This window comes from Phascolarctos cinereus, unplaced genomic scaffold (genome assembly GCF_003287225.1).
Source record: "Phascolarctos cinereus isolate Bilbo 61053 unplaced genomic scaffold, phaCin_HiC Scaffold_5;HRSCAF=322, whole genome shotgun sequence".
Classification (NCBI taxonomy): domain Eukaryota; kingdom Metazoa; phylum Chordata; class Mammalia; order Diprotodontia; family Phascolarctidae; genus Phascolarctos; species Phascolarctos cinereus.
This window is the reverse complement of record NW_027555958.1, coordinates 311,587,203-311,659,291: the sequence shown is the minus strand read 5'-3', so window position 1 is coordinate 311,659,291 and position 72,089 is coordinate 311,587,203. Positions and strand designations below refer to the sequence as shown.

At 39.1% G+C, this 72,089-nt stretch overlaps 1 protein-coding gene across 2 annotated transcripts; it reads left to right on the top strand.

The window, feature by feature from the left end:
- The first annotated feature begins 40,297 nt into the window (after positions 1-40,297).
- MMD (monocyte to macrophage differentiation associated) lies at positions 40,298-71,358 on the top strand. 2 transcript variants are annotated; one of them, XM_020991936.2, is made up of 8 exons: positions 40,298-40,596; positions 41,373-41,467; positions 48,189-48,270; positions 51,675-51,835; positions 58,192-58,266; positions 59,426-59,527; positions 61,769-61,838; positions 69,394-71,358. In XM_020991936.2, exons 2-8 carry the CDS (start codon positions 41,457-41,459, stop codon positions 69,592-69,594), a joined length of 702 nt encoding a protein of 233 aa, XP_020847595.1. In that variant the 5' UTR covers positions 40,298-40,596; positions 41,373-41,456; the 3' UTR covers positions 69,595-71,358. The 2 variants fall into 2 exon arrangements, with proteins under 2 accessions (XP_020847595.1, XP_020847594.1); XM_020991935.2 differs by lacking the exon at positions 41,373-41,467 and having other exon boundaries at positions 40,299-40,596.
- Positions 71,359-72,089: the final 731 nt, after the last annotated feature.

Here is a 72,089-nt window from a genome sequence, read left to right as displayed (position 1 = left end):
GAACTGAAGTGCTTTGAGATTAGAGAACAAAAAGCCCTTTCTTTCAAAGATTGGTCAGGTGAAAGGGAGAAAAAAGGATCTCCTCTAGTCTTTTGTGGTATTTTTCTCAAGGATCTCATTATCTGTCCACATCAACGAGACCAGGGCTCTACATATAGTCGAAGTTCACTTTGCATTCACTACTGAATGAGTGGTTTCCCATAGGGACGCATCAGTATCTCATGCCAGGCAAGATTAGTACCCCCTAACCAACACTAGGCCTTCTGTATACAACGCACAGTCAGACCAATCAATGCCTCCAAAGGCTCAGCAACAGACTAGGTTCTTACATTGGCAGTGGCCAGTTAGTTATTTCACTTGTTTATACTGGAGAGCTCTTGGTATCAGGTTCAGGCTTTGGTGGCCAATTATGTTATTTTCATTCCACATATTTAGACATCCCTAACCAGCTCACTTGAAAAATCTGTTCTTCAAGTCAAAGAGTATTTATGAAGTACCTACTATGTGCCAGGCAGGCAGCTAGGTGGCAGTGGATAGAGTGCTGGGCCTGGAGTCAGGAAGACTCTTCCTGAGTCCAAGTCTGGCCTCAGACACTTACTATTTGACCTTGGGGAAGTCAATTAATCCTGTGTGCCTCAGTTTCTGAATCTGCAAAATAAGCTGAAGAAGGAAAGGCAAACTGCTCCAGCATCTTTGCCAAGAAAACTTCAAATGGGGTCACAAAGATTTAGACATGACTGAACGACAACAGTGAAGATTATGCATACACACTATTATACATATTTATATACATACACACATACATATATACCCACTAAATATACATATACATACGTGTGTGTGTATGTATATAATCCATAGTCAAATATTTGCTCTCTTTCTCTATTCTAAAATAAGGCACCTGAACTCACTGGTAATAAACAACAGCTACTAAGGAAATCATAGTAGCTATCAGATGGTTTACACATGGATCCTTGGTTTCTCTTGTTGGAGGAGGGCAGCTCTGAAAGATCTGATAGATAGATAGATAGATAGATAGATAGATAGATAGGTAGACAGACAGACAGACAGATAGATACATACATACATGATAGATAGATAATAGATGGAGGGATGTATACAGAGAATAGAAAATTGGATAGTAGGTAGATAGATAAATGGATAGATACATAGATATATAGATGAATGGGTAGATAGTTATTAGAAATTTGGATAAAAGCACAGATAGATAATATAAATGAATGGATAGATAGGTGACAGAAAGTTGGATAGATACATAGATGAATGGATAGATGGGTGATAGAAAATTGGATAGATGGTAGATAAATGAATAAATGGATAGATATATAGATAGATGGACCGACTCGGGCCTAACTCTTTCTACATACTGTCTTGAATGCCCACAGTGCCAGCATTTCCTATGGGATGAGTCACTTAATCCAACTACATCTTGGATTGTAAATTCCATTATATTTCCTTTCTCAACTAGGAGACAGGAAGAAGAATTCACTCCTGACAAGTGACTGGTGATGTTTTCAATGCCTAAGAGAAGGGTCCAAAGTAAATTTGCTATTGTCTCAGCCTTGCAATTAGAGATGTGAAAGACCTCAACTTTTTCCTAAAGTTCCCTTGCCTTAAAGTTATTGACTGCCCTTAGGGTTACCAGGAAACTTCACAATTCTACCTTTGTTGTGGAAAGAGTGATGTCTGTATGTTATGAAGTCCCTTAGCCTAGGGGGGTGAAGCCTTGGTTGTTAAGTGAAGCTACTGGTTCTTAGGCCTCAATCAGAGCATTTGTTTGTTTAATGATTTGTAAATAAACATACTTCAAGAGAAAGAAAGATAAATAATAATGGGAGCCTATCAGTCCTATTGAATCCATAGTCAAATATTTATTCTCTTTATCTATTCTAAAATAAGGCACCTGAGCCCACTGACAATAAACAGCAGCTACTAAGGAAATTATAGTAGCTGCCATATAGCTTACATTAGGTGCCTAGGTTCCTTTGGTTGAGGTGGGGGTGGGGGTAGCTCTGAAAGATCCACTTTCCCTCTACTAAGCACTCCAGATAATTCTGGGAAATGTAACTTTTTCCAGATGGTGATTTAATGGATAGAGAACTGGTCGTGGAGTTTAAGGCCTTGGTTTAAGTCAGCTTCTGATACATACTGGCTGTGTGACCTTGGGCAAGTAACTTAACATCCAAGTGCCCCCAGGAAGCTCACTAAAACTATAAATTATAGAACAGGTGTTGGTCTGCATTGGGAGAAGGAGTTTCCTCACTGGGAGCTCCCTACGTGGAAGAAATATACACAGGCCCTAGCCCCCAGCCCTATAAAAATAAAGCCTCTAGCACGTGGTGCTATTCTTTCTACTGCTGTTCTCATCTCCAAGGACTTGAAATGACCAAACTACAGGCAATGTATAAAGAGGACCTGCAAACATAGGTAATGACAAGCAGAACAGGTCAGGTCTTAATTATCCAGAGAAGGAAGCACACAGGCAAATAAACAAAAAAAACCCAAAGGTTATTCAAACCCCTCATTTTAACTCAAAGTTTCACCTGTCTGCCCCACAAAGCCTGGCTGACAGATGCTTACAGTCATTTGAATCCCCTCCCCCACCTTACCCCACCCCAACCCCTTCCACCACCAAAGGGAAGGCAATAGGGTACAGTGGAAAGATGGATGGTTTGGAGTTATAAGACCAGTGGAAAGAAGGGTGACTTTAGAGTTGTAAGACCAGAGTCCAAATCCCTGGTCAATCACTTATTTACCTCTTTGATACTGGGTAAGTCCCTTAACCTCTCTGGGCCTGTTTCCTCCTCTTTAAAATGAATTAACTAGGGGACTTCTATGGTCTCTTCTGTCTCTAATGAAATCCATCATCCTCTGATCTAACCTTATTTCCCCCTACTTTATTATATCAACCTTCTACTCTGGCTAAATTGGTTAGAAGATAAAATATTTGTGATTCAAGCACATTTCTAAGTATTTTACAAAATTGTAGTTTCCTCTTTTTGTGACATAACACTGATGAGTTAATATTGTTTGTTTTGACCCAGTACAATTTTCAACTGCATCTGCCAGAAATCTGCATTTTTGAAAAATTTCATTTGGATGTTTCCGTGCTCATGGTTGGGATTGGTGAAGTAGATTTAAAAAAAGGAGTTGGTGGAAATTGGAAGAGGAAGCTTTGGCAAGTGAATACACTTCACTAACACCTAGAAACAAAGTAGATGCCCATTAGCTGTGGAGTAGTTGAACAAATTGTAATATATGACTATAATGGAGTATTGTTTTGTAGCAGGAAATTGTATATATGAGGAATTTTTTTTAAAAAATCAAGGGAAGACCAGTATGAACTGACCTGGAATGAATAAATCAGAAGCAGGAGAACAACATACATGTTGACTACTACACTGTAAATGGAAATGACACAAAAAAGGTGTCCAAAACCAGATTAATTGCAATAACCAATCTTGGTTTCTAAGACTGAATTATGAAATATTTCTTACTTCTCTGGGAGAGAGGTGGGGATTGCAGGATCGGTATGTTGCATTTGCTGTCAGAACAAATTAGCAAATCCAACATTTTACCCATTAGATTTATTCAACTGTTGGGTTTTATTTTTGGGGGGGGAGTTGTTTTTTGTATTGCAAGTGAGGGTTCAATGGGACAGACTATAAGAGTCATGAAGACTCATCTTACTGAGTTCAAATTTGACTTCAGACACCTACTAGTTGTATGACCCTGGGCAAGTCACTTAACCCTGTTTGCCCATTTCCTCATTGGTAAAATGAGCTGGAAAAGGAAATGGCAAACCATTCCAGTATCTTTGCCAAGAAAACGCCAAATGTGGTCATGAAGAGTCAGACTTGACTGAAAAATGACTGAACAACATGTATTTACAGCAGTGTAAGTCTGCCTGGACATCTGAATATCTATAAACAGATCTGATCTTAGAAACATGTAGGTGTGTTTACTATCAGCTCTTCAAGCTCTTTTCTTTCCCAAGAATGCCTAACCCTCTTCAATAAGTTCAGGAAAACTGTGAACCCTCAGGATAACCTGTCTTTGACATGGGCCAGCCTGTTTCTTGAGCCCTAAATCTGCATTTCCTTGGGCAGGTTCAAATTTAACCTAAAACAAATGATTTTGGCAGTTACTCAGAAGACAGTAGCAATTAGAGGCTTAAACTTTATAGATTGACTGTCTGTACAGATCAAATTTACAGAAAATAGCTCATAACCCCATCTACTTACCTTTGTAGAAGGTGTTAGGTGATACAAAGCCATAAACTGCCAATGAAGGTTCTACTAAAAGAAAAGAAGGGGAGAATTTTACTACAGGAGCCCTGCAGCGGGAGGCAGCAGAGTGAAAGAATATTGGCCAGTAATGGGTAAAGGGATGTAGGGTTGTGTTAACTATGGCAAGGAGGGTAAGATACAACTGATTTTTCCAGCCTTCAATTGGTTACTCCTTGGGCTCATGCCATGTCCTACTTAGGGTCATGCTATGCCCATGCGTACCCAATGCTAAAGAGATACAGGTGCTGAGTCAAGGCAGTCTCCAAACCTCATCCCTGAAGCAGATTGGGCAATAGTACCACCTTCCTTTGACCAGTTATTGAGGGTGGAGGGGAAAGGGGAAAGAAAAGTAAGACAAGAGCCTACCTGACATTCACAGGAGCCTAGAGCTGAAAAGAATCTTTAGAAGACATTCAGTCTAACCCCATCATCTTACAGATGATGAAACTAAGGCCTAGGGAAATTAAATGGCTTGTGCAAGTCACACAAATAAATTTGGCAGAGGTAGGATTTCAATTCACTCCAGAGAGAATATGTTTAACCTCTATACAGGGTGGTAGGTTCTGGGGTGAAGAGAGCACCTAACCAGGCCCTGAGAATGGGCTGGCCCTGGGCCACCTATCCTCACTGATCTAGTAATGGGGACCCTAACTGGATTTAGAGTCAGAGGACCTTGATTCAAATTCTGCTTCTGCTACTTACCATCTATATGGCCTTGGGCAAGTTATTTAATATCTCTAGGCCTCAATTTTCTCATCTGTAGAAAAGCTAGGTTTTGACTAGAGTTCTTCTCTTCCGGTTCTAAATCAAATGATCCCTATGAACCTTTCCAAACCACAGTTTTCACCCAGTGTGATCTCACAGACCAGAGAGGCAAGCATTTTGTAAACTGTGAAGTACTATAATGATGTGAGAGATTATAACATTTTTCTTAAAACAAAAAATCTCTAGCTCAGAAAAGACATGCATGATAATGCAGCGTGGGACCAATTATCTCAGAACTGTTGAGCATTTGTCTGGGGGCTTTAGAATAGCATGAATTTTATAGCTGTTGTTTTTTTTTTCCATGGTATAGAAACAGACAAAGAAAAACAAGGTACACTTGGACATTTTTCCCAAAGATCCGGCATGATGGGGACATACCCCATCTGCATTAATGAGATTGACCTAACCCTGGTGTTTTAGAAGTGATATATAGCCATAAATAAGACCATTCAACTTTTTCCCCCAACATGTACAAATCAGAGCTAACTTATAACTGGCAAAGAATTCCCACCCCTGAGTACCTTAAATTTATTTTGTATGTATTTTCTATATTCATATGTCTATGTATGTATTGTTTCCCTCATTAGAATATAAGCTATTTGAGGTCAAAGACTGCTTTTGTTTTTGTATCCACTGTACCTAGCACAATCTCTGGTATATAATCTAATAAATTTAGGCTTATTCTTGTTTGATTAACCTTGGGCAAGTGACTTCAGCTCTCTGTTCTTCAATAGCTGGCATTTATATATCACCTTAAGGTTTGTAAAGCACCTCTCTGCTGACCTCCAGTCTCAAATCTCCAATTGCCTGTTGGGCATCTCAAACCAGATGTCCCGCAGACTTCTTAAACCAATATATCCCAAACTAAACTCATTATCTTTTCCCCAAAACCTTCTTCTCTTCCCAACTTTCTTAATTATTGTGAAATGACACCATTATCCTCCCTGTCACCCAGAATGGAAATCTAACATCCCAAGAGAGAGAAGTGCGAAAGGAATATACTTCAACCATGGAGAACAACCTTTGCAAAGGTATAAAAAAGGGAAATGGAATGCCAAATTCAGATAACAGCTAACCTTCCATTTTGTTGTGTGTGTATGGCTCATTGACTTGATTTTTATAGATAAGGGAGTAGGAAGAAAGAAAAAAATGGGCAAGATGGGTATAGAAAGGGAAAAGACTAAGAAAGACACAAATCTCCTTGGGTTTGAAGTTTTTAATATGCATCCCACTACCAAAGACTCTAATAATATCCAGCATTTCCATGGTCTCATTGATATCAATGTTTCCTCCAAAGATACAGATTGCCGCCATCAGTTGACTAAAACATAATTTTTAAAGCCAAACAACAGAAATGGCTTTCTTGTTTCCAACTGAAATGATTCAATTAAGCCACCAGGCCTAAAAGGGGATGGGGGAAAAAGAGAAGAAAATATGCCACACAAAAACACAGACATGTACTTTTTCAATGTAACATGCTACGGTGGAAAGAGCCCTGGCTTGGGAATCAAAGGTCATTAGTTCAAATCCCTATGAGGCATGGTCTATTGAGTGCTGGACTTGGAGCCAGGAAGACTTTACTTCAAATCCTCCCTCAGACACTTACTAGGTGTGTGGCCCTGGTGAAATTAATTTATCTTATATTTAGTTTTCTTATCTATAAAAAATGGAGTTAACAACAGCACCCACCTTACAAAGTTGTTATGAGGATCAAATGACATAGCTCTATATAAATATTTGCTATTATTACTATTCTTTCTTGTCTCTAATGTGGTCTTGGGCAAGTTATTTAACCTCTCTGGTCTCACTTGCCTCATCTGTAAAATAAGACCATTAGACAAGATGGCCTGCAAGGTCCCTTCCAGCTATATGTCTTTGATCTCATGAGTGAAATACGCAATCCATACACACAACTTGTGTGTAGTGGTAACAAGAAGTCAGTGGTTTATTTGGGTTAGTAGCACATAAAAATTTTTCCCATTCTGTTTTATAACAAGATACTGTGGGCATTTTGGAAGATCCAATAGCCCTGTGTATGGGGCTATTCTCAGCTTCTCTCACCAGAGTTAGTTTCGTATCAAATATAGAGGCTCCAGACTGATTATAGATAGGAGTTTACCCAATTGGTTTAATCAATTGTGTTAATTGCATTAGGGGCCAGTGTAGGATGGCTGCCAGACAAATAATTCAAATAATATCAAATCCAATAAATCAAATCCAATAATGGATTGATCCCCACAAAGACCCCAGGAAAGCCCAGTGATAATTATAGAAACAGACAAAGGGAGGAGGAGTTATAGAGCACATGGCTACTGATAGGTGGACTTTTTGGATTTCTACTTACTAATGAGCTCCCTTCTGAGCTTGGGCATTAAGCCAGTGCTGTTGGGTAAATGCCCAAACACAGGGCTATTTACTGGTCATGTACTGATCATGAACTGGTCACTATGTTACAGTATCTAAGCTATGGTTTTCATTGGTCACTATGTCCGAGTTCTCACAGGTCACAGTATGACTTTTACTTTTACTTTTACTTCCCACTGTGTATTATGCGTTTTCAGCAATAGGGACCCCACATCTTCAAAGTGGATTTTTCAGAAATGGAATTATTCATATACTTCTTATCTGAGGGTAGGAAATATCACTATGTATTCATATTTACTAACAATGTTCACTTGTCTAAAGACTGCTTGATTTCTTGATCTGATCCTTTCCCTATCCCTTTCTCTTTCCCAGGCTCCCTGAATGTAATAGCTTGAGGGTTCCTGCTTTGGGAGATGACATTGAATTAAAATCCTTTGTTGCCCATCTTGCAATCTTCTTTGCCACAGGAAATCCCTCATCAAAAATTACTACTCAGGCCTTGCAGTGATGTCTGATTGAACTCAAAAGACTAAATGATAAACAAACCCTATTTTAGAAAACAGTACAGGAACATGTAGGTTTAGTCTCCCATTGCTTTAGCAAATGCATCGAGGTTTCACACAGATGAAACACTATTCCATTGTTTTCCATGGGTCCCAAAAAAAGTCAATCCTGTACCTTTACAATCCTCGAGGATGCCCAACCTATTTTCAATGACAGTAGTAGATCTCATGGTAAAGTCCTATTTCTTTTTTTTCTTTTAATAAGTTTGTTGATGCCTTCTGATTTTGTTTCATCGTTTCTGGAAACCCACTCTCCACACACATACACCCTTCTTTTCCAGATTAGTCTCTCCTTTGTAACAAGAAAAAAGAGCTAAGCCAAAGGGCACCATACAATGACAATAGTGGGCAGTATACCCAACATTTTAATCTCAGCTCCCTTCAGCAGTAAGGGAGGAAGGTATGTTTCATGATCTCATCTCCAGGATATTGTTGGTTTTTCAGTTCCTTCACATTGATTTCCTTTTAGTGATCTTTTCATTTGCAGTCATAATTATTGTGTGTGTTTTCTTTGGTTCCGTTCATTTCACTTAGATTCAGTTTGTACCACTCTCCCCAGGTTTCTGCCTTTTGGCACCTCAAAACTATGTGTTACCTACAATCTTACCTAGTTAGCCAGTCAGTTTACCACTTAATTTGATGCAATCCAATCCAATCCAGTTCTATCCCATTCCATTCAATGCAACAGACAAAGGATAGGAAGTCTTCCTATTCATCATTTCTTGTAGCACAATAGTTTTCCATTATATTCACACCAAAGTTTGGGGGTTTTTTTCAACGATGCCTCAATTGATCAGCACCCACTTTGTTTCTATTTTTTTTTTAGCTGCAGAATTGCTATTGTGCAGATTTGGATATTTATTGGACTCTTGTTTCTGTGTTAGATTTCCATAGGGTCCCTCTTAGGGTTCCCAGTACCAATTCCTCACTCTCACTCAGCCCACATATCAGTTGCCAGTGTTGTCATTTCTATCTCCACATCTCTCCAATATGTCCCTTTCCCTACAGCCACACAACCACCCACTTCAGTCAGGTACTCATTAACTCTTGCCTCAGCTATTACAATAAGCCTTCTGATTGATCCCCCTGCTTCAAGTGTCTTCCCACCCCAATTAATCTTCCATTCAGCCTGCTTAAGCAATTTTTTTGAAGTGTGGGTCTTACTATGTCACCCCACTACTCAATTCTTGTCGTCCTTCAGTCATTTTAGTCATGTCCAACTCTTCGTGACTCTATTTGAGGTTTTCATGGCAAAGATGTTGGAGTGTTTTGCTATTTCCTTCCCCAGCTCATTTTACAGTTGAGGAAACTGAAGCAAACAATGTTAAGTGCTTTGCCCAGGGTCACACAGCTAGCTAGTAAGTGTCTGAAGCCAGATTTTAATTCAGGAAGCTGCGTCATCCTTACTCCAAGCCCGGTGTTCTATCTGCTGTGCCACCTAATGAATCCCTATTATCCAGTTATGTCACAGAAAGTAGACAGAATACCAAGAAGATCTGTTCCCTAAAACTAAGGTACTGTTCCATGGGCAACTGTCCTCCATTATCCATAACACCCAAAGCCTTTCTCTATTGTATTAGCATTAAGTTCAGAGTGTAAGAACACAATACGTCTGGTAGAGACTCAAGAGCAAACCAGTAGGAAGCTGAGAAACTTGTTCAACCCAATTCTTTATTTCAAACAAAAAGAAAAAAAAGCCATCAATAGGAGGCAGCTAGGTGGTGTAGTGGATAGAGCACCAGCCCTGGAGTCAGGAGGACCTGAGTTCAAACCTGGCCTCAGACATATAACACTCACTCTGGGCAAGTCACTTAACCCCAATTGTCTCACCAAAAAAAAAAGCTATCAATTCAATGAATTAAATGCATATATCCAATTGGTTATTTTCAACCTAAGTAATTGAACTGAATTTAATGATAATAGAGTTTTCCTCTAGATTTTTTGTGTATGTCCACAACTCTATCATGCTATAGTGGAAAGAGAACTGAATTTATAGTTAGAAGCCCTAGCTCAAAGACCAGTTCTACTTCTTCCTATTTATGTAACTGTGAATGAGTGATACATTCTTCTCCCTGGTCCTAACTTTTGTCCTTCGAAAAGTCAGGGGATTGGACTAAATGATCTCTAAGGAGCCTTCCATTCCTAAATCCTATAATCCCCTAATAATTCTACTTTAATATGTGCTATTGAATCCTAAAACTGGGTAACAGATCCAGGAATTTGGATTCTGATACTGATACTGATCTATTAGCTGTATGACCATGGGCAAATCATTCACCCTCTCAGAACTTCAGTTTCCTCATCTATTAAAAACGAGCTAATAATACCTATAGTATCTACCTCTAAGGGTTGTTTTGAAGTGATGTACATAAGCCAATTTGCAAGCCTTAAAGCATAATACAAATGTTAATTTTTATTAGTATTAGGCATCCTGGCTTAGTTGAAAGAGAGCCAGCCTCATATATAAGCTGCTTTGCAAAACTTAAAGTAGGATATAGATGAGAACTTTTGTTTTCAGGCAGCCTGGCTTGGTGAATAGAGAGCTAATCTTGGAGTCAGGAAGACTTGGGTTCAAGTCCTATTTCTAATACATACTGGCTGTGTGATCAAGTCAAATCAAGAGCAAATACTGAGGGATCTTCTATCCTCCTATCAGGTAAAAACTAGAGGGATTTACCTTATCAGGAGTTCCTCAAACCTATGAAATCACAGGTCTAATCCAAAACAAATAAAACAAGCTGTTGGGTTTTTTTAAAAATGGGAAATGGACAAAGTAGCAACATTGACTCTGACCTTATTTCTTAAAGATGCTCAAGTAGTGTGGGGTTGAGGAGGAACATTGGCATACCCAGAAGTCGTATCAACCAACAAATGATCTCGTTGCCAAATAGACACAGGCAGCCAAAGGCAATAGTGACTTAGAAAACAAATTCATTTATGAAATATTATCCAGGAGTAAAAGGTGGAAGGAGGACGGATTAAAAATGATTCACATTTATGTAATACTTTACAATTTGCAAAGAACTTGCTTCATAATGGTCTTATGAGATATTCCTTTAGTCCTTATGGGTACCCTCTGTTATTGGTAGCCAGTTTCATGTATAGAAAATGAACCCTTTAAGGGATGGGATTCTCTCACTATTTCTTTTGTATCCCAAACCCCTAGTACAGTGTCTTACATATAGCAGTACATAGTAGGGGCTTTACAATGGCTTATTTCATTGGCTTGGCTTGGCTTGGCTTCAATATGTTTCATGACATTTCTCATTTCTCAGCTAGGCTGTTAGTATAACACAGAGGCCACTGGACTGAGAATCTGGAGATGCAGGCTCTGGTCCCAGTTCTATTTCTAACTAACTGTATGACCTTGGCTAAATAATTTCCTCTCCTTGCATATCAGTTTCCCCAGTTGTAAAGTGAAAAGAAATTAGATCAGATGATCTCCAAGGATCCTTAGAGGCAGCTAGGTGGTAAAGTGGATAGCACCCTGAACCTGGAGCCAGGAAGACCAGAGTTCAAATCCAGCCTAAGCCGCTTACTAGCTGTGTGATCTTGGGCCAATCCCTTGGGCCTGACTCACTTTCCTCAAATGTAAAATGGGGATAGTAATAGCACTTGCTTCCCTGGGTTGTGGTGAAAATCAAATGAAATAATGTGTGTAAAACACTCAATACAGTGCCTGGCACATAGTAAGTGCTTAATAAGTACTCATTCCTTCTAGCTCTAACATTCCATGAATCTCAACTCCCCTCACCCATGAAAGCTCAGAAATACTAGGCGTGATCTCTCCTTTAAATCCCAGGAAGTAGATATGGTTTTCTGCTCTACTCAGGTGGAATTTACTCCGAAGCATCTCACCATAAAGAAGAAAAAGAAAAAAAAAACCCTGAGATTAGGATCTTCATTTTCCAGTGCTGAGTGCCCAGATCAGGATACTCCAGACTTTTGCAATAAGAAGGATCACATTACAGAGATCACTATCTCCAAGCAGGCTCCCTACAACACTGTTCCAATTTAGCAAAGAGCTAGTGAATCCTGCAATTGACAAAGCTACTTTTAAAGCAGTTTAATTTTCTTTAGGCCTGGTAGTCTTAAACTAGAGATAGTGAGGGGGTTACAGTGTATAAAGCTCTGAGCCTGAACCCACAAAGGCCAGAGTCCAAATTGCCTCAGACATTTAGTAGCTGTGTAACCCTGAACAAATACTTAACTTCTGCCTGCCTCAGTTTTCTCAACTATAAAATGAGGATAATAATAGCACCTACCTCTCAGCATTGTTGTGAGGATCAAATAAATGAGATATTTGTAAAGTTCTTGGTTTAATTGATGTTGTTGTTGTTCGATCATTTACAACTTATCATGACCCCATTTGGAGTTTTCTTAGCAGAGATATGGAATGGTTTGCAATTTCCTTCTCCAGCTCATTTTACAGATAAGGAAGCTGAAGTAAGTAAGGTTAGGTGACTTGCCCAGGGTCACACAGCTACTAAATATCTGAGGCCAGGTTTAAACATGAGTCTTCCTGGTCCAGTTCCCTGTCCACTGTACCAGCTAGCTGCCCTTAACACAGTACCTCGGTCATACTAGGGACTTAAATGCAAGTTTCTTCCTTCCTTAAATCCTGTCCATAACTCCTCATCCCACTTATAGGAACATTTCTTCAGGAGCAGCATTTGTACATCCAAAGTACTGACTAGAGTGGTAGGACAAATTTCCCCATCCTTACTCCTCCCTCTCCCTATCTTAATTCATGATGACAAAGTATAGTTTCCTACAGAGAGAATATTTAAAAGATTCTTAGATGTACAAGTTAGATAGTAATAAAAAGCATCAGTGCTCACCTACAGACACTGGCTAAGCACGGGACAGATGCCACAGCTCAGTAAAGTGTGGCTGTTAATGCAGAACACTTTCTGTCTGCTCAGAGCTAATTTCCTGGCTTGATTCTGCTTCTAAGATGGAGGTTTGATTGACGGGTAGAAGGTATTTTAATCATCAGTAAATAAATACGTGTATTTATAATGTATTTACAACACATTCCCTAAAACACACCTTTCCGGGATTCACCTTGGATGTCTTATCTTTTTATTTTTGCCTATCCAAAGATGACAGATGAACAAAGTTGCCTCTGCTTTAATTGTGGGGTAAATTATAGTGCCTTGCCTTCATATAGCATTTATAATAATTTACAAAATACTTCTACATATATTATCTCCTTTGATCTGACCTGGAAATAAAAACAGCATAGAATAAAATATAAAACAAGGAAACAAAATGACATGTCATGATATAATAGCTAAGTGGTCCCTTGGATAAAGTACTGAACTTTGGCATCAGGAAGACCTGAGTTCAAATCCAACCTCAGATACTGCCGAGCTGTGTGATGGGCCAGTTGCTTGACCTCTGTCTGCTTTCATTTTCTTCATCTGTCAAGTGGGGATAATGATAGCATGTGCCGCCTAGGATTGTGGCGAGGATCAAATGAGATAATATTTGTAAAGCACGTTGCAAAGTGCTATAAAAATGCTAACTCATTACTATAACATGACAGAATATATAATACGTATGTGACATGATAATATATAACATGACATGACAATGTAAGATAAAATAATACAATCTAATATAACATGAGGGCAGTTAGGTGGAGCAGGGATAGAATGCAGGACCTAGAGTCATGAAGACCTGAATTCAAATCTGGCCTCAGACACTTACTAACTGTGTGACCCTGGGCAAGTCACTTAACCCTGTTTGCCTCCGTTTCCTCATTTGTAGAATGAGCTAGAAAAGTAAATGGCAAACCATTCCAAAATCTTTGCCGTGAAAACCCCAAATGGGGTGATGAAGAGTCAGACATGACAGAAAAACAACTCAACAAGAAAATATAACGTGAAATAATGTAATCTGATAGGACACAATATAATGCAATACAATAAATATACATTATTATAATGCACTATACCATAGCATATAATGTAATAAGTAATATAACATAATATGACATATGATATGATATGATAAAATGATATACTGTTGAGACTGCAACTAATTTTAGCTAGCACTTCCTTTAGAAATGTTCCTCTCAACACTGGAGTCTCTTGATTTTCCTACAGGCCCACTATTCTGTTTTCCCCTAAATATTTATATTCCCCAGAGTTCTCCCCTCAGTTCTCTTCTCATCCTCCATCTCCCTATCTCTCTCTCTCTCTCTCTCTCTCTCTCTCATGGTTTCAACACCTTTACACAGGTGATTCTCAAATCTCTGTTACCAATCTGACTTAGGAGATAATTCCCAAGTTGCAGGCCCACATTTTCTGGATATCTCCAAGAGACATCTCTCTGATATCTTCAAAGACAAAATACCCCAAAATGAACCCAACACCTTTTCTCTCACCTGTCATTTTCAAATCAAATCTTCCTGATTTCCACATTTCTCTGAATGGCACCACCCTAGCAACCAAGCTCAAACCCTTAGAATCATAGATAGAATCACAGCTCATAAATTTTTAACTGGGAGGGGCCTTACAGGTCATCCTGTCTGCCCCTTCCTTTCGTACAGACGAAATAACTAAGCACCAAAGATAGAATGAGTCATTTGCTCTAATTCATCAAGTTATACGTGACAGAGGCAGGAGTGGGTCTAACTCCAGTACTTCACTTCCAAATACTTTCATCTTTAAATCTTCTCACTTCGTCACCCCAACATATCATTAATCCCTAGGTTCTATCATTTCTATCTCCATGATAACTTTTGCTTCATTTACTCCCACTTAGATTATAGCAATGGCTCCCTAACCTGTTTCTCCATCTCCAGATTTCCTACCCCATCCCATCCATCTTGTACGACACCATCAGATCTGTCTACTAAATAATTATTCTGATCATATCAACACCCCTCCAAAATCCTTCAATAGCTCCATATGACCTACAGGACAGAACTTGAATTGCTTTGCTCAGAGTTTAAGGCCCTTCACCAATTGGCCTCCACCATGTGCAATCTTATCTCTCCACTGGTCCCCAACAGGTTCCAGTTGAATAGGAAAATTTACTGTTCTTCAAACATGCTTCCATAATTCCTGACCATTTTGCCTCAATGAGTGTTGCTCCATCCCCTAGAGTAAACTTCCTCCTAAAAAAATTTCTAACAATTCTATGAAGTCCAACTCAAAATTACAGGTTCATAGAGCCAGAAGACACTTCTGAGGCTAAGTGGTCTACACTCTGCACAAATAATAATCCCCTCAGCAACATCCCCAACGATTGGTCAATACAGCCTTTGCTTAAAGGCTTCTAGTAAAGGTAAACATATTATCCCCCAAGGCACCCCATTCCATTTTTAGATAGCTAAAATTGCTTCATATAGAGGCTGAATCCACCTCTCTATAACTAATATGGAGATGAAGTAGAAAAAGAATAGAATACGAAGTCTAGAGGATCTGATTTCATTAGCTTTGCCACTTACTAGCTGTGCGGTTCTGGGCAAATCTCTCAACCCCTCTCAGCCTTAGTTTCTTTGTCTATAAAATGAGGAACTGGAATAAATGATCTCCAAGGTCCCTTCATGGTAATCCTCAGCTACTGAGAACTGACTACCACCACAGATGTGGTCTAGCCAGGTCAGAGGAGTCTTCATTTTGTATTTGCTCACCAAAAGTTTCAAATATCATCTCTTTCCAAGATATTTTCCTTAATCCCTCCCCATCAATTAATCAATCATTCAGAATTTATTCAATTAGCCAAAAAAGCATTGACTAAGTGATTTCTATGTGCTTAACATTGTGCCAAGTTCTAGAGACACAAAGAAAGGCAAAAGACATCTTTATCTTCAAGGAGGGCCAGCTAGTTGTCACAGTGGTTAGAATGCTGGGGCTGGAGTCAGGAAGACATATCTTCCTGAATTCAAACACTAGCTGTGGGACCCTGCGCAAGTCACTTGACCTTGTTTGCCTCAGTTTCCTCATCTGTAAAATGAGCCAGAGAAGGAAATGGCAAACCACTTTAGTATCTTTGCCAAGAAAACCCCAAATGGGGTCATGGAGAGTTGGACCCAACAGAAAAGTGACTGAACAGAACAGACCTCAAGGAACTCACATTCTAATGGGAAGGAAAGGGAGAAGAGAATAAGCATTCATATAACATCTGCCATGAACCAGGTACTGTGATAAGTGCTTTGCAACTATTATCTTATTTTATCCTCATGGCAACCCTGAGGGGTGGAGTCTATTACCAGCCCCTTTTTAGAATTGAGGAAACTTGTACAAACAGAGAAGCCTGATTTGAACTCAAATCTTCTCACTACAGGTCCAGCTCTCCAGCACTGTGGCACCCAGCTGCCTCTAATGTGGACATAGCATATAAATAACTAAGTATATACAAGATATATACAGAGTAGACAGAAGATAATCTCAGAGTGACTTGAGCAGATAGTGAAAATCCAGAAAGACCTCCTGTTGAAAGTGGCATTTGAGCTGAGTCTTGAAGGAAGCCTGAGAAGCCAAAAAGCAGAGATGAAAAGGAAGAGCATTCCATGTACGGGACACAGCCAGTGCAAAGCCATGGACATCAGAGATGAGGTGTCATGTGCAAGAAAAGCAAGTGAGCCAGCATAGCTGGGTCACAGAGTGCATGGAGGGGAGTAAGGTATAAGAAGACTGAAAACAGAAAAGGGTCAGTGTGAAAAGCATTGTGTCAAAGGGAGAATTTTATATTTAATCCTGAATGTAATAGGGAGCCATTATGGGGAAAGGAAAGAATAGGTAAGATAGTCATATCTGCACTTTAGGAAAATCATTTTGGCAACATCACTGAGGATAAATTAGAGTGAGGAGAAACTTGAGATGGGAAGACCAATTAAAAGACTAGAATAATAATCTAGGAAGAACCGAGGAGGACCAGATCTAGAATGATGGCTATGTAAGTAGAAAGGAGATATATACAAGAGATTTTGTGAAGGCAGAAAACACCTTATTTTGTTGAGAGCTGATTGGATATATATGGTGAGCGAAAATTAGAAAAGTGGGGCTGAAGTGGGAGCATGGTGGTGCCATCAACTTCAACAGGGAAGTTTAAAATAGGACAAGGTTTTCTGTTGGGTTTTTTTAGTCTTTTTTCCATTTAATATTATTTTATTTTTTCCCAATTATATGTAAAGATAGTTTTCAACATTCACTTTTATAAGATTGAGTCCACATTTTTTCTCCCTCCCTCCTCCCCAAGATGGCATGCAATCTGATATAGGCTATACAGGTACTGTTAGACATATTTCCACATTAGTCATGTTGCCAAAGGAGGATTGGAACAAAAGGGGGAAACCAAGAGAAAGAAAAAAAAAAAGAAGAGAAAATAGTATGCTTCAATCTGCATTTAGACTCCATATTTCATTCTCTGGGTGTGGATAGCATTTTCCATCATGAGTCTTTTGAAATTGTCTCAGATCGTTGTATTGCTGAGAAGAGCTAAATCTATCTAAGCTGGTCATTGTACAATGTTGCTGTTACTATGTATAATATTTTCCTGGTTCTGCTCACTTCACCAGGAGAAGATTTGGGAGAAGGATGAAGATATGTTGAATTCTGGATGTCTATATTCTGGGTATCCAGTTCCAAATGCCCACTTTGGAGTTTGGGATGTGAGATTGGAGCTTAAGAGAGCTTAAGAGAGAGGATAGAGCTAGATATGGGAATCATCTTCATATGGATAATAATTGAAACCATGGGAACTGAACCCAAGGAAAAGTGGTCCTTTCGCAGCCCTCAGAGTAGTTTGCATCTTTTATTATACTTTCATGCTCTATCTTGTATTGAGAGTGTCATATTTTATCTACCCTACAAAGCTACAAGCCACAGGTCAGGGACCCTGCTTTATCCTTCTCTGTATTCTCTATAGCACCTGGCATTATGCTCTGACTCTAGTTCTGAACAAATAGTCAGAAGACCTAGTCCCAGATCTGGATTCCAACATTCACTTACTATGTGATCATAGGCAAGATTCAGCACCTCTCCGAACCTCAATCTCCTCATTTATAAAATGGGAGAAGAGTGGGGAATAATGCATGCACTGCTTTTGAGAGGAATATACTTTGCATTCTTTAAAGTGCTATATAAATAAATATGAGTGGCTTTTATTGATTAATAAATATTTATTGAATGAATGGCTAATAATGATTCAATATGGAACCAGAGCAATTGTATTAAAATCTGTAGGAGTTGGTGTCAAGGCACTCTTTTTGGTATCGTTGGCTTTTTTTCCCCCTGAAACTGGATCCCCTTACTTCACTCAGGCTGGAAATGTATTGGTCACTAATGTATGAAATTCCTATGGTGATCAGCACAGAAGTTTTAACCTGTTCTGTTTTTCTAATCTGGGCTGGTTCACTACTCCTTAGGCAGCCTGGTATCCCTCTGCTCCCAAGGGCTCCCCACTTCCATACCAAACTTGGTACAGACTCAGATTGCCTTTAGCCCTAATGTAGCTCAGAACTCTCAAACTCAAGCAATCGATCCATTGGTCACAGCCTCCCCAGAAGCTCTTTAATTTCATTTGACCTTCATTTACTACAATTAGCTATTCCTCACTAGATACCTCACTAGATCATAATGGAACTGTCCAAATACTGAATAATCCATCACCTTCAGTGGAGACCAGTAGTTTGTCGGGCTATTGGTATTTTATATTGTGCTTTGCTTTTCTGGAATATTTTCCACATCATTAGATTCCACGCTACTAAAAGGTTATTTATTTGTTTTCAAAATAAAGATAGAAACCTAGGAGAGGAACTAGCAAACTACACTACCACCAGATGGCAGAGGTTAAGAAACAATGCATCATAGTGTATAGAGTGCTGGACCTGGATCAGGAAGACACCTCAATTTTGAGTATGACACTTAGTAGCTGTGTGACCAAGGGCAAATCACTTAAGCCCTCTCAGCCTCCATTTCCTCATTTGTAAAATAGGTGGAGCAGCTAGGTGGCACAGTAGAGAGATCACTGGGCTTGGAAGCAGGAAGACTCATCTTCATGAATTCAAATCTAGCCTCAGACACTTACTAGCTATGTGATCCTGGACAAGTCACTTAACCCTGCTTGCCTCAGTTTTCTCATTTGTAAAATAAGCTGAAGAAATGGCAAACCACTCCAGTATCTTTGCCAAGAAAATCCCAAATGGGGTCACAAAGAGTAGGACACAACTGAAAAAAAAACTTAAAGACAACAGCAAAGTAGGGATCATACTTCCCTTCATGCCCAAAAGTTTCTCTGTATATATTTTATATTTTATGGTCTGTTACATATTGTTTCCCCCTTGTAGAATGCAAGCTTCTTGAGGGCAGGGGTTATTTTTTCTCTTTTTATCCTCAATACATGGCATAATGCCTGACATGTAATAGGTATTCAAATATTTGATGGACATTACATAGTACAGTGTAGAAAAAAAAAGTGTTGGCTCTGGACTTGGAGGACATGGGTTCAAATGCCATCTCTGATGCTTACTAGCTGTGTGACTTGGGCAAGCCTCTTGACTCCCCTAGGAATTGATTTCCTCAAGTGATAGTCTCTGAAGTCCTTTACAACTCTAGATAGACTATGCTACTGTAGCACAATCTAGGGTTGTAGTTATTTAGGTTAACAGAAATCTAGCTACTCCCTCTTAAATGTCCCTCACCTACATGTGGGTGGGGCCACTCTTTCCCAACTCCTCTTTCTGGCCCTCCTGAGGACATGACTTTTCCATAGTCAACACCTCTACTCACCTCTCACTTGTGACTCCAAGAAGTTATAACATGCACAGCAGCCACAACCTGATAAACCATCTCAGCAGACGGGCTAAACTAGGTTGTGGGTAACCAGCAGGCCTCAGATCCATTGGTGAGTTAAGGGGATGTCTACCACCAGCATGTGAAGACTTCCCTTGATGGATGAGAATGTCCCCAGCCATCCTAACTTTTGTCTTGCCACAGGACTTCAGTGACTCTGGAAGAGAGAGTGAGACTGATGCCTTTGTGCAACTCTGCCTCACTTAAATCTAATTCACCTTCGAGTCAAGACATCACCCTGTGATGTCACTGGCCCTCTTTGAAAACAAAACAAACAACAATTCTACCCCTGAGTCAGAAGCAGATAGGGCTTTTAGAACAATGAGGGAGGTTACTTTTCCTGAAGCATCCCCTTGCTGTCTTTTTTTCCTAAAACCAATGTTTTAACTTGTTTTGAAGGAAGGGGAATCATGATGTCTGAATTCTCATGTGTTGTCCCTCTGTTTGGAAAATTTATAAAATTAATTTAAAAATCAATATCAATAATATTCCTTCATTTGGCTCAAGGCCCTACATAGGATAATATCCTGGGAACTTACATGGAAGGCCTAAATCTCAGCCCCTTTATCTCTTTATGACACATAGGCTATCCATTGCCTGCTTTCTTTCTGCCTTTTCTTTCACAAATAATGAAGCACACACCTAAGGAAAAATTATCATTGACCTTTTTTCCAGCCAACACTGATATAAAGTATAACATAAAATGCAAGCAGAATCTTAAAGGACAGAAAACTTCTGGGAAAGGAACTCACTTTCTCTGGAATGGAGAGAAGGAGAGATAGGTAGAAGAGAGGGAAGGTATCACTCTCATTGGTCTCAGCATAATCTAATATCTTTCTGTCTTAGCTTCAGTTGGTGTCCTCATGGCTTAGCCCCACCATTCTCCCTTCAGTCCCAAACTCACATACTCAGCATCTTTCTGCACTACCATATCACAGCACACATCTCCTTCCAATAGCAAGTTAAGAGGTTCCATCCCAGCCTGCAGAACTTCTATTCTTCACAGGCAATTTTTCCATTTTCCCACTTATGATATTATTATGAGAATCAAATGAGTTCATATAAGAGGTGTCTTACAAAATTTTTTGGAGGCAATTGGGATTAAGTGACTTGCTCAAAGTCATACAACTAGTAAGTGTCTGAGGACATATTTGAACTCAGGTCCTCCTGATTTCAGGGTCAGTGCTCTATCCACTGTGCCGCCTAGCTGCCCCTCTTACAAACTTTAATGTACCATATCAATATCAACTGTTCTCCATCTCATTAAATATTGGCTATTACTGTTCTACAAAGGTTAATTGTATTGTACCACAAAAATCTCTTAAAGGAGAGCAAATCAAGGAATAAGTTATTTTCTTGAGACATAGGAAGGATGCAATTTTTCAATTGAAAAATGATTGCTGCAAACAGTCCCAAAAGAAAACTCCAGACTGAATACCAAATTCATCGAGGGAAAGTTGCTCCATCTGATGTGTAGGATTGCAAGAGAAAGATTTCTTAATACTGGGATCCAAAGTCTCTACTTGGGCCACCTCTACCAGCAGATGGTTGTGCTCAGAAAACTCGCTCTCCCTCCTCTTCAAGTGTTAGGTTACCAGATGTCCTCTGTCCTGCCAGCATTTTAAACACTCAGTTTCACAATCAAACAGTTTTTTTTGAAAGTGAGGTGTTTGTGTTTTTTTTTAAGTTTCTAGCTTTTTAGAACGCCAGTTTAAATTTGTTCTCTTGTATCTTCCATTTCCAACTTTTCTGTTCTCCTTTTAATCCTTTGGTGTCTGGAAACCATATTCCAAAAGCTCCTTATGATTTAAGAGATTAAAGTTGGGAGGAAAAGATTGATGACTGCCAGGGTCATCTTCAGAGGGAAGATGTTAAATCATATCACTTCAAGGCCTCCAACTAGGGAAAAGTCATTACTTGACCCTGAAAGTTTCAGTGATTAATAAGCTGGGTTTGTAGACCAACATTTACCATACCAAATTTAAAAGGTAGGGGGATTAAAGTATATATATTCTCAAACCATTAAAGTATATACTCTCAAACCATTAAAGTATATATTCTTAAACTATCTACTGATCAAAAAAAATCTCATGGGTAGATTGTAGAGAAGAAAGAAGAGAGATAGGATTATGCTACTCATTTCCATAAGCTGTAGAAGTGACAGCATATATGCGCATCACCATACGTGTGTCTGGTGTATCAGAATTCTATCATACCTGCTGTGCAGAAGAGACAGGGAGATGAACAAGAGAGGAAAGAAGGGAGTAAGAGGGGGAAAAGAGAGAGAGAGAAAAAAAAGGGAGAAGGGAGGCAAGGGGAGGAGGAAGAGGAGAAAGAGTGAAAGAGAAGGAAGGAGAGATGGGAAAGAGAGAGAAAGGGAGGGAGGAGAAAGGAAGAATGAAAGAGAGAGTGGGAGAGGAACAATTGAATTAATGGGAAGATGTCCTAGGATGAATGGGAGATGGGAATACAACACTTAACATAGTGCCTGACACATAGTGGACTAGACTACCGTTTCCTCAGTGGGTCTCAGTTTCCATATGCCTCTCATACATCAAGCATTTCATATTGTATTTTTCTAGAATCACTCAAAACACAGGCAATCCTTCATTCTAGGCTTCTAGAGATAATAACAAGCACAGCCTTAGTTGGTCTTCCTAGTCCTCCTGCTCAGCTAGAAGACCTCTGCTGGGTTCCCTTTGACTTCCTTATGTCCTTTAGCCTTCTGGTGAAGCAGGAAGGAGAATGATTACTGGGGTAGTACCATCACTCTAACATAATCACACTTGTATGTGAAACCCTTTCAAGGGTTATGTTTCCCCTAGTTGTCAGTATTCCTGCCAGCCAAGTCTTTTCTTGTTTTTGTTTTCTTCTGTTTGAAAAGAAGTCCTATTTCCTGCCTTAATCCTAATAAATAGCACAGCTGGATGTTGCAAAAAATAAAACTTATGTTCATTTTTTTCCAACTCAGATCCATCATCTCTCTGATACAGACTGCCTTCTTTTAAACTTTAAAAGGGTTTTAACCTGAGGTCTATAAACATTAAAAAAAAAACCATATTTTGATAATTATTTCAATATCACTGGTTTCTCTTGTATTCATAGACAGTTTATTTTATGGATTTGAAAACATGATTCTGAGAGCAGGCCACTAGGTTTCACCTTATTGCCAAAGGGGTACATGTATGACACCAAAAAATGTTAAAAATCCCTCTTTTAAAGAGAGAGACCCTGATCTTTTCTAGCTCCAACTATTAAAATACTGTACTCCATAGACAATTCAAAGAATTTTTCAGGGTAATTTTGACTATGGAGGATTTTCCCATTGCACAATAATTAATAACCTAATTCCCAACTAAGAAATAACTCTACTGGGTAGGTTTCTTACCTAATCTGCTGACTCTCCAACCTAACTCCTGTGTAAGATTCAACTCCATTATACTCCTATAGCAAAAACTTATAAATTCTAGTCTATTAAAAAGATGAAGGAAAAAATATAAACAACTATGATTTTAAATTGCTCTGAGCAATTCAGTCTCAGTGATATAATCACTCTCTAACTGTTCATCTTCATCACTGTATCCTCGGAGTCCCACAAGCATTAGACTGGCCTCACTAACTCTGTGACCCTGGGCAAGTCACTTAACTTCTATCTGTTTCCTCAACTGTAAAATGGGGATAACAATGGCACCTCTCTTGCAGGGTTGTCATGAGGATCAAATGAGAAAATATTTGTAAAGTGCTTAGCACAGTGCCTGGCACATACTAGGCACTATATAAATGCTTATTCCCTTGCCCTAACCCTCCCCTGCTTTTTGGCCTGCATTGATCCTTATGTTTCAGATGAAGTTTTTGCAGCAAATATAATTGGCTTGCTGGTATCATGCAGTGTTTGGGCAGCAAAGCCAGATGCAAATTGCACACATCCTGGACCTGCAGACTGGAGAGTCCGCTACTAAGGGACTGAATTTCTCAGAAGAAATTCCAGCAATGACTCATTTCTAATAGCTGTCCACCAGGCTCCTCTTCCTCACCTCTACCTCTTTGGCTCATAGAGGCGTGTCTTGAACTATAAGAGAGCATGGAGGCCATGTAATCCAATCTACTCATTTTACAGAGTAGGAAACTGAGGTCCAGAGATATTGAATCTTTATACCACTTCACAACCCAGCTCAAGTGCCACTTCCTTCCTACATGGGGCCTACCCTAGTGTCCCCTCCCCCCACCAGTTGTTGGCACTCTCTTACTGTTACCCCACAAATTATTTTGTATTCATAATCTGTTATTTTTAATATGATACCTCTTTTTCTTTAGTAGAATAATTCAAGCTCCAGAGTCACGTGTTACCCAGACAGCTCAGCACAGGTTCTTCTTGTTTTGGAGAACTGGGAATCTTGAGGTTTGCCAAGCCTTGGGTTTTTATGAGACCTGAAAAGCTAGTCTTCTAGGCAATCCAGTCCCAAATTGGGCCCACTCTCTGGAGGCAAAAGACTTCCTAGGACATCCTGTGCCAACATTTCTGTCTGGTGACTGGTCACCAGTGTTAATTTTATATTCAATTCCTTAAACATTTATTAAGTAACTACCACATGTAAGACACTGAGAGAGGCATTTACAACCTCCAAAGTTATTTTAGAAGACAAATGTAGGCTACTAGGTGGATAGAGTGCTAGACCTAGATTCAGGAAGACCTAAATTCAAAACTGCCGGTCACTTGACCTCTGCCTCCCTCAGTTTCCTCATTTGTAAAGTGAGGATAATAAGAACACCTACCTGCCAGGGCTGTAATGAAGATAAAATGAGATAGTAATTGTAAAGTGCTTTGTAAGCCTTAAAGCATTATCTAAATGCTAGCTATTATTATTATCTTCTCTTCATTCAAGGATGCAGTGAGCTGCCTGTCAATAACATCTGGTGTTTAAACATTTGCCTTTTTCAGAGTTTGTAAGCTTGGAGCCTTGAAGGCCTGCCCTGTTTACAATACAGGGAAAACCCCTTAGAGGCAGAAGCTGTCAATTATATTTTTATGAAACCCCAAATGTGAATGCTATGTCTCATCACATTATCTAGGCTTTGAATTTCCTGATGATTCACTTATGGTGGAATTTGATTCTGGGCCAGCATTGTCACTCATAAATGCTGAGTTCCTTCCCTCATTCCAGAGAGGTGTCATCTCCTGCTACTTATTTCACAGACATAGCAGCTCTTGCCCTGACATGAACTCTTATTGCCCTAAAAGTATGGATGGAGGAGAGGAACTTCTGCGCTGCACTACTCAAGTTAGGAAAGAAAGTCCAGTGCTTGCCCTCTCCCTAGCAGGACTCTAGTCTTCCTGAAAACTTTATTGGCTCAGAATTCCTTGTGCCTTCAGTGACAGCAGTGAAATAATTTAGTATTGTATTTTTTAAAATAAGTTTTTATTAATATCTTTGATTTGTTTACATCACCATAGTTTACACCATTATCCCGCCACCTTCCAGAAAGCTATCTCATATAGCAAATAGTATTATAAAAAGATGAAAAAGAAGAGGAAAAAAATAAGTACAACTGATTAGTACATTGGAAAAAAATCCTAAAATGTGTGTAATGTACAACACTTGTGGACCTCCAGCCTCTTGTGAAGGATGGGGTAGGAGTGTCTTCCCATAGCTCTTTCCAATAATGTTTGTTCTTTGTAATTTTGTAACGCTCAAAATTGTAACATTTTTATTTTGTTTATTCTTTCCATTTCCATTGTTTATGTCATTCTCTTTGCTCTGCTTACTTCGTTCCGCAGTCTTTCGTGCAGATCTTTTCATGCACTCCATGTTCATATATACATCACTTCTTACGGCACAGTAATATTACAACACATTTATGCACCACCATTTATTTAGCCATTCCCCAACTGATAGGCATTGACGTCATTCTTTGCTATCACTAAGAGCACCACTATAAATATTTTGGTGTATATTGGGATTTTCTTCCTATCAACAGCCCAGGGAGGTGGGGCAAGGTAAAGTATATAAATCTAGTGGTAAAGTCTCTGGGTCAAAGTATACAGATATTTTAGTAATTGTATTTGTAATGCAAATGTTTTCAAGTTCCCTGCTTATATCAGCAAAGATTGGTTCCTCCTTTTGTCTTAATAAACAAACTATTCAAAAGAGGCAGAAGGAAGTTATAAGGGGAAGAAGGGACAAAGGCTAGAAGTGGGGGTAACTTGAAGTCAAGAAGAAAGGTTTGAGTGGAACACAATACTACACATCCCTCTTGAAATCACTTTATGTTACTTTGCATCACTTTATACACACATATATACATATACATATATATGTATATATATAGCTATCTATCTATGTGTCTATATCTATCTATATGTATATACATACATATCTATCTATATGTATATACATACATACATATGCTTTGTACTTACTTGTCTGCATGTTTTATGCCCCCAGTAAAATGAAAGACTTACACATAGCTAGTATTCAATAAACATTCAGTGAAGCAATTAAGGAACCTATTAATAGGTTCATTCATGAATTAAAAAATGCTGGTAGCATCTAGTCCTTTGGAAATCTGCTTAATATTTTCCAAACAGTTACTAAAGCAGCTTGACAAAGTGAGCCCACCTCTAGGAGTGCCCTACTTATCCCCAGGGACTGGTTTGTTCAATTATAAGGTAAATAGGACAAGAGAGAGGCAGTGTGATAACAGAGGAAAGAGTCCTGGACTTGGAATTAGGAAGACCTGAGTTCCAGTTCCATCTCTAATACATAAGTGGGGCCAAAGCAAGCCACTTAAGCTCTTGGTGCCTCTAGGCAACCTTAAGTGGCACCCCAGATGTCCCTCTACATTGGTGGGAGTTTCCTCACTAGGAGCTACCTGATGAAATCGTAGCTCTTATCCAAAAAATACAAAGGCAACAAATGCAGGGAAAACTTTCCCTCTAGCATAATGTGGATGAGGTGAAGGTCCCAGGTTCTGCTCAGCTTCCTCCCTATTCTAAGGCCACAGAGCACAGACAGAAGTCCCAACAATATAGCCAGTGACCTTTCAAATGTATGCCCTTGGTAGCCAGGTGGAAAGTGGGATGATTCAGTGCAACTCATCACAGCAACTGGAAAAACAACATTAAGTCCCTTTTCTCTTAATTGTGAGTCATTAGCTAATCTAAGCATGGTACATCCGCTAGACATGCATTACAAACAGACTGAAGCATAAATGGAACCTTTGCCCTATTTGAGGTATTCCCACCTTGGGGCAGCAAAGTCTTCTCAGTAAACACTAGCCAAAGCATCATCTTATTGCATTTATTCTGTCCTGTTTTTCCAGTAGAGTCTGTGCAATATTTCATTAGACAGATAATTCTGCAACATAATGTAAATGACATAAGGTGTGTGCTTGTGTCTGAACATGATTCTGAGGGAGGATTTCTGCCAACCCATCTGTTCCTCTGGGGACTCTGCCCAGAAGTAATTCAATTAGAGTCTTAAAAACTACAGGATACCTTTGGCAGGGTGACCCTAATGATTGGAAATGAAAGGTTTCTGAGCTGGAGGGACCATCTGAGAAAGGGAAGCCATCAGTGAAAGTGGTTAAGGCCATCTCATGCCAAATCAATAAAGTTCTGTGACTTTATCCCAGAAGATGAGACCTCCTTCCATCAACTGTAACTTATGAGATAAATTTCAGGGAGTTGGCTGAGACTTACGGAACTTGTGACTTGCCCGCATTCACATAGCTACTAGATATCAGATACTGGATTTAAACCCAGGTCTTTGTAGCTTCTGAAGGCTATCTGATATCTACTACATCATATCTCTTTCACTACCATCTTCATCTTCCTTCCCTTCTCCACAAAAAATCTCAACTGCCAGTAACTAAGTGGGGTCATCAGAAGCAAAATTTTATAAGAAACCAGCAAGAGTTATTTATGCGGGTCCCCAAATAATCTCTTCTTAAAGGAAAAGTTTCATTTTCAGAGAAAAAAGTTTCACTCATTCATTCAACAAGCATTTATTAAGCACTTACTGTGTGCCAGGCACTGTGTTAAATGCTGGTGATGATGGAGCAGCAAAAATAAATGCAGGCCTTGACCTCAAGGAACTTATATTTTTCTACCTAAGAGGAATTTCATATAATCTCACAATTGAAAGAGATCTCAGAAGTCATCTAGCTCAACTTCTAAATAAATTATGAATCTTCTATGTCATCCTCAACAAGTCATACAAGAGCATTGTACTTGGAGTCAAAAAGTTCTGAGTTCAAATCCTGCCTCTGACACTATCTTTGTGACCCTGGGCAAGTCACTTAACTACTCAATTTTAATTGCCTCCTCTGTAAAATCAGGATGATAATAGCATCTATGTCACCAAGTTGCCATGAGAATCAAATGAGATGATATAACATAAGCAAAGTACCTTATAAACCTTAAAGTTATATATACATATACATGTGTGTACATGTAAATATATATATGTGTGTGTGTGTGTGTGTGTGTATACACACATTTATCAAGCTCTTACTATATGCCAGGCACTATGCTAGATGCTGGTAATGATAGATATAAAATATATATACTTATATTGTGTATATATATATATGTGTATGTGTATGTGTGTATATATACACACATACACATACACACATATATACTATTATTAAGGTTTAAGGGCCTAAATCTGTGCATACCCTAAAATTTGTGATTTAATGACATATCTCTTTCAGTTTTAAAGTGTAAATATAAATTAAAGTATAAATTTCATAGATGCAATAAGCAACAAATTGATAATTTGAATGGAGAAATGCATAGTAAATCTGCATTCTCCTCAAGCATGGGTCTTGGCAGCAGCAGCAGCAACCTCTCTCTACCATGCACACATGTACACATTCCCCACACAGCTTTTGGGAGACATTGCTTTACCAACTGGCTTGCAGGGTCTGGGGAGTGAATATTCAAGGAGGTCACTAATTAATAAGCAAATTGTATATTGCACTCTAACTCAATTAACTAGCCATTAATTTTTTTTTATTTTGTTAATGTTTAGTTCAGTTTCAGTTTGTTTACTTGGTGTGATGAATAAGAATAATTTTTATGAATGAATATTCAATAAATCTCCATTTTTAATAAAGAAATAAATCCCCAGGTTGCACAGTTGAATAAAACATGATGCACATACCTATTATATAGAGGTTGTATACAATCCATGAGATGAACTTTTAGATGAGCTTGTTGGTAGAAAACAAACATGAGAAAGAGGTCAGCAGCCTGGTATACCCCTAGGCTATAGAGTCTCTGACTGCAGAGTCAAGTTGTTGCCCCCAGACACCCACATTCCTTTGTTCTTGCTAATGAGTCATTTTTTGTAGTGCAAGCCCCTGTATCAGCAGGATGGATCTGCCTTTTGGTGTCTCTGCTAACTCATCAGCTAAGTATCGCAGAGCTGCTTCTCCATAGGCAGGCAGCCTCCCTCCCAGCTGTTCCCAATCTCCTTTTGTTTCATTCCTCATTTCACATCCTGCACAGTCGGGGCCTGACCCCTTTTCCTCCCTTGAGTCAGAGAGATTGAGAAATCTTCGTGTCCCCAAGAGCTTTAACATTTGGGTAGATATTAAAGCAATATGGTGTAACGTGGAAAGAGTACAAGAGTTAGAGCAGAGGATATGGGTTCAAACCTCAGCTCTGCATTTATTTTCTATGTGACCTTAACTTTTGTAGCCCTCAGCCAGTTTAACTGACAAAAAATATTTAATTTTTGTTCTTTATTTCCTTCTCTCTTTCTTCCTCCCTCCCTTTCTTCTTATTTCTTTCTCCTTTCTTTCTTGCTTTTTTGTTTTCTTTCTTCATCCTTTCCTCCCTCTTTCTCTTTATTCTTTCTCTTTTCCTTCCTTCCTTCTTTTCCTTTCTCTTCTCCTTTTTCCTTTCCTTCTCTCTTTATCCCCTCTCTTTCTTTCCTTCCTTTCTTTCTCTCTTTCTCTTTCTCCATTCCTTTCCACCTCTCCTTTCTTCCTTCCTCATTTTCTTCCTTCTTATTTCTTTCCTTCCTTCCTTCCTTCCTTCCTTCCTTCCTTCCTTCCTTCCTTCCTTCCTTCCTTCCTTCTTCTTCATTCCTTCGTTCCCTCCTCCATCCTTTCTTTTCTTTCTTTTTTGATGGTGTCTTCTTATCTCACCAAGGAAGCAAGTGCAATAGCCACTTATGGTCTGATCCCAATGCTGATAAGCACAGGAGCTTTGACTTTCTCCATTTTTCCATTCTGGACTCATTCCCCTCTCCATAGTCAGCCTGATGGTAGTCCAACTCCCAGGGACTTGCCATATTAGGACCAGACTTAGTAGAGACCTAATTTACTCAGCCTACTGCATCTTAGAATTCCTGAACTCAAGTAATCTACCAGAGTCTGCCTCCCCTAGTAGCAGGAATTATAAGCCACCACTAGAGCAAAATTTGGCTTTCTTAAGGATTTTAGTATGTTGTTGATATGCATATGCATGCTATAATTGTAAATGAAGTTTTTTTATTAGTTAATACAAGCCTGTAACATTCCTACTTTAAAATATTTTATTAGAAATTATTTGGCAATATTATATCTAAATTTGGCAATTATGACTCAGACTGTCACAAAATTAAAGGACTGGAAGGAACCTTAAAAAACAACTAGCCCAACTCTCTCACTGTATGGAGGAGGAAACTGAGGCCCAGGGAAATAAAGTGGTTTATCCAAGGTCACACAGTTAGTTAAAGGCAAAACTAGAATTTGAACCTAGGCCTCTCGAGCAACAAAACTCTACTTTTTTTTAGGCAATTGGGGTTAAGTGACTTGCCCAGGGTCACACAGCTAGTAAGTGTCAAGTGTTTGGTCTGAGGCCGGATTTGAACGCAGGTACTCCTGACTTCAGGGCCGGTGCTCTGTCCTCTGCACCACCTAGCTGCCCCTTAAAACTCCACTTCTTTCCAAATATTTTGAAATGCAGATTTTTAGCTACCCTATTATTCTTCCCCTCAAATAGTCCAAATTAATGACTTTTCACTCTAGTTCTAGATCATGGACTCTGTGGTCATCTGTAAGCTCTAGCATCATCATAAGACTGGGTAGTTTCCAATTAGGTCAGGTCCCTAGGTCACTTTAATTATGCCCATATTGAAACAGAACTGAGCTGATTTTAAGGAAGAGCATCTGCCCTATTTCAATTTCCCTTTCGTAATTTGACTTCTATTTATAAAAATGATACTGAGTTGGGCATTAAAGGTAGCCCTCACAGCAGCAATTATCGACAGAAACATATTCCCTCTCTTCATTTAAAGACTTTCTAAAGGGTCACTGAGTCTTGTTATAAAAAACTTAGTAGGTAATATATGATGCCTATAGTATTCGTTTGCTGTATGTGTTCAAGTCAATATACAACTTCCCTTTGTTCAGGTATTTAGAATTGGAAGGGACTTTCGAGACCATCTCATGCACACTGTTTCCCTACCCATTTTCCCCAAAGGGAAAAATGAGACCCAGAGAAGTGAGATCACTTACTCAAGTTTTCACAGAGAACAGAGGTGGAATTTGAACTCAGGGTCTCTTATGCTAAATTCAGGGCTCTTTACATCGTTTCCTAGGAAATCTGGGGAAAAAATACAATTATCATCAGTAGCACCTTATATTTTATAAAGCTGTTCTGTGACCTTGAGCAAATCACTTAACTTCAGTTTACTTCCATTTCCTCAACTGTAAAATGGGTTTGCAGGGTTGTCATGAGGATCAAATGAAATAACATTTGGTTTTTTTAAAAAAAGGCATTTAACATAGTTCCTGGCACCAAGTTAGCACCATATAAATATTTATTTCCTCCCTTTGTTTAAGCACCAATAGAGCCTCAGGTACTGCACTAGCATTTTTCTTATTATCCTATATATCTTTGGACAACTTACTTCCCCCAAGTCTCAGTTTCCCCATTTATAACCCCTTCTAGAAGAGGTGATTCTGAGGTCCCTTCTAGTCCTAATGAATAGAAGAAAAAGTATTTATTATTATTATCCTATAAGCTGCTGGCTGACCAACATTCTCCATCCATGAAATGTTTCTTCTAAGTGAAGTACATCAGAGAATGACTTTGTCTGAGTGGCAGTAAACAACCCCTACCCTCGAGGAGCTTACATTTTATTGGAGAAGACAAATACATAAATAAACATATAAAGAAAACAGAAGGTAGAAGAAGATTAAGGAGCTGATGGGATCAGCAAAAACTTCATGTAGAAGGTGGTGCTTGAGCCAAGTCTGGAAGGAGATCCAGCATTCCTAGAGGCAGGAGTGGTAGGAAAGTGCATTCTAGGCCTGGAAGACAGTGAAAAGTCATGGAGACAGGAGATGGAGTGCTATGTCTGAGAAATAACAGCTAGGCCAGGTAGACTTGACCATAGAGTACTGAGAGGTAAGTAATGAATCATAATGCTGGAAAGGTATGTTTGGATCAGGTTGTGAAGGACTTTAAATGCCAAACAAAGGAGTCTATATTTGACCTAGATGCACTAGAGAATCACTAGAGTTTATTGATCAGGTGAGTGACATGGTAAGACAGGAACTTGTAGAAAATCACTTTGGAAGCTATGTGGAGGAAAGACTGGAAAAGGGAGATATTGAGGCAGAAGAACCAATTAGAAGGATATTGCAATATTTTGGGTGAGAGGTGATAAGAATGTCAATTAAGTTGGTACCTGTGGGGTGGTACTAGCAGCTGGGAGAGAGCAGTGTCACAAAAATACACAGAAGAGAGAGAATTATATTTGGACATATTGTCTTCTTCAGATATATCATAAGGTCTCTGAAAGAAGGAATTATCTTCTTTTTCTTCTGTGACCTCCCACAACACTTCTCATAGCAGGGATTTATCTAATTTAACTTGACAGATTTGCAGATAATTTGGAGGAAAAAACAACAAGATTTTTTCAATTAAATGAGATATGTGGTCTGAGAATGAGAAATTAGGAATAGTGCTGAGGTTACACACTTGGGAGACTGGAAGGACGGTGATGCCCTCTACAGACACAGAGATGGTAATAAGGGTGGTTGATTTGGAGGAAAGGATCATGAGTCCTATTTTGGGCATGTTGAGTTTGAGGTACACAAGGATATCCAGTTCGAAATATCCAGTAGACTTTTACTGATGTGGGAATGGAGCTCTGGAAAGACTAAGGCTGGAAGTTACCTGCAGAAAGATAATTGAACCCATCAGAGTTCATGAGGTCACCAAGTAAAAGAGTATAGAGGGAGAGAGGAAAAGGGCCTGGGCCTCAGCCTTGGGGAGCACCCACAGTTAGGGAGCTTGATACAGATAATGACCAGGCAAAGAAGATAGAGGAGTAATCAGACAGGTAGGACAAGAATCAAGCAAGCAAGTAAGCATTTATTAAGTGCCTACTATATTTCAGCTCCAGGGGATATAAAGACTATATATATATATATATATACATATAGATAGATAGATAGATACACACACACACATATATATATATACATATATACATATGTATACACACACACCCCTATATATATATATACACACACATATATACACATACATACATATATACACATAATATATATATATATCTATATCTATATATATACACATACATATACAAAAGTGGAAACAAGTACATATAGGTATGAAATATACACACATACATTATATACATACATGAAATAGATACAAAATAGATATAAGGTGATTTTTGTGTGGAAGGTACTAGCACCTGGGAAAGAGCAGTGTCACAAAAACATACAGAAGAGAGAGTATTGTATTGGGGCATATTGTCTCCCTCAGTTACATCATAAGGTCCCTGAGAGAAGGAATCATCTTCTTTTTCTTCTGTGACCTCCCACAACACTTAGTATAGGATTCTTCTCCTAGCAGGAATTTATCATTTAATTTAACAAAGAACTGTTATGTGTCCACCCATGTACAAGGTCTTTTTCTAGGGCACACAGTAGATAAAAAAATCAAAAAGGCACAGTCCCTTCACTCAAGGAACTTAAAGTCTGGTAGACGAGATAAGATAGATACATAACTAACTATATTACGAGGGAAGATAGACAAACATAGGGTTATGGGGAAAAGCTGGTCATATTCAGTTGTAGAAAAATGAACTGGACTTTAATCAGTGGGTACAACTTTGATCGAGCTCTGGAGAGGGCTTTAGCAGTGGAAAGTCAGAGTAATGTAGATTTAGAGCTAGAAGGATCCCTTAGAGATCGAGTCCACCCTACTTCCTATTCCCCTCACGCCCTTTAAAAATGTTTTTTTTCTTATTTTATGAGCGTTTTCTGTTTTTATATCACTTTCATTTCTGAATATACCCCCTCCCTTCTCCTCCACCCATCAAGTTGGCCCTTATAGCAAAGAATAAAGTAAAAAGGCAAAAAACAAGCAGTCGACCAAAACCCATCTGACCATCAACTCTGACAGTATATGCAATATTCCACAGCCATAACTCTCAGCCTTTGAAAAGAGGAGAGAGGTGCATTTTTTCAGCTCTTTTAATGATCAAGCCTAGTCAATATAATTACTGAGCCTTCAGTTTCCATTTTTTGTTCTTTCCTTTTACCTTGCTATATTTTATACATTGTCTTCCTGGCTTTACTTATGTTACTCTATATTAGTTCATGTAAATCTTCTGATAATTCTCTGAATTTTTCATACTTTTCATTTTCTTAGGCTATGGCACTATTTCATTATATTCATGAAACACAAATTTGTTTGGCCATCTCCTACTTAATGGGCACCTGTTTTGTTTCTAGTTTGCTTCTACAAAAAGTGTTGCTGTGAATATTTTGGTGTATATAGAGCCTTTCTTTTTTTCTTTGACCATCTTGTGGAATCCATGTGATTGAAAGAATTCTACCATAATTCCAAACTGCCTTCCAGAAATGGTTGGTCCAATTTAGCTAGGTGGCACAGTGAACAGAGAATTGGACATGAAATCAGGAAGACTTGAATTCAAATCCTGTCTCAGGCATTCTTAGCTTTGTGACTCTGGGCAAGCTACTTAGCCTTCATTAGTTTCAGTTTCACCATTCGAAAATGGGGATAATAACAGCACCTACCTCCCAGGGTTGTTGTGAGGATCTAGTGAGATATTTGTAAAGTACTCTGTGAAACTTGAAGTACTATGTAAATGCTAGCTATTATTATTATTTGTAGTTCTACCAGAAGTATATTTGTGTGCTTGTCTTCCTTTGGACCCTCCAATATTGCTTATTTGCATCTTTTGTCATCTTTGCCAATTTGCTAAGCATGAAGTGAAACCTCAAGCTTTTACCCTTATTTTACAGAAGAAACTGATGCCCAAGATCATGAAATTGGCAAGTGGCCAAGCCAATATCAGTCTTGGTCATGTAATTACAAATCTGTGACTCTTTCTACTACACTATACTACCTCTCACCTTGATCAAAACCAGAGGAACAGAAAAGTGTAAGATGGTTGGGAAACAGGAAATTGTTTAGTCTTGCTGAAACGTGGAACACATTGAGGTTGAAGTCCCATTATGGAGGGCTTTGAATGCCAAACATCATGTTGTAGATCATGGAAAGCAACTGAAAGATTTTGAGCCTGGAAATGCCATAGTCAGAGCTGTGCTTTACAGAAAATTAGTGTTGTACCTGGTAAATTGGAGTAGGCAGAGGCCTGAGGTGGGAAGACCAGTTAGAAGTTCATTTCAATAGTTCAAAGGAAAAGTAATAAAGTCAGAACTGGAAGCAGGTGTGCAAATCGAAAGACAGGATCAGATGCAAGAAATACTTGTGGGGTAGAAATAACAGAACACAGCAACTTGTTACAGGTGAGATGCCTTACAAGTAAGGTTTCTTTTCATTCAGCGTGAATCTCTTGGATTTATTGCATTCTCTTCCAGTCCCCCTGTTATTAGTTGCCTTTAGTCTACAGGTCTGTTCACTCTAATTTCTATAAGAACATTACCAGTTCCACTCTTTCCATTCCCATTCTTCTGTCCCTCTCAAAAAAAGAAAAGGAAGGAAACAAAGAAAGATAGGGAAGGAAGGGAAGGAAGAACAAAAGAAGGAAGGAAGGAAGGAAAGAAGGAAGGAAGGAAGGAAGGAAGGAAGGAAGGAAGGAAGGAAGGAAGGAAGGAAGGAAGGAAGGAAGGAAGGAAGGAAGGAAGGAAGGAAGGAAAAGAAGGACATAGGAGAAAAGAAAGGAGGAAGAAAGAAAGAGAGAGAGAGAGAGAGAGAGAGAGAGAGAGAGAGAGAGAGAGAGAGAGAGAGAGAGAAATAATTAAGAGGCAATGTGTTAGAATGAAAAGAGTCAGAGGATTTGGGTTGAAGTCTTGGCTTGGACACTTAATATCAATATTACTTGGGCAAGCCAGTTAGCCACCCTGACCCTCAGTTTCCTTATCTGTAAAATAAAACTAGATGACTTCTGACATCCCTTCTAGTTGTAAATCTATGAGCCTAAATATATTTCTTAGCATATTCTTCAGAAGTAGGTGTGATCTGATAGAGGGGGAATACCCTCCCAACACTAATCCAAACTAATACCTTCACTGATGATTCTGAATCATCCCTTTTCACTGTGATTATGAATTGTAGTGTCATTTCTAGAAGAGGATAAAGGCACAAATGTACCTGTCACAGCATGTAAATGTTCAGTCTTTAGTATCCAAAACAACAATTGCAATAATAAGAGCAACTGCTTTTTATACAGTGCATGTCAATTTATAAAGCATTTTCTTCACAACTACCTTTTGAGCTAAGTAGTGAAATGCAATAGGGCTACAAAGACAAGAAGGAAAATAGTCCCTGACCTCAAGGAAGGAAGAAACTACATGTACATAGATAAATGAATACATACATATAATCATATATATGTATGTATATATACAAAGAAAACCAAGTAATTTAAATGTTGGAGAGGAGGAAGTGCTAACAATTGGTGCAGGGTGTGCAAAACTGGGAAGGGTGGAGAGTGTTAGGAAAGGCCTGTTGCAGGAAGATGGTACTTGAACTGAGCTTAGAGTAGCTTGGGATTCCAGACGGTAAGGAGTGAAGGTGAGAAGGGAACACATTCCAGGCATGGGTAACATACAAGTATTACCTCTACCGAATTACAGACAAGGAAACAGAGGCTCAGGAAGCCATGTTGTTGCTAAGTGACAGAACTAGGACTTGAGCTCACATACTAGCTGTGTGAACTTGGTCAAGCCACTTAAACCACCTGGGGTCTTAGTTTCCTTATTTGTTTTTTTTTAATTTTTAATTAATTTATTTTGAATTATCAACAATCACTTCCACAAGCTTTTGAGTTTTAGATTTTTCTCCTCCTCCCTTCTCGCCTCCCTCCCCAAGACTGCACAAAATCTGATATAAGGTATACATATATATTCCTATTAAACATATTTTTGCATTAGTGATGTAGGTAAGAATTAGAACCAATAAGAGAAACCACCAGAAAGATAGTTTCCTTACTTGTAAGGAACTTCTAAGGTTCCTTCAGGCTTTAAGTCAAATCAAAATTCCTAGAACTTCCTTAGGCAAGGCAGGGAGTTAATCTTAACAAGCAGATATATGTATCAGGAATATCTCAATGGGAATATTGGAAAGGGGAATATGATGGACCAGCAGAAATGGGGGAGGAGGGGAAAAGGAGAAGGGGACCTTTGATCAGGCCACCTGGGAGTGTTCATTTAGAAAACAAGGGTGGTGTGGGGCAATGGTAGGGGGGAAGAGTAGTCAGTAAAACCCAGAATGTCTGCTAATTGAAAGTAAAAAGGAGCTAGAGTTACATTTCTAAAAAGACTATGTCAAAGGCCAGACAATAAATACAGAAAGAAAATAGCATTTCTTAGGAGCAGCTGTTTACACTCAAGCTATAGTGGTAGGAAAGTTGCCACACAGTAAATGCATTTTACAGGAGAAGACTTCACTTTTTCAAAGACTAAAAGGAGAGAAATATAATACATTAATTTGGGGCATGTTGGATAGACTAATCAAGCATATTATTAACACCAAGGCTTGGGGCTGTGGAGGAATGGGACTGCAGACAAAATATATATTACAACACAGAGCCTCTGGGAAAGATTGTGCACTACTTAGACTAAAGCTTAGTGAATAACAAGAACTGCACATGTGAGGTGATACAACTGAAGAATAATAAAAATAGCTAGCATTTATATAGCATTTTAAAGCTCATGAAGTACTTTAAGAAGAACTAGCATTTAAATAGTGTTTTAAGGTTTGCAAAGCACTTTACAGATATTATCTCATTCGATCCTCATGAAATTCTGAAAGGTAGGTACTTTTATTGTCCTCACTTTACAGATGAGGAAACTGAGGCAGACAGAGGCTAAGTGACTTGCCTAGGGTCATATAGTTAGTAACTAAGCCAGATTTTTAACTCAGGTCTTCCTGAATTCACTTTATCTATGGTGCCCCCTAAAATCATAAATTTTGAGCTGAACAGGGCCTTAGAGGTCTAGTCCAACCCCTTCCTTTTATAGATATGGAAATTAAAGACCCAAAGAGAAGAAACCTGGCCAACTTCACATAGGTTACGTTAAGTGGCAGAGCTGATATTTCAATCCAGGTAGTCTCACATTAAATCTAGGGTACTTTGTACTATACCATGCTGCCTAATGTATCTAATTTTTACCCTAAAACTCACTCATGCTACAGTACAGTTTAGTTGTGCTGATGAACAGTACATGCAAATGGTTGGGGGGGGGAGGACAGGATGAGAAAAAGGGTTATTAATAGATGATAGAGTGGAAGACCTCAAGTTTTGCTCTGTAGGGGGAGAAATGCTCTTTTAGTGGTGGCAATTCATTCACTGACTTATTGAATAGGCATATATTAAGAACCTACTATATGTTAGATGCTAGGGATACAAAGTTGGGGGGTAGAGAAGGGGAATTGTTTAACATCTACCAGCACACCTGGGGTAGGAGGAAATCATTAAAAATTGAATGAAAGCATTTATCCTGGGCCTCCTTTTTACTTGATAGAAAGCAGAGTGATCGAACACTAGTAGCACTAGAAGATTCATTAGGTTTTGGATAGGGGAAAACGGGAAGGCAGGCAAGGTGGAACAGATTGGACAGGTGTGAAAAATTAATCATTTTTCCTAGCTTGCTCATCTTGCTCAAAACTATTGAGAGAGCCCTGAATCAAGTATATTTTATTGAACAAATGGGGCTTTCATTATCTAATCTAAAATTCAGTGGAAATTATTAGCAAGAAAACTGGAGGATGGAGTGGGGAGGAGAGAAAAGACACAGTCATATCTTGATATATTATAGGGTTTGTTTGGTTTTTGTTCTCCTTGATGACTTCTTCATTTTCCAGTTCTCTCCATGATCCTTTTTATCTGGGCTCTTTCAAATTCTCTTCCTTAATTTGGAAAGGACCTTGGAGATTATCTAGTCCAGGGATTCTTAACCTATTTGCATCATGTAACCCCTGTGACAGCCTGGTGAAGCCTATGGATACCATCTCAGAATAATATTTGTAAATGTTTAAAATAAATGCATAGGTCATAAAGGAAACCAATTATATCGAAATAGTTATCATAATATATTTTTGAAAGTTCACAGGGCCGGGTTAACAGCTCCTGATCTAGTCCAACTTTCTAAATTTACAGATAGTTGAGGCCCAAATAGTTGAGTGCTTTGTCCAAGGTCCTACACTAATAAGCAGCAAAGCTGAAATCTTAACCCCAGTCCTGAGAATCCACGTTCTGTGTTCTTTCCATTAAAAGCATAGGATCCGAGATTTAAAGCTAGCCGCAGGGGTCCTAGCGCCTGCCTTGCCCTACTGAAAAATTTGTCCATTGAACATAAGTGACTGAGAAGAGATTTGAACTCCGGTTCTCTAACTCTGTCGTTTCCACTTGCGCCATGATGCAGCTCCGCCAGTCTCGCTTCTTTTGCTTCTCATCTTGCTTTAACATTCCCTCAGCTCATTGTAGCCAAACTTCACCCTTCGCTTTCCTTGTCTCTTCACTTGTCTCCTCCCCTCGTACCAGCATCACCACCCCCTTCCTCTCCCTTCTTCTTTAACTCCTTCCATCCTGGGCACGCCCCTTTCCCTTAGCCCCGCCCCTCTTTCCTCAGTCCCTCCTCTATCCTTATTCTTCGCTCTGCCCTATTTCCATTTAACCCCGCCTCCCCGTGCCCCGGTCTTTCTGCATCCTCGCTCCTCCTTCCGCCCCCTTCCCTTTAGCCCTGCCCCTCTTCCACAGCCCTTCCTCCAGCCTCGCTTCTAGCTCCGCCCCTTTCCCTTGGCCCCGCCCATCCTCTTCCCCAGCTCTTTCTCTTTTCTCCAGCCTCACCACTTTCCTCCCAGGCCCGACCCGAATGAATGACAGGTTTGCCGCCGCGGCCGCTCCGCACTCTGATTGGTCGGGCGGGATGGTGACGCGAGCGGCACGCACAGTGGGCGGGGCAGGGGCTCTGGGGGGCCGGGCTCCAGGGCGGGGCCGGGGGCTCCGGGGGCGGGGGAGCCCGGGAGGCGGGAGGCTCTGGGCCGTTTAAGCGGCCTCCCCCAGCCGCCTCCCGGCCTGCCCGGCCCGGACCCCAGTCGCCCTCCCTCCGGCCCTGTCTGTTGAGCCCCAGCCCGGCAGAGCTGTCTCGGGCGGGGACTGGGGGCGGGCGGACGAGCGGGCCGCGTTTGGAGCAGCCTGAGCCCAAACCCGGGAGATGAGGGCCCTGCGCCCGCGGGGCCAGCCACGCTAAGAGCCGAGGCGGAGCCCCCGAGGCGCCCGGAGCATCCATGCGGTTCAAGTGCCGATTCCAGCGGTGAGCACCGGCTCCCCGAGGCCTTATTCCGACCCTGCCCCGCCTCTCGCATCCAGAATGGAGGGGATTCCACCAGGCTCTCTCCTCCCCGAGATCTCTCCCCCAGGGGCGATCCCATTCCACCTCCGCTGCTAGATCTCTAAGAGTGGATCTCACCTCCAGCTCCAGGATCTCTCCCCCCGGGGCGGTCCCAATTCACCCCCTGCTGGTGGATCTCCGCTCCAGTATCTCTCCCCCAGGGAGATTCCCGTCCCACCCCCTGCTATAGGAGATCTCTAGGACTGGATCTCAGCTCCAGTTCCAAGATCTCTCCCTAGGGGGGGCGATCCCTCCCCCCTTGCCCACACTTGGAGTGGATCCCAGGCCCCTCTCCACTATCTCTCGCCCATTTCCCTCGAGAGCTGATCCCTAGCCCGCATCCTCATCCCTCCTTCAGAGGGTCTCTTGGAGTGGATCCCATCTCTGTGTAGGATGTCCCCAGTGGAACTCTCCTTCGCAGAAGGGAATCCTTCCTCCTTCCTCCGTCTTCCCTCTCCCCCCCCCCACGCACCCTCGGAGCTGTTCACAGCGGCTCTCTTTGCCCCCCCCGGATCTCCCAGGATCTCCTCCCCCCACCCTCGCCCCAGTCCCTGCCTGATCTCGGTGCAGCCGCGCGGCGGGGCGCTAGGGAGCCCGTTCTTTCGCCCTATATGGCCTGGGAGCCCCAGGCTGCAGGGGCAGGGTCTGAGCGCAGCTCTCTCTGCCTCTCTCCCAATCCTGCTCCCCCTCGCCCCCAGTCCTAGGCTGGCCCCTGGATCCATAACCACCGGACTCGCTGGGGGTCCAGGGCCCAGGCAGTCGTTTCCCTGTGGCTGCAGCTCATGGAGTCGAGGTAAAAGCTTCAGAAAGGCAAAGCCGGGGCTGCTCAGCCTTGAGCGTTTCCCCAGCTCTGTCGCATCCCCGGCTGCTTTTAAGGGCGGCTTTCATAGCCGGGAGGGTTGAGGTGGGGGAGGGGAGGTAAACTGAGTCAGGCTACTGCAGCATCTGCTCCGCTTAGCCCTAGCTGCCACTGCATGCTTTGGCTTAGCATCCTCGGGCTGTGCTATTCTTAGGCACTGAGAAGCCAAATGTTAATTTCAGCGTTGAGGGACCTGCTCTCTGGCCCTCTCGGGTTAGGAAATGGGAAAGATAAACCCAGACCTTCCTAGGAAAGCCCGGGCTGGTCCTTCATGAAAGAGCTGGTTAGGATCCCACTGAGGCTGAGAGAGAGCCTGGCTTTGCCTTCGGGCTTCTTTTCCTCTGTACGCTAGAAATAGATGGGGGATTTGCTCATAGTTTCCGAAAGGAAGCTGGGGGTGCAGGGGGAAGAGATTTTCCTTTTTAGTTTAAGTGGGTGAAGGGTCACCTATCCGGTGGCTCTTGCCACGCTTCATCCATGTGCCTTTTGACTGGATCACGCAGACTTCCCCTTTTTATGCACCTAGCTTAGCCGGAGTGAGCAGCAAAAGGCATTGTCGTGTGAGACTGGAGAAATAGAATTTTGAGAGCATTGCTATTTCAAGCCCTTTTAAGGATTCACTGGAGTGAGGACCAATTTTGGTTCATGTCTTGGGTTTATAGACCTCTAGGCTTTATTTGTAGCAGAGAAAAGGGGGAAGGGCAACCTTAATTTTTCTCTGAATAAAAGATCCTCTTTGATATTTTCTATTTGAGTTCCCCCACAAATTTCTTACCCATTCAGGGCTTCTAACTTCCTTCCTGATTCACTACCCTCCTAAATGAGCAGGAATAAGGTTGGTCACATTTACTAGGAGAATGACAGGTTAAGACAGACTAATTTCTTAGTGATAAGGAGTATTCCAGTCAACTGCTTGCTTGAGAATTTTCCCACTTCTTGGAACTTTCTATCAGTAAGTACCCCTAAATTAAAACCAAGCTTTCTGCCCTGTTCTAGTCAGAATGATGTTAGAACTGAAGACTTGCAAAAACAAACCCTGTGTGGAGACAAAAAAGGAAGAAAATGAAGTGCATGATTGGGCCTGCTCTATCCCTGTGGTTTATTCAATTTGGTTTTGCTTTTCTCTGTGTATATACCTCCTTTGATTTTCCTGTTTGAGAAAGGAGCTGCAGTTTTATTGAAATCACTGCCTCCAGGTTTGTCAGTAGTCTTCTATTTTCTCCCAGTAGCCTTTACATTCAGTCTTAAGTGGTAACCCTAGCTTTCTTCACATCCCAGAATTCACTGTTATTCCATAGAAAATGTGCTTCCATTTCTTATTGGACGTTTTTTGTGTGTGAGAATACAATGAGACTGAAAGGTCTCACTTAACAAAAGAGAGCAGCGTCCTGTCTCTCCAGTTCACATACTAACATGCCAAGGAGCCTATGCGGCATACTTTTGAAGGGGTAAGTTGGGGGAGGGGAGAAGACAAGGAAGGCATTTCTCATAGCTTTAGAAGTAGTCAGGATATTTATATGTAAGTATGAGTCAAATATAGAGCAGCATGTAGTGAATGGGGGCATTTTCAGTGAAAACATTTCATTAGACTAGGGTTTTCAAAATGTGTCCCCACTGCATTCATTGCAGCTAGCAATGTTAAACAGAAAAGTTGCTGACAAAATGACTGACATTTTCCTTATATGTATCACAAATACCTGGGAATTTTGGGGGCTGGGGGGAGAGTATAGAAAGTGGACTTAATTTTCAACTTTACTCAAATATTACTTTATTCTACACTTCCTAGGTCAACATTTATAAGTTTTCAATATATCTCAAGTCCCAAAGCATTACATGGCCAAATTAGTTTAGGAGACATTACGTTAAACTGTAGTTTCTAGCTGTGCACACAATAGGAAAACACTAAACATTCTACCAGGTTATCCACAATGGAAATTCTGTTATTGTGACTTTGGGTCAGCTTCCAGAATTGTTCAACTTCTACAGAATGGGGCTATGAGGAAAATTCAGTCTCAGAGTTTGCAAGGAGGCATTATACTTAGTGTGCTAAAACCATAAAGGTGTAAACATTCTATTTGGGGCCCAGAATGGCCACATTTCTTTCTGCCACGGACTCGCAATTACCAGCCACTCCTCTTCCTAACACCTCTCCTAATACCTGCAGTATTTCTTCCAGGATCACATAGCACTAATCCCCTCAGATTTTCATTTTCTCCTATTTCTCTGGATTTTCCCCCTGCCTCTCCCTTGAGATTTTGAAATTGATTTGTACTCTGCTACATCTACCCAAAAGAAGCGTGGCCTATTTCTTAGCAATAGATATATTATGTGGCTGTTTTAACAGTTTAAAAACAGTACATAGGAAAAAGCCTTTTTGGAACACTCCTCAAGCACTCCACTTTCCCCATTAACTTCATTTTTTCATGTTGTAGCACTTTCTGGAACCCTTTGGGGAAGGGGAGGGTCAAATTGTATGAGCCATTAGGCCATCATCCTGATGAACAATTTATAGTCTGAATCCCTCATGATGATGGAAGTTGTTCTTGAAGAACTATTCCTTCAATTAAGTCCTATAATGTAGAGGACAACTAATATGTAAAAGTATGGAAGTATTCATGGTAGGTTGATATTATTCATAACATGATTGGATTGAAGGCTAATTTATTATGCTCAGGGCCTTGGTTCCTGTTAAAGGACACTTTTGTTGTTGTGTATCAAACATAGTCTAATTCTAAATGAAGTAGAATGTTTCCTTTTGTTAAATTGAGCCTGCAGTTTGCTGAACTTAAAGAAACAAAACTGTTATGGAGTATCGCTTTCCTGTTAAGATAGGGATAGTATTAATGTTACAGAAACAAGGGCATTCTTCCTACTAATCCTGTGAGATCCTTTGTGATTTTCAAAGCTGCTTTCAGAAAATACCCTACTATAGCAAGAAGGAGCCCAAGAACCAGAACTAATCTGCAGGTCTTGAGTCTTGATCATTCTCTTCCCACAACACTCTTTTTTTTTTTTTTAGCCCCAGTAAGGAGAGAGGCACTGAATGCTACAGATAGGATTCCTCTCTAATTTTGTGTTTATTTCAAAACATGAGGTATCAGATGTCTTAACTTTGGAGTAGGGATGATATTACATCTATCCAGGCAGTTGCCTATGTAATATAATTTAGAGCACACTGGGTCAGTCTCCCCTCCTCCCTTTTAACTCCCTTCCCTTAATCTGTCATAGTGCTTCTTTTCCATTATTGGAGATGTGTTACTTGGATTCAGGCATTACAGTCTTCAGGAATCCCTTGTTTATTAACTTGTACTTGGTGGTCCTGGGAAGGCTAACAGATGGTATATTGGCTATTCATATTTCATTGTGAATCAGGTTTTTTTTTTTAGCAGTTTTCCAAAGCTAAGTGAGAGCAGGGTAGGAAAAGAACACAGAGAGGTTATTATTTTTTTAACTTTTTTTTTCAATAAACAAAAACCTGTTTTCTCACCTCCCCATTAAAATGAACAAACAAACAAAGCCCTTGTAACAGATATACATAATCAAGCAAAATGAATTCCAGAGCAGGTACATTTTAATAGAGAGGAGAGATGAAGATGGAGCAGCCTGGATGGAGCAAAGGGTTTTGGGGAAGCAGCAGGAGGTCTTTGGTTTGGGCAGATGGGACAAAAAAAGAGAAAATGGCCCCAAAGGATGAGGGAGAAGTTCTAGAACTGAAGGATTAATATTTTCCCTACTTAAACATTTTTGCCTTGATTAAAGTCTGTAAATGGCCATCATTTACCCAGGTGTGGTTTGTTTTTCTCCTTCAGGAAGGTGATATGTTTCCTACTGATGCTATAATATTAGGTAACCTGTAGAGTATATCAATATCCACGTAAGAAGGGGAGCATGTTTTTTACTATAACACAAGATCCTTTCTTGATCTTTATGTTTGTGTGAGAATTGGTTTTTCTGTACTCAAATTCAATTCTATCTTTATTCTAGTTAGACTTAGATGCAATTTTTTTTGACCCCAGAATGGAGTGTATGGAGGTTTGGCTTCTGGCAGGAAGTTGGGAAATTACAACACAATTGTTTTCAAAACTTTTCTTCTAGAGCAGGGATGCTAAAGGTTCACTGTACTTCTAGAAAGTACTTTTTGAAGGAGAAAAAAAGAAATACTCTGGTCTAGGGATTCTTGACCTTTTTTGTGTCATGGACTCCTTGGGCATTCTGATGAGACCATAGGAGATAAACACTTTCTCCAAATAATGTGTGTAAATGCATAAGATAAAATATGTAGGGTTACAAATTAAACTAAGTATACTGAAATATGGTTATCAACCCCTTTTTTTTAAAAAAATTCAAGGACCTCCGATTAAGAACCCCTGCTCTAAAGGAGAGTAGCTGATAATCTTATATCACATCTTTGCTGTCCATTAAAGTTAAGGCATGGGGGGGGAGGGAGGGGGAGGAGAACAGGTGTAGTATTTTTTCCCTTAAACTTAATGTTATTTTAACATGCATTGTTCAATGTGGGGGTAAAAGAAATCATTCTGTGTAAATCCATAATGTCTCATTGTGTCTAGAAGAATTTTAGGACAATTTGTATCTGTTTCTTTGTAAGAGTCTCTGTTTCTAATTGTGAGCCAACAATAATATAAACTGCTATTTTAGTATCAGTCTTGATGGTGGGTGGCTTTACTCCTGCTTAACCCCACCCTAGGTTTGAGAGCTGCCAATTTAATTTAACGTCAGCCTTCCTGAGGCATTGCCATTTACCCTATAAAGTTGTTCCTGGTAGGGTGTGCTACTTACAGATATGTTGCTATGTCTGAACTTAATGATGTGTTGGATCTTTGGACGCTTTTAAAGCACTTTTCCCTAGAGTGTAATTATTTTTCTTTCTCCTAATAAGACCTATATGGCAACACATTGGTCCTGAAGGAAATGAGCAAAATTATTTGAAGGATTATCAAGAGACCAAAAATGTTACGTGAAGTCTACACAAGGACATAAGACATCAGTTTAAAAGAATTTTGCAGCTCTTCACTGTGTAGTTCTTTAACAATTAATTTCCAAACAAAGTAGTAAATGCAGTTCAACTAATATTTTTTGAGTGCCTGTGAAATGGCTAGCATCTCGATCAGTCTAGGTTACAATCAAACTATGATCATTGTGTAGGTGAGCAATCTATGTAGAAATTCCCTCCTGGGGGCAGCTAGGTGGCACAGTGGATAGAACACCAGTCCTGGAGTCAAGACTACGGGGAATCAAATCCGGCCTCAGACACATAATATTTACTAGCTTCCTGACTCTGGGCAAGTCACTTAACCCCAATTGCCTCACCAAAACAAACAAACAAACAAACAAACAAATAAATAATTCACTCCAGGAGGCCTTTATTTTCATGCATCATTCTCAGGACCACATCTTACTTGATTCCAAAGTAGGTTTGTTTGTTTTCATCTGTGCATAAAAATAGGTTGGTTTGTTTGTTTTTAATAGCTTGGGATTCAAATGCTAGGTCTAGCTTAGGGCAGCCTAAATATGTCTGCTTAGTTTGACCTGGTACTGTCTGCCATGTGAGATAGTAAGCTCCTTCAGATTTCCTCTTTAGATTTAGGGATTCCCTTCAGATATGGAAGAACCTTGTTTATCTTTCGAGAAAGCAGCCCTCCAAAGAGAAAAGAGGTCCTGTGCTGATTGTCCTGGGTCAGCTTCTCAAATTGTTAGCCAAACTTGTCCAAAAGAAAACTCAACTTTCTCATATTAGGATAAAAGAAAAGTAATGGGTACTCCTGATGAGGTTTGGAGCCCACCTCACTTACTCATGTAGAGAGCAGGGAACAGTCTACCTACTTATGTTAGGCTTAAGCTAGCAAAGTATCATTTATTTACACCCGCCCGCTGTGGGAACTTGTTCTTTGTAACATAATATTGAGGAACAAGTTGGACAGCTCTGATAATCATGTGGGCTTAGGGCTCTGGGACCTAAACAGTTAGTGTGCAGAAAACAACTGGGGATGTTTATATGGAAGGGTGTCTAACCTGAATATTCTGAGCAATATAATAGAAACCATTCAAATGCATTATCTTTCTTTGTGTTTTAATGACCAGAAGAGTGCTCTGTGTTTGCATTTGTATACATCTAGAAAAACACATTATTAGTTGGGGGAGGTCTAATTTTTTCTTTAAATGAACCAAAGGAACAATTAGCTAAACAATCAGATATGTTACAGATGTTTTGCTGTCAGTTTAGTATATATCTTTACTCTTTTTTTCCTCCAGCATTTATTATATAAAATAGGTAACATTTGTTTAGCTAATGTTTGCAAAGCACTTCACACGTTATCTCAATTTGATACTGACAACAACCCTGTGAGAGAAGTGCTAGTAGTATTTTCCCCCTTTTACAGGTGGGGAAACTGAGGCTGAGAGAGTTTAAGATTACTTACCAGTGTCAAACCATTAAGTCAGCGTTTCAGGCAGGATTTAAACTCAGACCTTCCTGACTTCAAGTCTATTACCATCTAGTTGCCCACCCTAACTTCCAATATTTTGGTTTTGTAAGTAGGCATTTTTAATCACCACCACCTTATCTGCCATGTACAAAGCTTGCCTACCTATTCTTCACCATTGCTTTTCTAACGTGATGTCTGTTTGTTTTTACCAGGTTCATGAACCATCGGGCCCCAGCCAACAGCCGCTACAAACCTACTTGCTATGAACATGCAGCTAACTGTTACACACATGCAGTGAGTATGCTGGTCAGCCAGCCTCTAAATTCTTCCCCAGTGATGAGTAGAGGGGTTCTTAGTATTATCTGATACATAATCAGTGGAAATTGCAATCTGTGAGCAAAGGAAGACACTGGCAAAATAACAGCTCCCTTACCCTACCAGGGTGTCTGTGTTGAGTCACAGTCCTCTTTCAATTAAATGGACTGTATCCTGGCCTCGCGCTCTCTGGTGAGGTTTTTATAAATGAATAATAGTGCATCCTAGTGATAAATAAAGAAATTTTAAGAATACTAACTCTAAGAGGAAATATTTCACCTCTTCCAAATGTGACAACTTTTTTTGGCCTAAAATGGCAAAAGTTATTGATAGACTATCTTTTCCCCAGGGATCCCTTAAAATTTAGTATCCACCTTCAGACTGCAGACTAATCCAAGCCTTTTAGGTTCAAGATAATTTAGTAAATAATTTATTTACTCTGCTGAGTTGGCATGGAGGTTTATAAAAATGTTTTTGGGTGAAAACAGCATAAGTGAAACAGCATAAGCAAATACTAGGCACTTCAGAGGAGATAGTAGGGGCTAGTTTATGAAAGCAGTAATGTATATTCTCTTAGAGGATAGAAAAAAGTATTAAATCATTTTAGCCAGTGTAGCAGCTATGACACTGCCATATCACTGAGCCAAGTGGATATCAAAATACCGGAATCTTTACACAGAATGGTTTCCACTTCATATGAGGAACAATTGAAGGAACTAGGGAATGTTTGACCTGGAAAAGAGAAGACTGAATGGGGGTAGGGAGGAGTTGTCAAGTAAAGAGGGAATTAGACTTGTTCTATTTGGCCAGAAAGGGCAGAATCCCTGCTTTAGTCATGGGCTGAAGTTCCAAAGAGAGATGTTTAAAGTTCAATGTTAGGAAAATCTCCTTTCACATCAGAGTTGCCCAAAAGTGGGACACACTACCTTGGGCAATAGTAGGCTCCTTCTCATGAAAGGTGTTTGAGCACGTGCTGGATGCCTACTTGTCCTATGTGTTCTGGTTGGGATTCCTATTTGGATTTAGGTTGAGCTAGATGACTACTGAGCACCATTCCAATAACACATTCTTTGATTCTATGAAATTCACTTGAATGGTTGTATCTTCTCATTCCCTTAGCCCTCATCCCTTTTCCAGTATATAATCACCTGTCTTCCTCTCAGGAACAGTGAAATTGAGTAATCCCTGAGCAAACCAGCTCTTATGATTGGATTACTTGATCATCAAGTATTCTTATTCACTAATGGTTTAGTTTAATTTTGTTTCTTAAGTCATTTGTTCATTGCTTAGCATAAACCAAACTTCATAAAGCTTCTTTTTTATGTGTGTTAATACCAAGATTAAGGTATTGTTGCCTAAGCAGTCTAAAACAAGTTCTACTGGGGGTATACTTGAATGTCCTTTACAGTAGGATATAAAATATAAATAAATACATATGTTATTTTTAGGAACTGGATTTTAACACTGCGTATGATAGAATATGTAGCTCCAGGTAGATCTATGTTTTCTCCTGTCAAGTAGATAAAATGCTGAAATTTCAAAAGACCCCTTTACAAAATGATTCCTCCTTAAATTTTGTCACATAGTATGGACACCATGGATCTTGACACTCTAGTGTACTTTGGTTTTGTACTAAGTCCCAGTTTCAAGACAGTGATGCATCTTCAGCAATGGGAGAGGTGCTGCCCTGCCTCTGGTTTCAAACTTCCTTTCAAATGCCATATGGCTTACCTATTGAACTAAGGATTGTACAATTTAGAGCCAGAGAAGAGTTGAGAGACCATAGTCCAACCCCTCTGTTTCATAGAGGTAAAAATTGCTGTTTTGTTGGGAGTGAGGAGGAGGTATCTGGATCTAGTATTCAATCCAGGTCAGGAGCCTCAAGGTGAGGAAACTGTAGATCTAACAACTGCTCTTCTGTTTCTAGTTTTGGAAAGCTGCCTGAAGCACTGAATGTTTAAGGGACTTGCCCAGGGACAGATAGCAAGCATGGGTCAAAAGCCAATAGGGACTCCTAGGCAGGTCCAGCCACCGTGCCCTTCTCCCCTCCCCCACAAATGTATAGTGAACTTAATCATTCTGAAAATATAATTGATTCCTAGGACAGTTGTTTGCTGATAAATCACTAAGAAAGTCTAGTCTGGAGTGTAATTGAGCTACCAAGAATAAAAATGAAAGCTTAGCTTATAACCTTGTTTAGATAGAGTGGTTTTGTTTTTTCAGAACTCATATATAGACAATAGCCTCTCCAGATAGAACATATTGATGAAAACACACACATACACACACACACACACGAACTTATTTAGCTTATTTATATAGTACTAACCAATGAAAATTTGATCCTTAGATACATTTGTATATTGAAATAAGCATGATTTTTAAAAGATAGCCTTAATGGTACCGGTAGAATTGCCTGTACTTTAATCTTAAACAAAAAGTCGCTATGTATATACGGATCATTAGATAATATGAATATTGTATAGGTTGTGTTTAAGATGAAACTGAAACAATTGTTAAAAGTTTGTTTTTCAGCTCTCCATTCCTTCCTGGCTTGTTGTCACTTCTGTGAGTTTCATAAGGGAAGCAACAGACTCATGCTATATAAATAGCAAGTTCACCCCCACACTGAAGAGTTGAAGGGGAAGTAGTTCAATTAAACGGGAAATCCTCTAGGACACGTAGGAGGGGTATGACCTCATGTTCTTTGAGGTACACCAAGTTTAGATGTTGCAGCAAGAAGAGTTGTGTTATAGAAGCAGTGGAAATCTTTATAATTCATATCCAGGATTATATTTTTCTAGTTCAGATATTAGGTTGCTTATTTCCCTTTGGGAGTAGGGAATAAAAGACCCTTATATTATAGATATTTTTTAAAAAATCTAGGTCAGGCAGAGAGTATAGAAAATGAACCAGAAAGGAGAATTTCTTCTGCCTCTGAGATCCTAGTCTGTCTTACAGTGATATTGTATAAATGAGCTTTAGGGGAGAGCTTTTTCGTGTTAAGAGAAGGCCTTGTAAAAAGACTTACAATCTGCAGATGCCCAGAGTTTGACAAAAAGGAGTACTACAAAAATCCCATTTGGGATATTTTAAGCAAGAATTTTAAGTTGAATCTAGCAAGTAGGATGAAGTCTGGTCACAGCATTTGATTTCATAAATTAGGGTAGGTGATATGATTGCCAGCCCATTGAACATTAGTGACGATAGCCAGTCCAAGAATCTTCAACTCTATATAGTCTTTATTATGATTACCCAAAAGCAAGAGGTGTTTTATTTTGAAATTTTATTTTTCTGAGATGGATAAGAACACACAGGTGATATAAAGGAATAAAGTTCTTAATTCAATAAAACCTAAGTATTTATCTGTGCTGTTTCCATAGCTCCTCATTGTTCCTGCTATTGTGGGCAGTGCCCTCCTCCATCGACTATCAGATGACTGTTGGGAAAAGATCACGGCATGGATTTATGGAATGGGCCTATGTGCCCTCTTCATCGTTTCCACAGTATTTCACATTGTTTCATGGAAAAAGAGTCACTTAAGGTATGGCAAACAGCTTGTTCTTTTAGTAGATGAACCCATTTGGACTGAAAATGTGTGCACATGTACACACGTGTGTTTGTGTGTGTGTGTGTGTGTGTGTGTTGTGGCAAGGTAGATTATAATTTAGGTGAAAATGAAATAAGTTCCTGCTTTGCAGATTCTTATACCATTCCATTATTCATTTTTTGATGTGATTTGCTTTGGTTTAGAGTTTTTCACACTAATCTAGCCACAACTCACCATTCCTGGGCTTGAAATATCTCATCAAATTCATAAACACTAGTTCTGAAGGCTAAAGGAATGTAATTAAAGGGAGAGGGGAAGAAGGTCAAATAAATTTTAGATACTGTCAAATAAAAAAATTAGCACAAATATTTTTGACACATAATTTTGTGTCTCATGTCTGAGAACCAGTATGATGGCATGGATAAAGAGCTGGCCTCAGAGTCAGGCTTAAGTCCTGATCTTGACCAATATTGGCTGAGTGACTCTTGACAAGTCACTTGAACTCTCAGTGCTCAGTACCACTGGTGCTGAACTCAAATAGAAACAGATCCCTGCCAGCAATATGTTGACACAGGACACTACAAATCAACATTATCTATGCTGTATTGAATTTTTATTTTAGTAAACATTTCCCAATTACACTTTAATCTCCTTTAGGCTGCCCTTTTACAAGTGGGCCTCAAGTCTGACACCTACTCTAGGCCAGGACTTCTTAAACTTTTTCCACTTGTGACCCCTTTTGGCAATCTGGCAACAAAGTTTGTTGGTGTTGAACGGTCTGAGGGCATGCACAGGGCAAAGTGCCCATGCTTTGTGTTCAGAACCAAGGCCATAGTGATGATGCATTATGCAACATGGGCAAGCACTGCCAGAAACACCTCGGATTCATTACGTGTTTGATTTTTGATTAATTTTTGGTCATCGCACATTCAGAAGCTTGTTATTGTTGCCAAATTTTTCATGACCCACAGTTTAAGAAGAGCTGCTCTAGGCAACTTTCTAAGAATATAAGTTGTAGAGAAGGCACTGATCTGCATTGGTAGAGGGAGTTTCCTTACTAGGGAGTTGAATATAATCATAGGGTCAGTCCTTATACAGATTTTACAGCCAACATTTTTGACCCACACCATTATCTTGACTTCCTTCTTGGTAGTTCCGATCTCTTAACTTCTCTGCTCAAAGCCTGTTGACGTCTTCCTTTGCCCACCAAGTAAATTTCAGATTCTTTTGCTTGGCCTTTAAGGTCTCTCTGCACCTACTGTCATTATTCCTCTTTAAATTTATATCACACTCCCCTTGACATATTCTAGGCACCAGCCAAACTCTGTGGCTTTGCTCTTGTTAGTTCCTACGCTCAAGAGCCATCACACCAGTTGACTCCTAAAACCCAGCTCCAATGTCACCTTCACCGTGAAATTTTTTTTCCTTCATGCTCCCAGTAGTTAGAAATCATTCTCTTCCCGGATCTCAAAACAGCCCTTTGCTTGAAGTTTTCCATATTCATTGTGTACTCTGTAGTTATTGTACACATGTCACATCCTCCCCACTCAGCCATAGGCTATATAATGTCAGGGACAGTGTCTTCTCTATCTCACCCAGCTCCTTGCTCAGTGTACAGTGGATGCTTAATGTTTGTGTAATTGAATGAAAGTGTGTTGGGGGTGGGATGAATCCTATCATCACTAAAGTTTTCTCACACAACACTTAACAACAAAAGAAAGAATATAGTTTGACGAATGTGACCTTAGGAAATAGCTGCCAGGAATTGGTGCATACGGTCACCCCAAATAAACCACAAGTAAAATTATATTGACTATACAGGACATAGTGCTAGAAATCTTAGGAACTGCTTGTTTCAAGCTCATTCTCTTGATATTCTGATTTAAGGCCGAGGTGTTTACTTAGAAAGTTAGCACCTCTCCAAGAATATTAAGGGTTATTTGGATTTCTTAAATTTTGCTTTGAATGTAGTTGTAGTTATACAAGTCTACATTTTGTACAATATCATGGCCCTGAATCTACTGACAAAAATAAGATCAATCTATGCCATTTTGTAGGCAAGAAAGAAAATAATTATTAAATGATTTCTCAGCCTGAAAAAGCCAAACCCCTGTTAAAAAGGAAGTCTCCTAAGTAAGATGACTAGCCAAGATGGAAAACAGTATGGCCTGGCAGAAAGAATGCTGGATCTGTAATCAGGAAGACCTAGATCAAATCCAGCCTTGTATACTCATCAGCTCTGTGACCCCAGGAAATCCACTAACTTTTCTGAGCCTCAGTCTCCTCATTTGTATAATGGAGATAATAATACCTGTGATTCCTACCTTGTAGGGTTGTTGGGCTCCAATAAGCTAATCAATCAACAGTCATTTATTGGGCATGTTCCAGGTGCTTTGCAAATCTTCAAATGCTGTCAATAGTTATTTTTATTACCTGTGGATTTGTAGAACTTGTCTGAGTAGCCCAAAACAATCAACTACTGTAAAAGGCATCAATTAAAAGCAAAGTTTCTACCCCCCATCAAGAACCCACATCCAAAGATTTAAAGGGGGAAAATTATCAATTTGAAATCTTCAAGGAAGGGCCTACAACCAATGCTTGAATTACCTTTTAGAAATAGGCTTCAAGTGTTTTAACAATAGGCAAAGTAGGTTTGACAATTCATAGATTCCAAAATGAAGGGCCTTTAGTTTGTTATCTACTCATCACCTCACAATAGACACCACAGAGATCAGTGGTTCATCCCCTCATTTGATAAAACTAAGGCTTGGCCTCCTCTGGGAGGTTAAGTGACCTGCCTCCCAGTCACAAGCTACATGTAGGAGAGCCGATATTTAAACCCCAGGCCTCAGATTCCAAGCCCAAGGCTTTCTTCATTTCTACAGTCCTGCCTCCCCTTCTCAAAGACTAGCCTGTCAGTAGAGCTCTTTGTGACCTCCATTCCTATCTGTCTCAGTTCACTACTTTTCCTGTTGCATGGTAGAGTGTGTGGCACTTAATGAGCAGCTAATAAATGTTTGTTGATGGGTTTATGACATTTTTTCCTATATTGAAGCAAATCACTCACAATAACTATAAGTAAAACTCCATTGGCAAGCCATTCCTCAGTAGATAGGTGGTCAAAGAATATGAACAAAGAGTTTTCCAAAGAAGAATTGCAAACTATAAATAATTGTGTGAAAACATGCTCTAAATAACTAATAGGAAGAGAAACGAAAAGGAAACTACCGTTGAGGTTATACCACATGCCATGAAAATAGGCACAAATAACTAAGAATAGAAACAGCTAGTATTGGGGGGGGGTAGTAGGAGGATAGGCACAGTAATACATTGTTAGTGGAGCTGTGAAATCATCCAACTGTTCTGTATATCAGCTGGAATTATGCAAGGAAATTATTAAGTTTACACTTTGACATAGCAATTCTACTACTAAGTACATATCCCAAGAAAGTCAAAGAGAAAAAAGTACCATATATACTAAAACATTCATAGCAATTTTTTTGGAAGCAAAGAACTAGAAAAGTGTCTGGAAAAAATGAAAGACTATGAATATAATGAAATTTTATTGTACAGCAAGAAATGACAAGTATGAAGGAATCGGAGAAACAGTAAGATTTGTATGAAGTGATACAGAACAAAATAAGCAGAAAACCAAGGGAACAATGCACAAAACAAGCTACAACAACCTAAATTTAAAAAGCCCTAAAAGGAAATGGAAGTCCCGGAAAACAAAGAGTGAAATATAGTATACCTCCTTCTTCCCAGCAGAGAGACAGGGCACCACTGAGATAGAATAGTATATACATTGTCAGATACGGTCACTGTATTGCATGCTTTTGCTTAATGGTTTTGGGGGGTGCAAGGGGAGAGATTGTTAGAAACAGAATTAGGAGGACACTGAAATGGCTTTGGTAGAAAGACAAAAACCACCAACAAGATGTAAAGAAAAAAACTGTCTTGGCTTTTTGGGTCATACTGTTCCAAAGCCCTAGAGGCTAGTCAATGAACATAATAATTTATTATCTTGGCACAAGCAAATGCTTGTGGTTACTTCAGTAGTCTTACTTTGACATTTTGATTTCTGAATCAATAAAGATTTATAGATGCTTGCTTTACAACATTCAGAGCCACTTTACGTGAGCTAGAGAAATGGAGAGAATGCAAAGTAAAAAGACACCATAAGCCATGTAATAAAATTCCTGAATTTTTCTGTTTCCTGAAAGTTTATTCAAATACCAATATACAGCTTTATGTCATAGGAAACTTGACTGTAAAGTATCCCATACAGTACAGCTACTGTGTAGTATGTACTGGTACAGACTTAAAATCATTGAATCTTACACATCCATTCTTTCCTTGAATCCTTAAATTCCTTCAGTGAACTCAAAGGTTATAAGGTCAATGGATTCATTGCTTTTAGTGGTCCCATCTAGCGCTAGATCTGTGACCCTCTCCTCCCCCATTGAATCTGTCTTGATGAATAAAGCATAGTACAGTAGAAGGGAAGAACAAATGTCAGTTTTCCATCAGCCCTTAACTGTTGCCTTTAAAGTACTGAAAAAGTCTTGGAGAAGGGCCCAGGCACTTTACTCTGAAATAGGACATGGTATCTGGCATGTCTAATGAGCAAACTCAACTGAAGCAAGAACCCTAGGTGCTCAATCACTTTCCCACTTGAGAGATTATTAGGTGTCCAAACATTTCTTATCACAAGCCTGATTTTCACTGTTGTGGTTAAATTGATTTTTAAATATCATTTAAAATGTGATGTTTGTACTCTACTGCAATCCTGTCCAAATGCCACCCCATAGTGTGGAGGGATCCTGGGTTCTCCAAAGCTATGCCAGCAGAACACATGCCATGGCAGGCACTACTAAGCTACAGGGGACCTGTCATCCAAGGGCCAGCCTAGCCAAGCTCCATTCAAAGAGCTGCCTTACCATGGACTAGATACTAGATGAGTCCTTCACCAACTGATGAAACAGCATACTAAGACATGGAAGAGTTGAAAACTGCATCAGTAAAGGCAGTAATAAAATCACAGCTCTTTTGAAGAATTTTTTTTGGTAGGAAATACAGAGAAATTTATGCCCAAAGAGGTCCTGAATAAAATGGGTTCTAGAAATTAAACAAGTATCTCATGAACATATTGTAGGTTAGACACTGAGGGTGATATCTCTGCCTCCAAAGTAAGCTGTTTTTAATTGGAGGAAATAAAATGGGTCTTGAAAAATAGCCCTTCAGAAGGGTCAGCTCATTTTGCTAGACCATTGGATGACAGAAGGTGCTCAGATACTTTTTTCTTTTTTTTTTTTAATATTTTTTATTAATTTATTTTGATTTATCAACAATCACTTCCATAAGATTTTGAGTTTTAAATTTCTCTCCTTCCTTCCCCACCTCCCTCCCCAAGATGGTGTGCAATCTGATATAGTCAGATAGTTTTTTCATTTGTTCATCTCATTGAGAGTATCTAAATGCCTTTCCTGTTTTTAAGAACAAAATATTCTTTTTAAAAAAATTTATTTATTTTTAGCTTTCAACATTCACTTCTACAAGATGGAGTTCCAAATTTTCACCCCAACTAGCCCCTCTTCCCACCCCAAGATGGCATGCATTCTGAATATCCCTTCCCCTAGTCTGCCCTCCCTTTTATCTCTCCCCCTCTTCTTTTGTCCCCTTCCCCTTCTATTTTCCTGTAGGGCAGGATAGATTTCTGTACCCAATTTCCTGTATTTCTTATTTCCCAGTTGCATGTGAAAACATTTTTTTTAAACATGTGTTTTTAAAACTTTGAGTTCCAAATTTTCTCCCTTCCTCCCTCCCCATCCACCCTCACTGAAAGGCAAGTAACTCAATATAGGTTATACATGTGCAGTTATGCAAAACACTTCCATAGTAGTCATGTTGTGAAAAACTAACTCTATTTCCCTTAATTCTATCCCGCCCTCTTCATTTATTCTATTCTTTCTTTTGACCCTGTCCCTCCTCAGAAGTGTTTGCTTCTGATTACCCCATTTCCCAATCTGCCGTCCTCTCTATCCCCCTGCTCTCTTGTCCCCGTCTCCCCCTATTTTCCTGTAGGGTGAGACAGATTTCCATACCCAATTGGGTGTGTATGCAGTTCACTCCTTAAGCCAAATCCTATGAGAATAAGATTCAAAGAACAAAATATTCTTAAGAAAAGTTTCATTTGCGTTGTCTAATATTTTGTTTTTAAAGACTCGCAATTACCATGAGAAAATAGAACAAAAATGCTGTGGAAATTGCAACATGATAGGAATAAAGTCTTTACTGTGCATCGTTTCTAGGAAAAAGACCTACCTCAATATTTTTATCTTATCCACTAGGACAATGGAGCATTGTTTTCATATGTGTGATAGAATGGTGATCTATTTCTTCATTGCAGCTTCCTATGCACCATGGTAAGAAATTAACTTTCTATTTTTAAGATGGTACTTTCTGGTTTCTTTTTGTGTCTAATTTTTGGTTGGGTTTTGTTGTCGTGGTTATTCTTGCCAGGATGTTTATTATAGCTTTAGTGAATGCTTCTTTTTACTTAAAAAAAATTCTCATATGTACCTTTGCCACTTAGAGTACATTTACTTAAATCTACTCAGATGAGTATACTCATTTGCATTCCCTATAAGGAACAGAGGCCTTTCTTTTGGTTCTTACTTCCATTTTCCTCACTTGCCAAATTAGTGCTGTATAACTATGGTATTCCAAATACATTTTTCCTGTACTAAATATCTTTTAAAATTGTATTCTACTCATTTGATCCTCATATCCTTTTTTGTGCAGATCTAATAATGTTGCTCTGAAAACAAAAAAAGCCTTTCCAGATTAAAAAAAAATGTTCTTCCCACAAAGGAAGTTTTTAATCTCTTTCAAAAATCTCACTATGCCAGCAGCTGCTGTAGACCGCCAGAGGTAGTTGGCCTCCGGGTCTGGCTATACCAACATACTTGGTTCTTAAAGGCCTACTAACATGGTGCTATAAAAACAAACCCTGCAGATTTCATAACATGATCCAAAATTGTGTGGGCCCAGTTCACATTGCGGAACAAAAGCCAGAGGCTTAGAGAATCAGACTGAGTTCAGCACTCTTTTAACGAAGACTCATTGAAAAAACTCTTATCGAATGCCTTGTTTGAGCAGTCCCTCTCATTCTAGCATATGAGGCAATTGATGCTCGTACTGAAAGAATAGCAACTATAGCTCTGTGATCTACATACAGGCTTTTATCAAAGGCTCTCTGAGTTTCCAATGCAATATGTTCATCTGCTAACAATTATAATTGCCAAGAAACGAAAAAGCTGTAGCAGCATCCCACTTATATAGAATTGGAGGGAGGTACCTAGAAACAGCTATCTTCAGTTTAGCCCAATTTAATCCATATTTAGGACCAGAGAAACCCCAAACCACCTATTCATGTTGAATGCATTTTTTTCATTCAGCTTTTTTTCTTCTCCAGTTGCCTCTCCTACAGATAATTTTCTGTTCTCATGGTTAGGGGGAGGAAAACACACTAATCCCATTCATTTACCACTTCTGCTCTTGTTGTCATTTCTACATTTTTAGGTTAAATCTCCGTGAACTTGGACCCCTGGCATCTCATATGCGTTGGTTTATCTGGCTCATGGCAGCTGGAGGAACCATTTATGTATTTCTCTACCATGAAAAGTAAGAAATTGGTCACTTGTGTTTAACTTTAAGATTCCTTAAGTATACAATTTTGCTATTTCTATTTCACAATTTCAAAATAGTAGAAATACATAAATAGGATGTAAACTTTTTTTCCCCAACAAATGCTTAGATCCATTTAGTGTAAAAGTTACAAAGATTATTGTTTTTATAGAAAAAGAACAATAGCTGTGTTGAGCTGTGATACACATACAAATAAATTAAGATATATGATGCCCTGGATGAAAATATTTCTTTGTATGCAGAGTAGGATATATCAATTATTAAATTTATGAAGAAATGGAAGAAAATATAATTGAAAGTTAGGTGCTTGGAACTTGAAAAGACTTTAGAAATGTTAAATACACCATCAGACATGGTTGTATGTCAGTTATAACTATTTTTCTTTGTTATAAGGGAGGGAGGGAAGGCTTAGTGGAGGAAGCAGAGAATATCAAGAAATGGCTTCTATAAAAACAAAAGGCAACAATAAAAACTACCTTTAAAAAAGGATTATGCATTAAACAAAGAATGACAATGGATGGCATAAAGAAAGACAAACATTTCAGGTGAGAAAATAACATAGCCAGGTATGATCATGGTAATAGGGAACAGGCAAGAAAGCTGATACAGTAAAGAGATGAGTCTGACCAGAGTGAAGGTGGTCTCATGCTAGGAAGAGAAAAGGTTGATTTGTAAGACAGGACTTTGACTATGATACATGAGTCTACAGGACGTGATGAAGATTTTGAGGGTGTTCATCTTCTAATGAAACTTAAATTGTTCCACGTGCAAAAAAAAAACCCATCCCCCCCCAAAAAAAAACCCTGGAACTATCTTGTCCAACTTGATCATTTTACGGCCACTGACAAACAGCCTCCCCAAGTTGAAAAGACTTAATCTAAAGTCATGTAACATAGATAGCCCGAGACTCTGGTCTGTTACTCTACTGCCTTTTCTGTTAAACTATGTTGCCTCCACTACTAATTTGAAATATTGTTAGCATACTTAGGACCTTCCTCATTAGTTAGAACCTATTAAAATACCATATTTGTTAGAGTCAATGTCGAATCTCTCGGAGCCAACATAATTCACATTTATCATTAAGAATACTTCCCTTTTCAAAAGTTGAGATAAAAGTTGTCATTTCTGACATCAGAAATTGTGACATTAGTTTCCATTTACATATCCCCTCCTTGTCAAACTACATAACCTTGGGGTCATTAATCTCTTGTGTGTCATGAACCCCCTTGGAAGTCTGAGAAAGCCTATGGACTTCTCAGAACATATACACACATATACATACATGCATACATATATATACATGAAAAAACATATATCCATATATATATGTGTGTGTGTGCATATAGATATATATATACATATATATGTATATGTATGTGCATATATATATATATTAACCAATATATCTAGAAAATCTAGATTAAGAGCCCCTACTATAATCTGATTACTACAGAAATGATGTAACATTATAGAATTGCAAGAATGCTGTGACTGGGCAGCTCTTAGCCATTCTGGCATTGGACTTGTGCAATAGGCCTAAGTTTCCGTCCTAGCTCCACCAATTACTGTCTTTGTGATCTAAGCAAGTCACTTAACTTCTAAGTTTCTCCATCTTTAAAATGGGGATAGAAACACTTGCCCTCCTTCATAGAAGTATAAAGAAATCCACTAAACATGAATAGTTTTTCTTAGAGACAGTAGACCTTCTCCTAGCCTCATGACGAGCCTCACTGGAACCTTTTGCATACCAAGAAGCTCCTGTTCTTTGTTCCCCACCTCCATAGAGCTGCTCTTTTACCTCTTGCAGCCTACGGCCCAAAACTAGCATTCCTTTCCTCAGTCCTTCCAAGCATACATCCTCTGTCCTTTAACCAAAAAAAGGCTCCATGTTGAAACAGGAAGATAAGCATGAAGCATAGGGTCAGGGAATGGAAGTAGGAGAATGGATTTCGGTTAACAGTAGTTAACATTTGCTAAAAGATGTTTGGTAGGTAAGGATTTGAGTATGACACCTTTTTAAAATCTTTGTCATTCTTATTCAGTTGAAATTGTTTTAGTTTGGGCTCTCATGGACTCCTTCCAGGATCATAAATTTCATTTGAATAGTTAAAAATGTACCTAACTTTTCAAAGGAGAAGAGGAAAAAAAGCATGGAATTATCTTGTTTGGTGTGATGGAAATACACATATTTAGTAAAACTCTGTTTTATTCCTTTAGGTATAAAGTGGTTGAGCTCTTTTTCTATCTAACAATGGGATTTTCTCCTGCCTTGGTAGTAACATCAATGGTAAGAAATGTAATCATTATTTTGGTGACCTCATGAACTTAACTTAAAAAAAAATCATTAGGGGGCCCCTATGGCCTTTTGCCCAGGTACTTATTTTGACCACAAGGTTTGATGTACAACATAGCATTTCCACATAATTAGAAACATTAAAGGAAAAAAAAAACATACCATGACATGCCTGCAGTATACCCAGGTGCTGTCCAAAAGCACAGAGGAAACACTGTCTCTACTGAGCAAGTCTCAAGAGAATATAACACTGATTTTCCAAACTAGTGATAAAAATTGTTTCATGGATGAAACATAGTTTCCTGGTGGTGGTGTTCTCCAGTTACCTTCTTTTGAAGATTTTCTGGGCCCTCAAAAGGGGTTAAACTGTGAATGTGTGTACTTAAATTTTTTTAAAAAAACATTTCAATTTATTATTTATTTTTAGTATTCTTTTTAAATTTTGAGTTACAAATTCTCTCCCTCCCACCCACTCCTTACTCACTGAGAAGGCAAGCAATGATATCAATCATACATATGAAATCTTGCAGAACATGTTTCAATATTAGCCATAATTCAAAAAAAATGAGAAAAATAAAGTGATAAAATTTACTTCAGTTTGCACTCAGGTCATCAGTTCTCTCTGTGGAGGCAGATAGCATTTTTTCATTAAGAGTCTTTGGAATTGTCTTGGATTGTTGTATTGATCAGAGTGGCCAGCTCTTTCACAGCTGATCGTCACTGCAACATTGATGTTATTGTGCACAATGGTCTCCAGCTGTTTCCCAGTTGTTGAGCATTCCCTAGATTTTCAAGTCTTTGCCGTCACAAAAAGCTGCTACAAATATCTTTGTACATTTAGGTCCTTTAACCTTTTCTTTGATCTCTTTGGGATACAGACCTAGTCGTGGTATTGCTGGGTTAGAAGATATGCATTGTTTTCTATCCCTTTGGGCATTGTTCCAAATTGTTCTTCTGAATGGTTGAACCGGTTCACTACTCTATCACAGTTCATTAGTATACCTGTTTTTCCCTTTTTTTTCCCTTATCTCCTCCAGCATGTCATTTCTGAAAAGTGTAGGGTTGTTTTACTTTTAATTTCTCTAATAAATAATGGTCAGTAGATAGAGGGCGAGGCCTAGAGTCAGAAAGATTCATCTTCCTGAATTCAAATATAGCCTCAGACACTTACTAGCTGTGTGATCCTGTCTGCCTCAATTCATCTGTAAAATCAGCTGGAGAAGGAAATGGCAAACCACTCCAGTGTCTTTGCCAAGAAAACCCCAAATGGGATCACAGAGTTGAACATGACAAATGATTGAACAAAAACAATAGATAGCTTTGATTTGTTCTTCTGAAAACTACTCGTTTATATCTTTTGTCCATTTATCAATTGGGAAATGGCTCTTATTTTTACAAATTTTACTCAGTTCTGTATTTAGTATATATTTGAGAAATGGGCCTTTATCAGAGAAATTTAATGTAAACATTTTGATATTACTTCATTGTTTATGGTACCTTTTTAGCATAATGTAGTTTCCCTGATAATCTCTTTTAATTGTATGTATTTTTGCTTGTTTTATCTGAGCTCATGATTGCTACTACCCCTGCCTTTTTTATTTCAACTGAAGTATATTATTCTAATATAGTTCTGCTCTTGCCCTTTATTTTAATTCTGTGTGTATCTTTCTGTTTCAACTGTGTCTCTTATAAACAACATATTGTTAGATTCTAGTTTCTAATTCATTTTGCTCTCTGCTTCTGTTTTATGAGAGAGCTCATCCCATTCACATTCAGTTATGATTACTGTATATTTATATTCACCCCATTATCTTCTCTGTCCTCCTTTTTATCATTCACTTCCCCCTCCATACCATTTCTCTTATCCCCTTCTCCTTCTATTTCTCTATTTATTGCAGATCTGTACAACTTGGCAGTAGGTAGGGGCTAAAATTAAAATAGGCTAAAAACCCCTTTAGGGTACAGATAGGTTTTTAGCAGCTCACTTTTTTGTTTTTTAGCAGCTTACTTTCCAAGTAAAGATATAATTAATGATTAAGCTATTTCTCAAAAACACTTTTTTTTTAATCAGGACATCATCCAGAAACTGCAATCAGCAAACACATCTTTATGAAGTGTTTTCATACCTTTACCTTCTTTGCCTTCAGTAAAATTCTTCCCAGCAGCAGCAATTTCTGCAGAAACCTGAAAACTACTAACCTTAGTAGCCACCTCATTTTCTGAATTTACTTTCTTGAAAAGCCGTTGTTCCCCACTGAGATTTTTCAACAATTTGGATGCTTTAACTTGTTTTCCATTGGTGTCCAATTTGCTTAAGTCAAGATGTTTTGATTCAAAATGGTGACAAAGATTGTCTTCCTTTGGAACAGTTATTACTTCTTGGCAAACAAGGCACAATATTTTGTCTCTTGTATAAGTAAACAAGTATCTATTTGTCCACTCTGGATTAAACACTCTGTGTTCTGATTTGATCTTCTGTTTCTTTTTATTACCCATTTTAGAAACTCACCCCAAAAACTTTAATGTTAGAACCAAAAAAATCTTAACAGCAACTGCTCACATACAAAGAAATACTGAACTGGTGTCTGACCTTGGAGAGAGCTCCAACATTGATGTAACTTGGAGGGCTGTTGTGCAGTGAGGATGTGGAAGAAGCTCTCACGTTGCTGCCACTCATCACATAGCAGACATCAGCTGCATTGACATGTGGCTGCACTTACTCCCTGTTCAATGCCAGTAATGACCAAAAACAGTGAACACTCTCATTCCTCTAAGACTAGAGACTGACAGGTTGGTTGCCTCGGGTCACATGACAAACAAGAAAGAGTGGACAGTGGCAACCCACCTGCCAAGTTACATGATGGGCACAATAGTAACTAGTAGAAAGCAGGGTAAGTGTGGCATGGACAAAACACTCCTTACATCTTTACTTTCTTTTACATCCTCTGTATTTTTCATGAGCCACCCAAAATCCTTTGGCAGGCCACAAGCAGTTTGGTAGCTGTATGTTGTGCAGGCCTGTCCTATTGTTATATTTCTATACATGATTGAGTGTGTATATATATTCTTCTCTCTTTGAACAAAGTAATGTGTAAGTTTAAGAATTGCCTGCTTACCCTCCCCCCCCATTTTCCCCTCATTGTAAAAATTCTTCCTTGAACTCATATTTAATGGGTTAAAAATTTCCTCATTTTACCTCTCCCTTCCACCTTCTCTCAGTGCATCCCTCTTTTTTACTCCATGTTTTTTTGGAGACCATTTCAATGTAACCTGCCCATACTCATGCCCTCTGTGTAAACTCCTTTTAACTACCCTAATGATAAAGTTCTTAGGAATTACATGTGTCATCTTCCCATATAGGAATGTAAACATTTTAACTTTATTGAGTCCCTTATGTTCTTTTATGTTTATCTTTTTATGCTTTTCTTGAGTCTTGTGTTTGAATGTCAGATTTTCTATTCAGTTCTAGTCTTTTCATCAAGAATGTATGGAAACCTTCTATTTCATTAAATATACATTTTTCCCTGATGGATCACACTCACTTTAGCTGGGTAGGTGATTCTTGGTTGTAATCTTAGTTCTTTTGCCTTCTAGAATATCATATTTCAAACCCTCCACAACTTTAACATGAAAGCCTCTAAATGTTGTGTGATCCTGACTTTGGCTCCATGATATTTGAAGGATTTTCTCTTTAATCAGGGAATTCTGGAATTTGGCTGTAATATTCCTGGGAGTTTTCATTGTGGGATGGTGGATTCTTTCAATTTTTGTTTTACCCTCTGTATCTAAGATATCACAGCAGTTTTCCTTGATGATTTCATGAAAATAATGTCTAGGTAGTTTCATAATTCTTAAATTCTCTCTCCTCATTCTATTTTCCAGGTCAATTGTTTTTCTGATGAGATTTCATATTTCCTTCTGTTTTCTTTTTCTTTTGACTCTGTTTTATTGTTTCTTGATGTCTCATAGCGTCATTAGCTTTCACCTGCCCACTTCTAATTTTTAAGAAATTATTTTCTTTAGTGAGATTTTGTACCTCTTTTTTCTATTTAGCTAATTCTGCTTTTTAAGGAGCTCTTCTGATCAGTGGATTTTTGTGCCTCTCTTACCATTTGGCCAATCCTATTTTTAAGGTGTTATTTTTATCAGTATTTTTTTGCCTCTTTTACCAAGCTGTTAATTTCTTTTTCATTGTTTTCCCTTATCACTCTCATGTCTTTCCCCAGCTTTTCCTCAACCACTCTTATCTCTTTAACTCTTCCAGGAATTCTTATTGGGTCTGGGTCCAATTAATATTTTTCTTTGAGGCTTTTTTGAAAGCTGTTTTTATATTATTGACTTTTGAGTTTGTCACTATTGATTAGAGAAATGCAAATTAAAACACCTCTAAGGTACCACCTTACACCTATCAGAAATGACAAATGTTGAAGGGGATATGAACTACTGGTGGAATAGTGAACTGATTCAACTGTTTTGGAGAACAATGTAGAACTGTGCCCAATGGAATATAAAACTGTGCTTATCCTTTGACCTAGCAATGATACTACCAGGTCTGTATCCCAAAGAGATCAAAGAAAAAGCAAAGGGACCTAAATGTACAAAAATATTTCTAGCAGCTCTTTTTTGTGGTGGCAAAGAATTGGAAATCTAGGGGATACTCATCATTTGGGAAATAGCTGAACAAGTTGTGGCCTATAATTGTCATGGTGTACTAATGTGCTATAAGAAATGATAAGGGGAATGGTTTTAGAAAACCATGGCAAGAACTATATGAACTGATGCAAAGTAAAGTGAGAAGAACCAGGAAGACCATTGTGCACAATAACAGCAATGTTATAATGATGATCAACTGTGGAAAAAGCTGGCTACTCTGATCAATACAATATGATGTTGAACCACTTGGCAGTGCCAAGGGCTTTGGTGGCAAGAACTTTCTCTTCTGGGTCTTCAGTAGCTGTGGCTTGTAGCATCTATAGGAAGTTACCAGGCCATATGTCCATGAGGGTTACTGCCCAAGATGATGGCTGAGGGCACTGAACTGAAGGCATTACTATTGCCAGTGCTCATTGGTTCAAGGTCTTGAGCTATCTCCACCAGAGTCTGAGTGGTGAAGGTGGTGGTGGTTTCACTCTCCTGGCACATGCTGCCTCCTGCCTCTCCCTCAGGGGCTTTTCTGGGGTGGTTTTAGAAAAATGGATGGTCTGTATCTTATATAGTTTTTAAAGGTTTCCCCTTGAACTTGAGTTTGTAGGAGCACTTAATCCATCCTGAGCACATATCAGTTGAGGTTGAAAGATAGAGGGTAAACAAACAAACCTGGTATAAGTCTGCCTTGAAGGAACCATTAGGACACCTAAAACAGCAAGCTGGGGCAAACTACAAGGGTGGCAATCAGTATAGTGGAAATTTTTCTTTACAATCACAACTCTTATAATCTACTCCATGTGCAGCAACTGTATCTAGAATTGTCAACCAGACACCTCCATTGCATTTACATATAATTGTTGGTGTTCATATTGCTGATCCTAAGGTACGCTGCAGTTTCCCACAGTGCCTTAGAATTCATCCAAAAAAAAAAACCTAATGGAAATATTTGGTATGGTTTTAGCCTATATTGTAGTTTTAAAGTTGCATTTGAATCCTTTGGGAAGTAGGGATCTAGAGATGGTATATTCAATTATGTCTGTTAAATCAAAATTAGGACTAAGTAGATAGACCACCCTACTCTCTGATCTAATCATCATGGATTAATAGAATGTGGATTGTATAGGCAGGGGAAAAAAAAGGGAGGGGGAGGCATCCTATTGTATGCCAGTTTGGGGATTAGCCAGAAGGAAGGCTATGTGAAGTCCAGTAAGTAGTATAGATAGGATGTTTGATCAGAACAAAGTCCAAGGTGTTATTTACAGGAGGTCTGTTAAGCTGCCTGCTGTAGGGGATAGAAGGGAAGCTGTTTTTTAAGTGTTGGTAAACATGGAGGATGGTGCTTTATTTAAAATGGATACCAGTGTCTGTTGAGACAAGTTTTTCCAGGTGGTATAAATTTCTCAGAAAAACAAAATAGAATCCAGCAATGTTTAATAAATGTCTCCTTGGGAAAAGCGCTATGTAGCATGTTGGAAAGAGACAAAGTTTAGATAAGACACTGTCCTCTGCTCTTATTTTTTTTCCTTTTAAAAATATTTAATATTTCGTTTTTCCCCCAGTTACATGTAGAAACAATTTTTAACTTTCATTTTTTAAAATTTTGAGTTCAAAATTCTCTCCCTCCTCTGCCCCTTCATTGAAAGGCAAGTGATTTTAATACAGGCTACACATGTATAGCCATGCAAAACATATTTCCATACCAGTCATGCTGTGATAGAAAACACAGACCAAAAGAGAAAGAAAGAAAGAAAGAAAGAAAAAGAAGAAAAAGAAAGAAAAAGAAGAAGCAGCATGCTGTGATCTGCACTCAGATCCACCAGTTCTCCACCGTGCAGATGGATAGCATCCCTAATTACAAATCCCTCAGAACAGTGCTGAATCACTGCACCAATGAGAATAGCCAAGTTGTTCACAGTTGATCATCGCACAATGCCACTGTCACTGGGCTCAACGTTCTCCTGATTCTGCTCACCCCCCCCCATCAGTCCATGTAAGTCTTTCCAGGTCTCTTCAAGAGCGTAGCCTGTTCATCATCTCCCATAGCACAACAGAATCCCATCACGATCACATACCACAACTGTTCAGCCATTCCCCAATTACGAGCACCCCCTCAATTTCCAAGTCTTTGCCACCACTGAGAGAGCTACTATAAATATTTTTGTACATACATCCTATGCTCATGTAAGAATCATAGTCTGGTTGTTAGTTAATAACAGCTGCACGCATCTTTTTTGTATGTTGGTTTGGTTTGTTTTGTTTTTGTTATTGGAGAAATACACCAAGGCATGATCATCACCAACCAGTGGAAGAGGGAAGGTTTGTGGGAAGGGGTTGCATTTGAGCTAGACTTAAAAAGCCTTGGTAGGAATTCAGTAGGTGGAAGTGGGGAAGGTATCCCCAGCAGAGTTAGCAGCGGAAGCAATGGCATGGAGGTATGGAAGGCATAAGGCATGTAAGAGTGACACTACATTCAGTTTGGCCAGAGCATGGAACATGTGAAGTGGACTACATCTTTGTAGTTGCTGCACAAAAGCAGAGCTGGGCTTCATCAGGCTGGAACTGAGATTACAAAGTGAAATCAGAGGAGACTTGGGTTAGTGAGTAATGAAACCAGAGCTCTTTTTGTTCCTTTTTTTTTTTTTGATGAGGCTATCTGGGTTAAGTGACTTGCCCAGGGTCACAAAGCTAGTAAGCGTCAAGTGTCTGAGGCTGGATTTGAACTCAGGTCCCCCTGACTCCAAGGCCAGAGCTTCACCCACTGCACCATCTAGCTGCCTAAAACCAGAATTTTTAACTCAAAGTTTTTGAACATATAGAAATTCAATAACTTTGAAATAACTCCATGTGGTTTCTACTATCACAGTAACTTAACGTCGGAAATTTTTTCTTCTTCCTCTCACAGAATAACACTGATGGGCTTCAAGAACTTGCCTGTGGAGGCTTGATTTATTGCTTGGGAGTCGTGTTCTTCAAAAGTGATGGCATCATTCCATTCGCTCATGCCATCTGGCACCTTTTTGTGGCCACGGCAGCGGCAGTACATTACTATGCCATTTGGAAATACCTTTACCGAAGTCCTACAGACTTTATCCGACACTTATGACCCAACTTGTGCTAAATCTCCAAGCCAGTATTACTTCAGTTGTGGAATTGGGAGTAGGAGAGAGTCGACAATTGCACAGAAAAAAAAAACTGCACTGACTTTGCTAGATTTTTTTTTAAACACAATTACTGTGAACTGAAATTATGATCTGTGTTGGGTGAGTTTCTCCCCTCAGCACATAAGATACTGTATTAACTGTCTATTCCATTCCACCCTCATGAAATAGAATGGCCAATGGATATTTACAAATGAGAATTTTGTATTTTAATCTTACCAATTTTACTGCATGAATTTTCTAAATTAGTAACTCAAAATGTAAGTAGTCAGCGCTTAAGTGCAATAAGAAATTCTTTTTTTCTTTTTAAAAATAATTTCTACCACTTTATCCATTAGCTTTGTGAAGAATCATGGACAAAACTCAGACTACTTTTTTTTTTTTGCCATGTTTCATTGTGGCATAATGTGCTTATTTTTAAATGGAAACTTTAGGTTTTTGTAAATTTTTTAAAGAATTTCATCGAGAAGACATCTATGCAGTTATTCATTCATCTGAGTTGCAAATCTCTGCAACCAACAGTCAACATTCCACATATTGATAAACATTATACCTCTTCCAGTGGTTTTATTATGTCAAGTAATTGCCAATTTTTTAAAACTACAGATTCAAGACTTGCCTGCCAACCTGTATCAGTAAATTCAATGCTGCTTCAGACACTTGACCTAACCTAGTCTACTTTTAATGGAAAAATTCTTTTGACCTCATTAGCTTTTATGGAGACCTGATTCCCCTCTGCCTTTGCCACCATTACTTCAGGGAGCCTTTGGATGATGATGGATGTGGGGATACTTCTGTATCAGGTCAGTGTTCATGGAGTTGGGTTAACCATCAGTTGAAAATCCTTGAAGATTATGATGAATTAAGTTGAATGCTCATTGCCTATTTGGTGTCTGGTGGTTAAAGATGATATGGTTTAGCTTCAGTATTGACTATCCTCACGTGTGAAATTTGCTTTAAATTTGTGGTTAGATGCATTGATTCATTTATACTCTTGTCTTTCAACACACTTCTCCTTTTCTTCCTATAAAAACTTTTTAACATTATGGAATCGAAAGGTCATTAAGTCTAGAATGCATGGTTCCAGTCTCGGCTCAATGTCATGGTGGTAGTATGTTTAGCATGTTATTGTATCTTGTCTTAACCTTCTATCAATGTCTTATATTAAGATTGACACTGTCACTCTATATACTTGGTCTTTCATGTTGATATTTTTAATAATGAAACAACCTCTTGCCTTCAGCTTTGATTCCAGGTATTGCCTGTTTTCCACTAATGGGCCTGATTAGTGAGAATTATCTAACATTGATAACCTACTTTAGACTCACTAATATGGCAAATTTTAATTTTTTTTCTTGGTGTGGGCTTCAAAGGTGACAAATTTTGTTGTTGTTTTAATATATTAAGAACTCTGCACATTTCTGTGAATTATGTGGGAATGAATGAGCAGAAGACCTCTATAGTATTAAGTGGTAAACACAAAACTACATGTTCTAAGCAGGCCCCAGTTACAGCAACCACAGACCACCCTTTTGTATGCATGATTCTCACACATCTGGATGCCTGATATCTTCCTGTGTACATTTGTTTTAATATATTACTGTTTTTTGTGGGTTCCTTTACTCTGTTCAAAAGTAGTACTGTCAAAACCACTAAAACTTATGTAAAATCCTGCTGTAGTCTTGAATAAAACTATAATTTGGATTTGTTCCATTGTCTCTAAATTAGCTCACTACCAAAATGAAGGCTTTGCCTTTTTTTTTTTAGTTTGATGTCATCCAGAATTTATAATGCACATTCTAGCCTGTTCCGTTTCAATAGTCAGCATGGGAGGAAAAATAAACACTCTACAGTTTGGAACTTTCCAGTATCCTTTTGAATAATTGAAACGACATCTCTAACACATACTCATCAACAGGCATTTTCATTCTGCAGTTACTTAAGGGAAATGATAGATAATGATTGGCTGCCCCTTAGTCAAAGGAAGCTTTCCATGTCGGATATTTGATATAACAGGAGATCCATGTTATAATATGCTTGCTTACTAAGCAGAGAAAGGAACTTTAACTGAATGCTGTCAGATGTGTAAATGTTCAACAACAGCCCTGCAACTCAGGCTAACTGTCCAAATTTTATTCCATTTTTTGAAAGGAAACCTTTTGTTCCATTTTTTAAAAGAAACATTTTTTTAAAATTATTTTTGACTATAAGAATACAACACTGATGTCAGTGTCTAAGTGGGCTCCTGCTGACCCGCCAGGACCTTTACCTCTTTCCAGCTTACATGAGATTAATGTTTTGCCTGGGTTCGGATCACCCGGGAAGTTCATAATAACACCAGGGGAAAGAGAGGTTTACTAGACCTGATTCTGCAACATAAATTAAGTTTGCTTCATAAAATAGCCATTAAAAAAACTGCTAATATTTATTATAAGGACCA

Coding starts and splice junctions, on each gene's coding strand:
- MMD (XM_020991935.2), top strand. CDS start 40,571: ATGCGGTTCAAGTGCCGATTCCAGCG. Junction 48,271..51,674: donor CTAACTGTTACACACATGCA/GTGAGTATGCTG, acceptor CTGTTTCCATAG/CTCCTCATTGTTCCTGCTAT. Junction 59,528..61,768: donor GTATTTCTCTACCATGAAAA/GTAAGAAATTGG, acceptor TTATTCCTTTAG/GTATAAAGTGGTTGAGCTCT.